General features: G+C 44.8%; 5 protein-coding genes across 5 annotated transcripts in view; 2 read left to right on the forward strand and 3 right to left on the reverse strand.

Annotated features, from left to right (window-relative positions):
* The first annotated feature begins 28,267 nt into the window (after window positions 1-28,267).
* On the forward strand, window positions 28,268-31,002 carry LOC100191296 (uncharacterized). The gene is made up of 7 exons (NM_001136730.1): window positions 28,268-28,446; window positions 28,571-28,703; window positions 29,263-29,366; window positions 29,459-29,630; window positions 29,731-29,871; window positions 29,952-30,043; window positions 30,135-31,002. The coding sequence occupies exons 1-7, from the start codon at window positions 28,328-28,330 to the stop codon at window positions 30,817-30,819; spliced, it is 1,446 nt and encodes a 481-aa protein (NP_001130202.1). The 5' UTR covers window positions 28,268-28,327; the 3' UTR covers window positions 30,820-31,002.
* A 1,216-nt stretch (window positions 31,003-32,218) lies between these two features.
* Window positions 32,219-32,871, reverse strand: LOC100281944 (SAUR55 - auxin-responsive SAUR family member). The gene has a single exon (NM_001154862.2). The coding sequence runs from the start codon at window positions 32,788-32,790 to the stop codon at window positions 32,341-32,343; it is 450 nt and encodes a 149-aa protein (NP_001148334.2). The 5' UTR covers window positions 32,791-32,871; the 3' UTR covers window positions 32,219-32,340.
* Window positions 32,872-64,960: 32,089 nt separating this feature from the next.
* On the reverse strand, window positions 64,961-65,684 carry LOC100285630 (SAUR52 - auxin-responsive SAUR family member). The gene has a single exon (NM_001158521.2). It carries the CDS (start codon window positions 65,575-65,577, stop codon window positions 65,119-65,121), a length of 459 nt encoding a protein of 152 aa, NP_001151993.2. The 5' UTR covers window positions 65,578-65,684; the 3' UTR covers window positions 64,961-65,118.
* A 1,953-nt stretch (window positions 65,685-67,637) lies between these two features.
* LOC100284793 (uncharacterized) lies at window positions 67,638-68,319 on the reverse strand. Its single transcript, NM_001157688.2, has one exon. The coding sequence runs from the start codon at window positions 68,205-68,207 to the stop codon at window positions 67,731-67,733; it is 477 nt and encodes a 158-aa protein (NP_001151160.2). The 5' UTR covers window positions 68,208-68,319; the 3' UTR covers window positions 67,638-67,730.
* Window positions 68,320-72,000: 3,681 nt separating this feature from the next.
* LOC103633154 (uncharacterized) overlaps window positions 72,001-72,089 on the forward strand; it is an 814-nt gene continuing 725 nt past the window's right edge. Inside the window, exon 1 of the mRNA XM_008654834.4 lies at window positions 72,001-72,089. This exon is cut by the window's right edge and continues 725 nt beyond it. Within this exon, the coding sequence (XP_008653056.1) occupies window positions 72,040-72,089 (50 nt within the window). The 5' untranslated portion in view covers window positions 72,001-72,039.

Here is a 72,089-nt window from a genome sequence, read left to right on the forward strand (position 1 = left end):
GCCAACTTTGATCAGTTTGTCTTATTCAAAATAATTGTGAAAATATAGAAAACTTTAGTTTATTGTTAAAGTAAATGGTATGATAAACTAAACCGTAATGAACATAAATGATAATTATGATTTTTTTGAATAAAATGAGCAGGTCAAACCTAATCTTAAAAAAGTCAAACGACATTCTTTTAGAGACAGAGGGAGTAACAAATCTATTTTACTAGATAATAGTAAGTAATGCTTATGTCATTTCAAGAGCCGCGACTTTTATTTTGTTGGTTTTTTTCCATCCAATGCCGTTTAAGAAAATCAGATTTAATTAAAAAACAAACTAAGTTTTCTTTGACAATATTACTTCAAATCAAAACTACAAAACTCTATAACTTCTAAGATCTACAAAAATTATTTTTCTTGTTTGATCATTTTCTCATCTAACATGGTGGTTCTAACATTATTCATAACTTTTATACATCTCTCTTGTAGTTTCATAAACTACAAGAGATAGTTTTGTGACCAAATTTATTTTTTTACTTTGTTATATGAAGAAATGATCAAAATAAAAAATGTACGTCTTGATGAGTTATACAACTTTATAGTTAATTTTTTGCATTTAAATTAATTTATTGCTTTAAAATGTGATTTGAAAATTGTCTTTGCTTACTGTAAAAATAAAACACTCGACAAAAAAAAATTGGTGAGTGCCAAAAATAAAACACTTGTAAAAAGAGTTTCGAAAAAACAGTCAGCAAATTACTTGACACTCGGAAAAGACTCGTTTTTCCGGTAGTGAGTGTCAACCACAATCAAAGCTTAACAAGTTTGAATGTTGGGTTGCATGTGTGCTGTCCAATCAAAAAGAAATTATAACTCACGAAGGTTTCTAAAAAAATTTGAGAAGAAACTCATATACTGTATAAACAAAGATATATACACGTATATCAACGGTATGAAGTCAAATTGACAAGTATTTTTTTTTTGCTAGAACTACGTGCACTCATACAACTTTAAATTTCCACTCTAAGAGTTTGTTTGCAAACACCATTTTTCTAAGGGATTTTCTAAATTTCCCTTGGTAAACTATAAATCCCGAGAAAATAGAGTTATCAAATTAGCCATAAAAGAAAGATTATCTACTTGTCAACAAAATTATTTACCCTATATTCCATACTTCAACTCTATACCTGCTACCACATTATATCATTTATTTTTCATTCATTATTCCATATAGTTCAAGTTGATGCTGCTGCCGAATGGTGCTGCTGCCTCATGCACTGGTTTAGCGTAAAAACAGTACAACTCAGGAAAATGCCGTTTATTTTAGCCCTTTCCGTACCGTTGAGCCGTTGATCAGTGCGGCTATAGCCTCACGTCTCCGGTTGTTGCCTGGGAAGGCCTCCCGCAGGGACAGATCCAGTCATCCAGACGACTCGAGTTGTAGGCTTGTAGCGACAGATTAAATTAAAATTCTAGGCGGCGCAGAAAGAATGAGATCCCAGTGCAAGGTCCCTTTCAAAGTATTCCTACTTTGGAGAAGATTCGAGCTAGCGGTTCCGACGTTATATATTCTGCGTCTCTGAATTTTCTTTTCTTTTTGGTCAAATCGTCTCTGAATTTTCTTTTCTTTTTGGTCAAATCAAACTCTAGGCACGCAGTCGTTGCGCAGACCGCGCGAGCGCGCACGTAATTATTCTCCCCCCCACCCACACCCACCCCTTGTATCACTCGATCTCCGCCAATATTTGAAAACGCAGTGCAGTTTTCTGCACGTGATCATCAGAGACTAAAAATATTTTTGCTTCTGACAAAGTCGTGTCAGCTACATGAACTGCAGGTGTAGTTAGTTCTTCTTGTTGAGGACAGATTAAAAAAAGCCGAAACCAGCGACGACATAAAAAAGAATGACAACAAGCCGCCGCCGCCGCCGTCGCTGATCGTCTGATCCCATGCTAAGACCTCTCCGACCCTGATCTATGTGGTGTGCTAGTATTCTTTATTTTTGTCTGTCTTTCTATGTTAACCAGGGTGCCGTTTAGTTCAAAAAAAATAACATAAATGATAATGATAATGATTCACGTTCGAATACTTGTGGTAACAAATTTAAATAAACCGATATCCATCTGATATCGATTACGATTAAACTTAAATAAACATAATTTAAAGTTATGAGTTATCCATTACGTTACCAATATGTGAACCAAATGGCACTCATGAGTAGAAAGTTAATGCATCGCGTTTATATATGTCTGAGCATTTTTTTTAAGTGATGTGGCAAGTCAGGGAGAATTCATTATGATTAAACATTAGTATGTGGTAGTCAAACAACAGAGCGTCACGTGTGGATTCCGTCCATCTGCTGTGCTCGGGCGGGCCCACCCTGAAGAAGCAATTTGTTTCGCGACCTTTTTCAAATTTCACGGAAACGCAGTCAAGACGCATCCGTCTTTCCTGGAACAAATCCGCCTTGTTTTCTCCTCGTCATACTCGTTCAAAAAAAAAAGGGGGCATGTTTGTCTGGAAGCCGGTACCGCGGGCGTTCATCTATCTGATGAACGCACTGAAGCGTCTGCCTCGGCGCCCGCCGTGGACCTGAGAAACTTTTGCCGCCGCTGAGTTTGGGAGAGAGAGAGAAAAAACCCCGTCCAGAAATTCTTCTCGTCGACAGGATGTCCGTCGTGTCCGCCTGCCCGAACCCGCCCGACCCGTTTCTCGGAAAGGGTGGAAAAGCGACGGAGCCAGCCACAAAGAAAGGCGCAAGCGCGTACAGCTAGCGATCGATGGCCTTGCTAGCTAAAATATAGCTCGTACTCCTGTGGCAGTGCAGAAGCAAAAGGGAGGCCAGGCTGCTGGTGACTCGGCGAATGACTGACCTGATGAAGGAGATGAGCTGTTGATGTACCCTCGTGTCCTGTGTGTGTGTATGTAGAGTACTACTATACTCTCCACCAGTCTCTCCATGCATGCACTGCGTGCGTAGCTGTGTGTGCAGTAGTAGTACAACGCATTGATGGATGATTGCAGGCTGCTGTGTGTCCGTCCGCCCGGCCCGGGTACAGATATACTACAGGCCTACAGCGAGACTCTGCAGCAACGCGAGCGACCGAGACGAGATGAACTGGCCATGCATGCATGATTACTACGCTGGTCGCTGGTCTTCACCGCCATGCATGCCAATGCCACATGTCCTGCTGTACTTGCCACAGTGGCAACTAAGGCAACAGTCTGCAACGACTCGTCGTCACTCGAGTCCTCCTCCACACTCTAACACCCTCACATGCTCACCGCCTCCCAGTCACAGAGTCACAAGCTTGCCTTGTACGTGTCCATGGCCGTGCAATGCGACTGACGTGCATGCACCCTCCAGGGTGTGCAGCATTCGTTCGTGCAAATGATTGAACAAGGGCGCGAGGGTCCCAGGCCCTTTGCCGTGGTCCAAATCCTGAGTCCTGATCCTGACCCCCTCCCCACAAGGCTGGCTGGCACACCGGCGCTATCTGCCCTCCATGATTTTTTTTTTAATTTTTGCGCAAAGATGCCGCGGACAGGTACGACCGTCGGATCAGGCATCCTCTGTCACGTGGCTGGGTGCGTCATGCATGCATGCAGATGCAGGCCCGCTTTTCTCCCAATCAAAAGATCCAAGAGGATTTCATTTTTCACCGCCGCTGCAAATAAGGACAATTCTTGGCCACTTCGTTTCGAGCCCAGCCCAGTGCGTTCTCTCCTGATCTATACCTTTTTTCCCCCCGTGGATTGGATCTGTATAGTATAGGTACGCCAAATGCAGATGCCACAGCTCGTCCAGTCCACCCACTCGATCTCTTCAGATCTACTAGTTGACAGTACTGTTTCCGTATGCTTTTTATTCCCAGCAAAGGCAAAGGTGCCTACACACAGGCAGCGCGTGCAGTGCAATGTGCAACACACACACACATGCACATGCATGCATGTTGCATGGCATGCTTTTTTTTTGTTTCTGGTTCTCTCCACTAACCATAACCAAACGTTCCAGATATCCTTAGGGCTTAGGGTATGTAAGAGCTCTCTTGTAACTGGAACTCTACCTACGTCTAACGTCTCCACGTATGCTGTTCGCTGACGTCGTCTTCGTCGTTTTCCGGAAAGCGCTCAAAAGGGAACAATATGATGTGTTGGTGATGGGAGAGACTAGCACAATGAGCACATCAAGAAATATAACAATGCATGCGCGCGCCAGGGGCAACCTGAAAAGGCCAATACACTCTATCTAGCTCTATGCTATATAATTATTACTAGCTTTCCAGCATTTCGTTTCGATCGCTTTTGCCCGGGCATTCCAGAGGTAGGTAGGTAGGTAGGTAGGTAGGTAATTAAAAGCATGTCGGCAAATACCAGCCAGCAGAAACCTTTCCCCAAGAAGATGACATCTTAAAACATGGGCGGCACCGCGGCAGCCCTGGTTACTACAACTAATTAAACTCGAAAAAAGACATTGAATTGCATCACGCAGAAAAGGTGCCGCTCGCTCCTGTACGTACGTACGTCTGTCTAGCTAGTCGATCCAGAGGGAGAAGTGGACAAAGGAAGGAAGGAAGCAGCCGCTGGAATGTGGAAATGATGTGTTTATGCTTATGCCTTTGATTTTTTATTTTACGGGAGCAGATTGATGATGAGATGAGACGGACCGGCGGACGACCGCTTCTGAGACGCAAGTCCTCCCCTTTTTGTTGTTGTTTTCGCTTCCACTTTTCCTGCCTGGCCGATGAGTCTGGTATTATCGCGCGCGATTTTTGTTTGTGTTGTTTGGCAAAGGGAGGGAACGACAAAAGGATTCGATCGGGGAGGAAGCCTTTTGGGTGTTTTTTTTTTGTGAGTCCTTTTGCGGTGGTTCATCTACTACGTCTACCTGCACAAGGAAACTCGATCGACAAGTTGTTTTGATTATAATACTGTACTTTTCATGCCCTTTTTTTTGTCATGCTCCGGTGCCGAGAGGTACTGTTTCTGTCTGAGAGAGGGGGGGGCGAGAGAGAGAGAGAGAGCCGATGGCGCCATACATGGCATCGATCGAGACACGCGCGCCGTCGTCAGTTAGAAACCAAGTGGGATCTGGGATACATCATGCTCCTCTGGTGCCATCAGCATACAAGAGTAGCTGGCGTCGCTAGCAGCGATCAATCTAGTGCAGCTTCTCCACCAGGAAAAATATTTAAATGGGCATCGTCTTCTGATGATCCAACGGAAAATGGAACGGAGTCACTATTGGCGTCATTTGTCGCCATGCGCTTTTGGGTGTATTAATCACCCAGCAGCATGACCTCATCATGCAAAGATCAGAAGAAGAAGAAGAATATGCATAAAGCAAGAGAGAACAAGCAGAGGAACACAGGCAAGAAGCAGCTCCGTGCTTGCTTTGATGTGACGTGATGACTGCTACTGCTACTCGATCGGGCAACAGGGTGAATAATGTGCTGATTCAGCTCCATCTGTCCGTGTCTCCGCTCGTTCGGTCGTTGCTGGGAATGGCCCTTCCCCTTTTCTTGGTAGCGGTAGGCCGTAGCCCTGCTAGCCCAGCGTGTCTAGCTCGGGCCCCGCCCGGGCTGCTCGTCGTCCCGGCTCTTTGCACGCTCCAGTGTCCGCGCGCCGTGTTCGTCACTCGTGACTCGCCAGAGTACATCACTACCGTCCGTGCTCCCCAGCCACGTTGAGACTGGTGCTGGATTTCGTTTCGGCCTTTGAGGGACCGTTGCCACCATATGCTAAATTGAGGACCAGTGTTTAATTCAGTGATTAGTAACAGCAAGCATAATAGTAGAAGCGTCGTGTATCTGAATCTTGGACAAATTCAAAGGCAGAATAAGCTCGGCAGCTAGTTAGGGTCTTTTTTGTTTGTTTGTTTGTCAGTGACATATTTTAATTCAGTAAATGTTGAACTACCAAATGAATATTGCATAATCCGGCAATTAGCAAGCTGAACACTGCATAATCTAGCAAACTGAACTGCAAAGGGTGTGCCAAACCAAAGTGTTTGATCCCGGAAGCAGTCTTTTCTAAAAACCGACTTTCTTACAGGGTAAAACCGAAAGCACATTTGGACCTGTTTTTAGCGGTTTTCGAATATAACTGTGAAAATATATGTAAAATAACTTTTAGCGAGTTTTAGGCTAACTGCAACGCTGCCCCCTTGGCAGCCCCCTCCCCTTGCATGGCGCCTGTAGGGGGCACTCTACGGCCGCAGCGCTGCCCCCTACAGCGCCCCTACGCGTCGGCCCCCTTCTCTCTCCCAGTTATAGTGTGTCACTGTTCATCCCCAAACACTGTGCCGTGGATCCACGAGTAATTGTTAGTAGATAAAAAATTGATAGTTGATATAGAAAATGGTATTTTATAGTTGTAGTGGGGTATAGATGAAGTATTTAGAGGGAACCGCTACGGAAGATTAAAAAATATGGTGAAAATATGAGGAAAAAGTGATATAAGGGAAAAAATTTATAGGTAACGATTGTGGATAGCCTTAGTGGTCCCTAAGAAGTTGGGCGCTCGAATAAAAAAATCGAGAACCTACCAACGCACCCAACCCCAAGAGACATGCGTGAAGCTAGAAACAAACCCAAACCTGTTGTTATCGTCCTCAGATTGGTTCGGCTGGTGTGAGATAATACCTACGTGCAGTACAATGGTGGTGGCTATGACTATGATGTGTTGTGATGTGCTCCGGTTGCGCTCTGCCGGAGACGCACAGACGGACATGCAAGGTGTCTGTCCAAACTCCAAAGCCACAGACAGACGCACGCACGCACGAAGAGGCACAGCTAGCCGCGCGGTGCCTGGACGTCCTACGGTTTTTGCCTTTGCTCATGAGATGATTGATGGTCATTGGTGACCTGAAAGCTGACTGGCCGGCATCTCGTCAGCTGCGACTGCATGCCCCGCGTCATGTCCATTCAAGCCGTGCAAGTGCCCTTGGATTCGCTACGGCAGTCCCCGGCCGGATCTCCTGCTGGCTTGTCTCGTCAATCGTCGTACAGCAATCGCGTCACGTGCAGGATGCTCGATGCCGCCGCCCGTCCCCCCGTACGTATCGTACGTCCCCGCCGGCGTCCGGCGGGCCTGCAGATTCTTTGAATTGCTGCTGCGTCGCTGCCCGAGCTAGAAGAAAGCTAGTAGTAGGGGCCCGGCGGCCCCTCTCCTGGCGAAGAAAGTGGGAAGGGCAGTTGAACACATGCATGCGGGGCGGGGGGCAAGTACGCGCGCGGCGTGCAGGCGCAGGGTGGGCCGGCAGACTAGCGAAGCGAACGAACAATCACGCCGGGCCAACCAAAAGCAGGCGCCAGAGCATGCAGATGCACATGACATGATTGGAAACATCACCATGGCCAAGGGTCCTGCAAGCCATCAGCAGCAACAGCCGACCCGTTAAAACGAGATCTGGTCGTCACGCTTGGCGAGGAAGATTGCCGCGGCCGGACGGCATGGCCTGAGCCGGGAGGGCCGGTCCGCGAAAAAGACGGCGACACGTGAGTTTTCCAGGTCACCTCACCCGAGAGTAGCCGAATCTCAAGCGAGGCTGGAGCGCATCTTGGCGCGCGCTAAGTTTCATGTTGTTTGCCTGGAATGTTCGTCTGGCCCGTCGCAGCTGCAGCTGTTTAAAATGCTGCATTTTTATAATTTATAGAGACAAAATAATATAAAAGTCGTAGTCGAATTAAAGCTATAGCAACCCGCAACGAACACGGTGGATATACCCAAACCCATGCTGGATTGAGAGCTCGAGATCCTCTCTGGAGCCGCGCGCTGAGAGGTGCGAATGGCGGCACACATGTGGCGAGAGAGACCCTGAGGTAGTCTAGCTTATGATCTTATGTGCTGCGGCGACCAAGCCCATCAAAACCTTGCCCGTGTTTCATTTTGGGTGGCCAGAGCCCACGCATCCTATCCGCGCTTCTGAATCCAAAGAGGAAGAGGTGAGGGAGGCAGTGACCATTCCGCGCTTTATACTCTGGTCTTCTAGGTGGACCCACCAAACACATCGCGAAACTTTGAACAACGACAACGACCGTTTCTTCCTCACAGCCTTTCCCGCCTTTCTATGCCGGCAAAACCTCGTTGGCCGACCCAAAAGGGAGTCAAGAGAAGAGGCCATTAGGCCAAGGCCAGCTGCTACTAGAATTCGGCAAAGAAAGGTGGCGAGGAGAGGAGCTGCTGGCCGGCCGGCCTGCTCTGCTGGTGCTGAAACGAGAAGAAAAGCCTGGAAGCCACACCAAACCGTGTCGCCCTGTTCGGCCGCTGGCCGTTCTGATGAATCGGCTCCACGCTGCCGCTCCCGGCTTCAGCTGCTGCAGAACAGCAACAAAAGCTGGGGTCGCTGGGCCGGTGGCGGGGTGCTGTGCCTTTCTTTTTCTTCTTTTTTTCTGCCGGCACTAGTCCAAACGACTTTGGCTCACTGCCCGATCGTGTAGCCGCTGTTTGAATTGACTTGACCGCCGGCGCAAAAAAAAAAGGTTCTTGGTCCTGCAGCCGTCCGTAGCATAGCTCTGGCAGCTCAACAAGGGCGTTCGTTGCCTGCTGAGCTGATCCTGATCGTGTAACCACTGTCCCTGAACGGTTTCTATCAGGAAGTGGGCGGGGGTGATGGACAGACGTGGAGCGGGGCAGAACATGATTCTCAAAGGAGTTTTGGAGAAATCGGAGATATTAGGTCATGTACAACCTCATTTAATACGAGGTCTCTTGTAAATTCTCAAGAGGCTAAGTGAAAACAAAATACAAGAGTTCGTCTCTTCACGACTTTCCATATACTGTGTCTCTTAGTTGTATTTATGATCCAGTGTCTCAGGATTGTACCATACAACCTCTTAAACGTTTGTTATACTTAGAAAACTGAACTGGTGTCTCAAGGTTGTATATGACTTAGGACATGTACAGTGGTGTTTAATGTAGATGCTCTTGAGATATTTAAACGGGCGCATTTGTAAAAAAATATTGTGGAGTCGTCTCTCTATGAAGTGACGTCTATGACTCGTAACTCAAGTATCAACAGACGCCTCACTTCCCACTATACACCTCACTTTGGCTTGACCAATCCTCTTAATCACTTCAACCTCTATTCTGATCATATTTATGTATAGTGATTTCTCAGATCTTGTCCATATATTCAAACCAATATAGAGACTATATTATATACATTTGTATTGTTTTATTCTATACTATACTTAAAGCACCAGTTTCAACGGTCGTCATGCGTCATCTTTTTACAAATAACCCCTCACAGCTATTTCAAATTAATCCGTTGCACGCCTATAGATGGCCAAACGGCGACCCGGTACGGGCCAGACGCCCACGAACCACAACTCTGGCCCAGACACGTGCCGACCTGCTGACTGTGCCGGGCCAGCCCGTTAGCCCGTCGACCCATTTGATTAAATCAGTGTAAAATGTTAAAAAAACGGTGCAGAAGGTGGGGTTTGAACCCATGTCCTGATGGAAGAAGGGCGAGAGACACTAGATGAAGTTGTCTAACCAGTAGAACATTATGCTCAAATGTTTTAAATATTGAATATAAATTGAATATATGTATATACGTTTTTTGTAAAATAAAATTATATAATCGTGTCGGATCGGGCCAACACTACGGGCCAAGGCTACAGCTCAAGCACGGCACCGCGTTCTTGGCTCTTGCAAGCATTAGGTCATTTCTGAGACCATATTGGCGCAATGTACTCCATGGTATTTGAGGTTGCTGGATTGGATGGAGCAACAATGATTTGTTACACTAACAGTAAAATGAAAGGTTATTTGTTGGTTTTAAACGTTAGTAATTGCTACGAAGTAGCATAATTTATATGGAGCGCATCCAATTTTTATTGATGCCTTACTTTAGCAACCACTCCATATTTTAATCTATCTTTTCTTATAAGTTTGAATTCATGTGACTTATTTTAGAAACTTGAGCTCACAAACTTTCTCTTATTTGGTATCTGTATGGTAGAATTATGTCATTCTATAACCTCTGTTCGTTAAGTTAGTCGTTGTAAACTCTGTTCTAATCGCTCACTTTATTGGTTGTGTTGTATCGGGACATATTGGATGTAGTAAACAATAACATCATTAGCCAAATAAAAAAAATATTATACGGAGAGCGGAGACAATAAATAGAAAATCTTGAGATGTTTTTGGTGGATAGTTTACGTAGGTATTGTTATAAGCCGTTGCAACGCACGGGCAACCGACTAGTGGTTATTTAACCTTGTGTTGAACCTTTGTTCACTGATCATTATACACTATTCAAGTATGTTCATCATACTGAATTTCATGTTCAACACTTAGCAATATTGTTAGACCTTTAAATGTGTTGTTATCCAAATCAACAAAACCCACAAAAGGGATGAATGTACTTTCATTATCCCACATTTATAAGCTAGTGCAAAAGTTTGGAATCTAGGTTGCATAACCTTTAGTTGTAGGATGCTGGAGCTTGGACAGAATGATTCTCGATCATTTTTCCCTTATGCTTCGTTTGGATGTCGAGATTGGAGGGCATGGAATTGAATTAAGTTCAATACCAAATCAATCATAGTATTGAAATTCTTATGTAATTCTAATTCTATTGTTTGGATGTCAATGGATTGGAGTTTGGAATTGTGTGATTCAATTCCACGCAATACAAATGAGTGATGCTTTGTATTGGGAGATCGAGTTTCTAGTTATATTTCAATTCCATGGAATTGGGTATCTGATTCCAAATCTCAATTCCATATGGAACCAAATAATATAATTCTGGAAAGCGTATTCCAATTCCTAATTCTATGCTCCAATATCTACACTCAAACGAGGTATTATACTAACATACTACCAAAGTGTTATGCACAGAGCTAGTCAAACAGTGAAGAAACAAAGGCCCAGTGACGGATCTTGAAGGCCATGGGCTCCGTCCCTTCGCCTCGATGATGAGGTCAACAATGTGTACTCACCTATGAAGGGTTCAACCTTTGAATACCATATGAAGACCTAATGGAGTTGAAGGTGGTCGACTTTGTCGTGTTGGCAGGAGCAACATGTCCGTGTTTGTGTCTCCATTGGCAAGGGGAGGAGGGAGGCGCCAGGCCCTCGCGACATTCGACCAATGTTGGACGGCACTCAACTACTCTAGGCCCACCTGTCAGTGACTAGGGAGGTACTAATTCTGGTGTAACATGGAAATACTTGCAGTCCTATAATTACCCCGTTGTACAATGCATGTCGGGAATATAGTTGGTGGTCAGTGGTATAACTGTATTTAGGTCCACCAACCCTCGGTTGTCCCTATAAGTACCCATGTCCTGTAGCCGGACGAGACACACTTGACAAGACAATTGTACTCTCAACTCACTATTTTGTCGTGCCACCATTCACATTGCTTCCGAGTGTTTTGGGTCCACAATTTTCCGTCCCAACGTAGGAATGACAACACCAAATTAAAATCATAGTTATATATAAAATAGTTTTTTATTGCCTAGACTTTAACTACGAGAAAATAGAGGCTATACCTCGCTGGGAAATTAGATTTTCTAATACACATTACTCTTAGGTCGTTACAGTTCCCTTTAAATATCATTCATTTAATCAAGTCATGCAAGGACCTCATGTCTAAATTCAATTTTTAGCGGCTACCTGATCATAAGACTCTTGTGAGTTCTCCTAGGTTAGTTTTTTTCCTTTTGTATTTTTTACGTTTAGTTTTTTGTGCAAATGACTTTATAGACAATTTGAAGTATGGATAATTTTGAAGAAACACAGTAGTCAAACATCTAGCAATATATTAAAATTGGGTTTCATCGTTGTTCCTTTTTAAAAATTTCTTATACTTCATCCACGGTCCAAACATGTGTGTCGTGTGTCACGCGCGAAACGCGTAGACCTATCCTTCTTCGTTATTTCTCGTCTACGAGTGGACCATTGTCTATTAGGCGTGAGAATCCACCTTAACTCAATTGGACAATAAGATGCATGCAGCGCATTACTCCCACGTAATATCACCTTCAACAAAGCAAGCTGTCGAACTCCTTTTTAACTCATAACTTTATCAGCCTCTTGATTGAAATAAAGGACAATATTTGTTCTTTTTAGTTTAATGTATATTATGTGGACCATATGTTTACTTTAGTATTAAATTTAATTTTAATGGGTGTCTTTTATAGGGATCATCTACTGCATTGATCTAGTGGGCCATTCACAAAGCAGGGGTATCTCTATTTAATACAAAGAATTTTGGTATTTGCACTTTTTACCGTAAGTCTGGCTGGCCACATGGAGTGGCCGAGCTGTGGAGGGAGGATGACATAGAAGCCTAGGAGGGTTAACCGTTAACGAATATAAGTGGTTGACGGTCAATGGTTTTGGATTCGATGGCACAAAACTGTCCTTCGAATGATCGAAGTGTTGAGAACTACGTTACCACGGATCGCCAGATCCGCTCCCTTCCCTTCCGTCGGCAAATTAGGAGCGAGAAGCTGTAGAAGACCCGTCTCCCTTCCCATAAGCACGACAGAGGAAACACACGAGACACTGGATATAGGGTTGGGCCTCTGGCCTCTTTCTGATCTCTATTCCATATGAGGGGTACAGGTTCTATATATAGAGACGCGATAGCCCTCAGGGCTATATTCGGTATTTGCCCATATAACCCTTCATTAGGGTTTTTCAACACTCCCCCTTGGGCGAATACCGCGACCAACACATGCCTCGTTAAAACTCCAAAAAACTCAGTGGGAAAATATGGAGAAAGAGTGCATGGTGATACAAATTGCATTTGCACTCTGTTGCCTCGTTAAAAACCTCATGTGAGAAACTTCAAGAAAACTCACCAAGGGAAAAAGAGTACAACAGCTGTCATCGGGACAAATTTCGATCCTCTGGGATCTAGATTCTACTGAATCTTCTACAAAGGCTAACTTTAGAAATGTGCTCCCCCTGATCCTTGCAAAACTGTATCAATATGGCAAAATATTTTCTTCTGGAAGTATATGCACATATAGATTTAGCAAACAGATTGCATATCCTTGCAAAGATTATTTCAGGAACTTCACCTCAACTCACTTCTAGGATACACGAGGTAAGTGCACGTATCAAGATAAATAAGCCACTTCGACTAGTGGTGTTCGATCGACTAGATCTACATATTTGATAGAAACTTCCATAAAGGTTCACATATTGATCATCAAGCTGACGCCTTCAGGGCATAGAATATGACATTTATTGTCACACGATTGTGATCAATATAAGCATTCGCTCCCCCTGACGATGACATATGTTAAAGTCGTTATCCCTCATAACTTAACCATATTCTTCAAGATGTATATCTCATTGTTCATCTGGAATAACGAGAATGGACGAGGTTGGGATGCTATCATTTTCTATCTTACACCACAATTTATACATAGTAGTGCAAAGCAAGTAACATGTCCTTATATAGGACTTAGGGGATAATATAGTTGCAATAGTACATATTCTAAATATGACACATCGCTCTAGGCGTTCATCCATTGCAACATCTATGATGGTGTAACAAAAGTCCATCAAAAATTGTAATCCATCAGGGATTTTTCATCGATCAGATACATCGTTATAGTCTGTCATTCTGGCACAATGGGGATATTTTTGCCAGTAACACCTAAACCTTATAGGTTTCTGCCAACGGGGCTTTAGAGGATACCGTAATTCCACATCAAGTGGAAAATACCACGAGTAAAACTCGTGGAATGCACATGTGCTTATTCGGTGAACTTCAAGTCCTTTGGTACCTCATCTTATTCCTTTTCGGGTCTGTATGGGTCTTTATCCCTTTATCGAGATTAACAAATTTTGGTGTTCAACTCAGACTTTATTTCTTCTAGAAAGGTTCCATCAGGGAACTGTAATCTCAACTAGTAGATATTCTCTCTACACTTGAGAATGGTCATTCATCAGGAACGCATTATTCAGTATGAGATTTATATGTTGCATATTTATAATTCAAGAATATGAGTCCTCCTTGGATCTCATGACAGATCTTCTGAACCCTATTAACTGCATAGTTTAATTCATGCCATTTGCCAGATATATATTACATAGCGGAACAGTGTTTATTCAACACATATGTGGGATGGGTCTCTCACAAGACCACTTGAACCATCGCATTCACCACACATTATTTCAATAGTGCCCATAAATGTCCGAACTTCAAGCTCGTGACTTTCATTTTGCGATTATTGGTTCAGCCCTGATTGCATTTATCAATGACCCGATAAGAGAGCTTAAAGCACTCATGCCTAGGACTTTGTTTTGGATCCCTTTGCAATCTAGAGAGGCAAGATAGGTGTCGACACATTTGTCTCCCACATTTAATAATGATCTCCGTCATTTCCCAAAACGAAAGATTCATTGTTCCGTATTCCCAGCACAATGATATTGCGCGCATTGCTAGGAATTTCATCATCAAGATGAACCTCTTCGTGAGGCAAATCACCATCAGGGTGAATTAATCAGAGGAGAGTTATCACAGACCACGTGAATCTACAATCAGAACATATGCTTTGACTAAGGCCAATGGACCATATCCGCAGGCGTCCCCGCAGAATAGATCAAATACCAATAAGTCAAATGTGGATATGATATTAATCCCGGGTATATCCACATCTACATCAGGTAGAAGCATTCAGACCAATATGGTTACTCCTCAACGATTTCTAGCAAACTCCATATATACAGGAGTACACACCGAACGACAGGTTCAGTTTGGCTTTTGTGCGTTTAATAGAATATCGAGGCATTACATTATATGGGCATTCCTCCCCCTAATGCCGAGATGTTCTAAAAGCATACAGATAAAATCCCCAACCACAATCATCCAGTTGTGGCCAATATATGCTATTGTGGTGATTTATTTGGGAAATCTTGCGCTCATTACAAATAGTGGTTTTATGCAGTGAGCTTTGGACTTAGATTAATGTAGTGGCATGAATACTACATATTTGTGAAAGGGAAATGTGCCCTTGGGCCATTTCTAAGTATTTTGGTGATTGAGTGCCAACTCAAGTGCTTAAATGTGAATTTATGCAATGGATGAATAAAGTGTAAATCAAGAGCAAAGGTATGTTTCTAAGTCTTAGTACATTGGTTTTGTGTACTAATATACTTGTCTAAGTATTGGAAACAGGAAGAAAAAGAAAAGGAAAGAGGTGGCTGTATACAGCCAAGGGGCTGTTTCGGTCTGGGGCACCGGACTGTCCGGTGGTGCAACGGACAGTGTCCGGTGCGCCAGGCTGCCTCGGCCGAACAGGCCGCTCTCGGGAATTCGCCGACGGCGTACGGCTAAAATTCACCGGACTGTCCGGTGTGCACCGGACTGTCCGGTGAGCCAACGGTCGGCCGGGCCAACGGTCGGCCGCGCGATCTGCGCGGGACACGTGGCCAAGCCAACGGTCGGGAAGGGACACCGGACTGTCCGGTGTGCACCGGACAGTGTCCGGTGCGCCAACGGCTCCCAGATCAGCAACGGTCAACTGCGCTGTTTAAGGAAGGAAATCGGGCACCGGACAGTGTCCGGTGTGCACCGGACTGTCCGGTGCGCCCGACGACAGAAGGCAAGATCAGCCTTCCAGATTTGCTCTCAACGGCTCCTAGCTGCCTTGGGGCTATAAAAGGGACCCCTAGGCGCATGGAGGAGAATACCAAGCAACCTTTGAGCATTCTTGATCATCCACACTCAGTCTTTGCGCATCCGTTTGTTATACTAAGTGATTCGAGCTCCGTTCGTGTGAGAACTGCGAGATAGTCTTTGAGCTCGATTCTTGGCCGTGTGTGTGCGCATTTTGCTGTGGATTTGTGTGTGTTGCTTCCCCCCCCCTTACTCCGTATTTCTTTGTGAATCACAAGTGTAAGGGCGAGAGACTCCAAGTTGTGGAGATTCCTTGCAAACGGGAAATTGAAAGGAAAAGCATAACACTGTGGTATTCAAGTTGATCATTGGATCACTTGAGAGGAGTTGAGTGCAACTCTCGTCCGTTGGGACGCCACAACGTGGAGTAGGCAAGTTTTGTACTTGGCCGAACCACGGGATAAATCACTGTGTCTTCTCTGAGTTGAACTCCTTGTGGTTATCATATTGTGCAAGATCTTCTCTTTAGCCACTTGGCATTAACTGTGCTAACGCTTAATCAAAGTTTTGTGGCTTAAGTTTTGAAGTATACAGGATCACCTATTCACCCCCCCTCTAGGTGCTCTCAATTGGTATCGGAGCCGTTCTCTTCAAGAAAGGGACTAACCGCCCGAAGAGATGGATCCTAAAGGGAAGGGAATCGTGATCAACGATAAGGAGAAGGAGTCCTTCGTCAACGAGCCAAAGGATGACAAGTCAAACGACTCGGGCTCGGGTCATAGACGAAAAGATGGGAAGAAGAAGAAGACAAGGCGCATCAAGGAGATTGTCTACTACGACAGCGACGAATCTTCCTCTTCCCAAAAAGACGATGACAACGACTACAGGAAGACGGTCAATTCGAATTTTTCATTTGATTATTCTCGTATTCCACATAGTTCGAATTCGCATTTGCTTTCCATTCCTCTCGGCAAACCTCCACACTTTGATGGGGAGGACTACGGATTTTGGAGTCACAAAATGCGTAGTCATTTATTCTCTCTCCATCCAAGCATATGGGAGATTGTAGAGAATGGAATGAAATTTGATAGCTCGGATAGTCCTATGTTTATTAACGAACAAATTCATAAAAATGCACAAGCTACTACTGTGTTGCTAGCCTCTTTGTGCAGGGACGAGTACAATAAGGTGAGCGGCTTGGACAATGCCAAGCAGATATGGGACACCCTCAAGATTTCTCACGAGGGGAACGACATCACCATGCTCACTAAAATGGAGTTGGTGGAGGGCGAGCTTGGAAGGTTTGCAATGATAAGGGGCGAGGAGCCAACCCAAACATACAACCGGCTCAAGACCCTTATCAACAAAATAAGGAGCTACGGAAGCACGCGATGGACGGATCATGACGTCGTCCGCCTAATGCTAAGGTCATTTACCGTTCTTGATCCTCATCTCGTGAACAATATTCGTGAGAATCCCAGGTACACGAAGATGACGCCCGAGGAGGTACTCGGAAAATTCGTAAGCGGGCGGATGATGATCAAGGAGGCAAGATACGTGGACGACGCCTTAAATGGACCGATCAATGAGCCTCAACCAATTGCTCTCAAGGCAACAAGGAGCAAGGAGGCGCTACCAAGCAAGGTGGCGCAAGTTGAGGCGGCCGGGCTAAATAATGAGGAGATGGCCCTCATCATTAAGCGCTTCAAAACGGCGCTTAAAGGTCGCAAGGGACAGCCAAACAAGACCAAGACAAAGGAGAAGCGCTCATGCTTCAAATGTGGTAAGATTGGTCATTTCATTGCTAACTGTCCCGATAATGAAAGTGACCAGGAAAAGGAGGACAAGAGGGAAAAGAAGAAGCATTACAAGAAGGCCAAGGGCGAGGCACATATCGGAAAGGAGTGGGATTCGGATTGCTCCTCTTCCGACTCCGACAATGAGGGACTCGCTGCCACCGCCTTCAACAAATCGACCCTCTTCCCCAACGAGCGTCACACATGCCTTATGGCAAGGGAGAAGAAGGTATGTACTCAAAACCCTACCTATGCTTCTTCTAGTGAGGATGAGTCTAGTGATGATGATGAGATAGATTACTCATGCTTATTCAAGGGATTAGATAGATCTAAAATTGATAAGATTAATGAGTTGATTGATGCCTTGAATGACAAGAATAGATTACTAGAAAAACAAGAGGACCTTTTATATGAAGAGCATGAAAAATTTGTAGAAGCACAAAAATCCCATGCTTTAGAAGTTAAGAGAAATGAAATGCTTTCTTGTGAATTATCTTCTTGCCATGAGACAATTTCTAGCTTAAAGAGCATAAATGATGATTTAAATGCTAAGCTAGAAAAATCTAGTAAATTAACATCTTGTGTAGAACATGTTGTGATTTGCACTAGGTGTAAAGACTTTAATGTTGATGCTTGTAGTGAACACCTAGAGTGCATTTCTAAATTAAATGATGAAGTAGCTAGTCTTAATGCCCAACTTAAGACTAGCAAGAGTAATTTGGATAAACTAAAATTTGCAAGGGATGCCTACACAATTGGTAGACACCCCTCAATTAAGGATGGGCTTGGCTTCAAGAGGGAAGTCAAGAACTTGACAAGCCATAAGGCTCCCATCTCCGCCAAGGAGAAAGGGAAGGCCCCTATGGCTAGTAGTGTGCAAAAGAACCATGCTTTTATGTACCATGATAGGAGACAAACTAGAAATGCTTATAGGAGTTTTAATGCTTATGATGATTTTGATTCTCATGTCATGTTTGCTTCTAGTTCTTCCTATGTGCATGATAGAAATGTTGTTCATAATATGCCTAGGAGAAATGTTGTTAATATTCCTAGAAAAGTTATGAATGGACCTTCTACAATTTATCATGCACTAAATGCTTCCTTTGCTATTTGTAGAAAGGATAGGAAAATAGTTGCTAGGAAGTTAGGGGCAAAATGCAAGGGAGACAAAACTTGCATTTGGGTCCCTAAGGAAATTTGCACTAACCTTGTAGGACCCAACAAGAGTTGGGTACCTAAGTCCCAAGCCTAAATTTGCCTTGCAGGTTTATGCATCCGGGGGTTCAAGCTGGATTATCGACAGCGGATGCACAAACCATATGACGGGGGAGAAGAAGATGTTCACCTCCTACGTCAAGAATAAGGATTCCCAAGATTCAATTATATTCGGTGATGGGAATCAAGGCAAGGTAAAAGGGTTAGGTAAAATTGCAATTTCTAATGAGCATTCTATCTCCAATGTATTTTTAGTAGAGAGTCTTGGATATAATTTGCTATCTGTTAGTCAATTATGTCATATGGGATATAACTGTCTATTTACAAATGTAGATGTGTCGGTCTTTAGAAGAAGTGATGGTTCACTAGCTTTTAAGGGTGTATTAGACGGCAAACTTTATTTAGTTGATTTTGCAAAAGAAGAGGCCGGTCTAGATGCATGCTTAATAGCTAAGACTAGCATGGGCTGGCTGTGGCATCGCTGCTTAGCACATGTGGGGATGAAGAACCTTCACAAGCTTCTAAAGGGAGAACACGTGATAGGTTTGACTAACGTGCAATTCGAAAAGGATAGACCTTGTGCAGCTTGTCAAGCAGGTAAACAAGTGGGAGGAGCACATCACAGCAAGAATGTGATGACTACTTCAAGACCCCTGGAGCTGCTGCATATGGACCTCTTCGGACCCGTCGCCTATCTGAGCATAGGAGGGAGTAAGTATGGTCTAGTTATTGTTGATGACTTTTCCCGCTTCACTTGGGTGTTCTTTTTGCAGGATAAGTCTGAAACCCAAGGGACCCTCAAGCGCTTCCTCAGGAGAGCTCAAAATGAGTTTGAGCTCAAGGTGAAGAAGATAAGGAGCGACAACGGGTCCGAGTTCAAGAACCTTCAAGTGGAGGAGTTCCTTGAGGAGGAAGGGATCAAGCATGAGTTCTCTGCTCCCTACACACCACAACAAAATGGTGTGGTAGAGAGGAAGAACAGGACGCTAATCGACATGGCGAGGACTATGCTTGGAGAGTTCAAGACCCCCGAGCGTTTTTGGTCGGAAGCCGTGAACACGGCTTGCCACGCCATCAACAGAGTCTACCTTCACCGCCTCCTCAAGAAGACATCGTATGAGCTTCTAACCGGTAACAAACCCAATGTATCTTACTTTCGTGTATTTGGGAGCAAGTGCTACATTCTAGTGAAGAAGGGTAGAAATTCTAAGTTTGCTCCCAAAGCTGTAGAAGGGTTTTTATTAGGTTATGACTCAAATACAAAGGCGTATAGAGTCTTCAACAAATCATCGGGTTTGGTTGAAGTCTCTAGCGACGTTGTATTTGATGAGACTAATGGCTCTCCAAGAGAGCAAGTTGTTGATTGTGATGATGTAGATGAAGAAGATGTTCCAACGGCCGCTATACGAACCATGGCGATTGGAGAAGTGCGGCCACAGGAACACGATGAACGAGATCAAACATCTTCCTCAACTATGGTGCTACCCCCAACTCAAGACGATGAACAGGTTCATCAACAGGAGGCGTGTGATCAAGGGGGAGCACAAGATGATCGTGTGATGGAGGAAGATGCGCAACCAGCACCTCCAACCCAAGTTCGAGTGATGATTCAAAGGGATCATCCCGTCGACCAAATTCTGGGTGACATTAGCAAGGGAGTAACTACTCGATCACGATTAGTTAATTTTTGTGAGCATTACTCCTTTGTCTCTTCTATTGAGCCTTTCAGGGTAGAGGAGGCCTTGCTAGATCCGGACTGGGTGTTGGCCATGCAGGAGGAGCTCAACAACTTCAAGAGAAATGAAGTTTGGACGCTGGTGCCTCGTCCGAAGCAAAATGTTGTGGGAACCAAGTGGGTGTTCCGCAACAAACAGGACGAACACGGGGTGGTGACGAGAAACAAGGCTCGACTTGTGGCAAAAGGTTATGCCCAAGTCGCAGGTTTGGATTTCGAGGAGACTTTTGCTCCTGTGGCTAGGCTAGAGTCTATTCGTATCCTGCTAGCATATGCCGCTCACCATTCTTTCAGGCTGTTCCAAATGGATGTGAAGAGCGCTTTCCTCAACGGGCCGATCAAGGAGGAGGTGTACGTTGAGCAACCCCCTGGCTTCGAGGATGAACGGTACCCCAACCACGTGTGTAAGCTCTCTAAGGCGCTCTATGGACTTAAGCAAGCCCCAAGAGCATGGTATGAATGCCTTAGAGACTTTCTAATTGCTAATGCTTTCAAGGTTGGGAAACCCGATCCAACTCTTTTTACTAAGACATGTGATGGTGATTTGTTTGTGTGCCAAATTTATGTCGATGACATAATATTTGGTTCTACTAACCAAAAGTCTTGTGAAGAGTTTAGCAGGGTGATGACGCAGAAATTCGAGATGTCAATGATGGGCGAATTGAACTACTTCCTTGGGTTCCAAGTGAAGCAACTCAAGGACGGCACCTTCATCTCCCAAACGAAGTACACACAAGATCTGCTAAAGCGGTTTGGGATGAAGGACGCCAAGCCCGCAAAGACTCCGATGGGGACCGACGGACACACCGACCTCAACAAAGGAGGTAAGTCCGTTGATCAAAAAGCATACCGGTCAATGATAGGTTCTTTGCTTTACTTATGTGCTAGTAGACCGGATATTATGCTTAGCGTATGCATGTGTGCTAGATTTCAATCCGATCCTAAGGAGTGTCACTTAGTGGCGGTAAAGCGAATTCTTAGATATTTGGTTGCTACGCCTTGCTTCGGGCTCTGGTATCCAAAGGGGTCTACTTTTGACTTAGTTGGATACTCAGACTCCGACTATGCTGGATGTAAGGTCGATAGGAAGAGTACATCGGGGACGTGCCAATTCTTAGGAAGGTCCCTGGTGTCATGGAACTCTAAGAAACAAACCTCCGTTGCCATATCCACCGCTGAGGCCGAGTACGTTGCCGCAGGTCAGTGTTGCGCGCAACTACTTTGGATGAGGCAAACCCTCCGGGACTTTGGCTACAATCTGAGCAAAGTCCCACTCCTATGTGACAATGAGAGTGCTATCCGCATGGCGGAAAATCCTATTGAACACAGCCGCACAAAGCACATAGACATCCGGCATCACTTTTTGAGAAACCACCAGCAAAAGGGGGATATCGAAGTGTTTCATGTTAGCACCGAAAACCAGCTAGCCGATATCTTTACCAAGCCTCTAGATGAGAAGACCTTTTGCAGGCTGCGTAGTGAGCTAAATGTCTTAGATTCGCGGAACTTGGATTGAATTATAGCATACATGTGTTTATGCCTTTAATCAGGTTCATTCTGCATTTTGTTGCTTATTGTGGTGCTCAAGTTGTACAAACACTCCCTGGACCTCACAAGTCCGTTGCAAAGTAATGCACATGTTTAGGGGGAGATGTGTTACAACTTGACCCTTTGAGACTAACCATTTGCTTGAGTTTGCTTGATTTAGTCTCGAAGGTGAATTGAAAGGGAAAAGGTGGACTTGGACCATGAAAGACTTCCACTGCACTCCGATGAGAGGGTAACTTATTCCAAGTTCATCTTTAGACTCTTATTGCCTCTTTGTACTCTTATTAAAGATTTTGGTGAGGCAATGGGGTTAAAGGGCCAAGATTGATCCCGTTTTGGTGCTTGATGCCAAAGGGGGAGAAAATAAAGGCCAAAGAAATAAATGGATCAGCTGCCACTTGAGAGATTTTGAAAATAGTAGAATAGAGCTTTTTGTTTTAGCAAAATTCTTTTATTGTGTCTCTTGTCAAAAGTTGGCTTCGTATGGGGAGAAATGTTGATTATGGGAAATAGGGGGAGTTTTTGAAATCTTTGATCAATCTCTTTCGGAATGACTCTCTTTATGCCTCAATATGTGTGTTTGACATAGAGATAGAGATTTGAGTTTGATTTCCAAAAACAAACCAAGTGGTGGCAAAGGATGATCCATATATGCCAAAATTGAATCAAAATCAATTTGAGTTTTATTTGAAGTGATTTTGCACTTGTTCTAGTTGCTTTATGTTGTGTTGGCATAAATCACCAAAAAGGGGGAGATTGAAAGGGAAATGTGCCCTTGGGCCATTTCTAAGTATTTTGGTGATTGAGTGCCAACTCAAGTGCTTAAATGTGAATTTATGCAATGGATGAATAAAGTGCAAATCAAGAGCAAAGGTATGTTTCTAAGTCTTAGTACATTGGTTTTGTGTACTAATATACTTGTCTAAGTATTGGAAACAGGAAGAAAAAGAAAAGGAAAGAGGTGGCTGTATACAGCCAAGGGGCTGTTTCGGTCTGGGGCACCGGACTGTCCGGTGGTGCACCGGACAGTGTCCGGTGCGCCAGGCTGCCTCGGCCGAACAGGCCGCTCTCGGGAATTCGCCGACGGCGTACGGCTAAAATTCACCGGACTGTCCGGTGTGCACCGGACTGTCCGGTGAGCCAACGGTCGGCCGGGCCAACGGTCGGCCGCGCGATCTGCGCGGGACACGTGGCCAAGCCAACGGTCGGGAAGGGGCACCGGACTGTCCGGTGTGCACCGGACAGTGTCCGGTGCGCCAACGGCTCCCAGATCAGCAACGGTCAACTGCACTGTTTAAGGAAGGAAATCGGGCACCGGACAGTGTCCGGTGTGCACCGGACTGTCCGGTGCGCCCGACGACAGAAGGCAAGATCAGCCTTCCAGATTTGCTCTCAACGGCTCCTAGCTGCCTTGGGGCTATAAAAGGGACCCCTAGGCGCATGGAGGAGAATACCAAGCAACCTTTGAGCATTCTTGATCATCCACACTCAGTCTTTGCGCATCCGTTTGTTATTCTAAGTGATTCGAGCTCCGTTCGTGTGAGAACTGCGAGATAGTCTTTGAGCTCGATTCTTGGCCGTGTGTGTGCGCATTTTGCTGTGGATTTGTGTGTGTTACTTCCCCCCTTACTCCGTATTTCTTTGTGAATCACAAGTGTAAGGGCGAGAGACTCCAAGTTGTGGAGATTCCTTGCAAACGGGAAATTGAAAGGAAAAGCATAACACTGTGGTATTCAAGTTGATCATTGGATCACTTGAGAGGAGTTGAGTGCAACTCTCGTCCGTTGGGACGCCACAACGTGGAGTAGGCAAGTTTTGTACTTGGCCGAACCACGGGATAAATCACTGTGTCTTCTCTGAGTTGAACTCCTTGTGGTTATCATATTGTGCAAGATCTTCTCTTTAGCCACTTGGCATTAACTGTGCTAACGCTTAATCAAAGTTTTGTGGCTTAAGTTTTGAAGTATACAGGATCACCTATTCACCCCCCCCCCTCTAGGTGCTCTCAATTTGTCCTTCAACATGAAGGGTTAGTCTCAACATTCAGCGAGACACGCAACAACAAGTTGCTTAATGGTTACAATTCTGCAAACTTATTGTTATTATTACCAAATACACAGTCAATCATTAAGATTTAGACTAACATGCACAACACTTATTTAATCCATAAGGCATCTTCAGGGGCTCATGAATACCATTCGTCGTTTTGAGCCATTAGTTGACTTCAGATCAACAAGTAAAATGACCATCAGGGTCTAACGCTCACAAAGACATTCACTGGTTGTATTGTTCTTTGAGGCACATAGGAAAAATGTGTGTGCTTATATTGGTAGTAAAGTGCACGACATCAGGCCAATGCTGCCAAGCAAAGATTTTTATATGCAGAGATGTATAGTCCAGCTCATTTTATTATTGCCCATGGTTTACCCAATTACTCATACCGTTCTGAAATTGGGTATCGATTTATGCAACATTTTTAGGTATTATAATTTTGAGAGAGAATTTATAACAATAGTTAATAAATTGTGATGCTGCCAGCAGGGCAAACATTTCTCCTCATATTATATACCAATTTGTTCTATATAGCATTATTTCGATCTCTTTATTGTTCAGCAAAAAGAGAAGCTTTGGAATAGAACAGACAGGGCCAAGAATTCATTTTATCTGGGAAAATCACTATATAACTAGCTTTTGATGAAGCAAATGATGATAACTGCTTGGCAAGAATGAAAATAGGACTGGTGTCCGCCAGGATCCATCTTCAACAACAAATATTACTGCTCTCATACGAAGAAATCATCAGGAGTAGAGAGGATACAATAGGTCTCTACAAGATCTTCATATTTCTATCACAAATTATCATCACTAGTAGTCTAATGGTCAAGACATATGACTCTTCTGGCTCCGAGGACCAAGGACATGTTAATGTCTAATTTAGCTTCAAGCTCTGTTGTGATGTGGGATTTCATAGTTATTTGTCTACTCTTCTCACTTCTGGTAGATCAGAGGTAGATAATGGTAAGCATGCCAAAGGGTGGAATTCAATGTAGTTCGGCTACATAAACCCAGGTATGTGTTCATTTAGAACCGACCTTTACCATTTAGCTTACAGTGTATACCAAACTTGTCAAAGGACTATCCCGAGTCAATTCAGTGACTATAAATATTTACAATTCCGAGAGATGTATGCGACACAAGCATAGAGGTCTTAGATAGAACGAGTAAAGTGGTTCGAGGGGAACACACTATGGTTTTCACACCAACATAGTGATTTTTTTTTGAGAATAACCTCTCGGTATACTCGCAACTTCGTGTTGCTAGCGGTTAAATGTCCTTTTATCTCATAGTTTGCTTCATGTCATCCAGCGACAAAGAGAGCAATGCGCTAACATCTGGTTGAGCAATGTATGACTGAGATTTCTGATCTTAAATCATTTGGTAAGGTTTTTTTGCTTACTAATATAATCCCAATTTGTGATATCTTCTATGCCAAAAAGGCTTCATGCATTATATATCTTCGGGTTACTACGGGTAAAACTTTATGCATGAGGAGAGAGCAGAGAGTTAACTTATCCATGTTCTGTTGTATTTCAATTTAATTTCCCAGATTATTCAAGCACTGTAGAGCTTGATATAGTTGTTATGGCCACTTGGCAATATAAATAAATATATGATGCCACACAACACAAGCAAATAAAATATAGAGCTAAATAAAATTGTTTACGAAGGTTGCGTTATGATGTGACTTCAGGGGCTTGAATAACCCACCACAATCTATGCGAGTACAAGCTCTAGTGTATGTGGCGTCAACGCGTGTGCGACCATCAGGGCTACGACAACACAACACGCCTTCGTAATAAGTGCAACAGGCAAAATTATTGCTCGATAATTGGGATACACGATAAATCCACGCAACGTGCGCAACAGGCGCAATTGTGGCTCGCGGCAGACAGTGCCTACAGGGCATGCAAAAAATACGCGATTCAGCGATGACGGTCTGACTCAACGGGAGCAATCCGATTAATGGAGAGCGCGACATAGCAATCACATGACGCAGCCAAGTTCGAACGGCACAAATACTGCGTCGTGTTGCCAGGGCGCAGCCAGTGCTCAACCAATGCCATAACTCGGTCGATTAATAACGTAGTCTGATCGACGTGTTTGAATACCCACTATACAATTTAATCGCTCGACGTGAGTCCAAAAACTCAACATATCATAAATATTTAGAGCGATTTAAGTATGCACATACAGTACGATATTGCCTTCACATGCATTCTAATATTTCTGCTATATATTTACCACCGAGAATAGAGCAGGAAGATAATACTAGAATTAATACATGAGCATAACACATCATGTGTAAAACACAATTTTCCATATTTAAGTATGCATTGTCTCAAATATTTAGTTGTAATCATGCTGGCACGAGCCACTCCCATCTCAGTTTTTTTTCAACAGCTCATGTTATGTATGGAGGGTAGACAGTTAGAACGCATGCAAAAGGAATATATGACAATAAAAAAACTAAAATAGAAATAAAAATATGACGCTCACAGCCTGCTGGGCTGGGCATCCAACGAGCATCTCTCGCCTAGTCAAATCATGCAGGGGTGCGGCCACATACACGTCAATCACCTCGCACATGTGGAGTTAGAAACGCGGTAGTTTGCGTTAGTTTGTGTTGCATGCGGACATGCAGGACCCGCTCAACCAGCACTACGGAGTTATTGGTTGGCAGTTTGGCACACGAAAATAGGAACAGTAGATCTATATATCAGGTCGGTACGCGCGATGTGGCCAGCAGAGCCACCGCCGGCGTACTGTTTTTTTCAAGACGAACAGTAGATCTATATATTTCATACCATGTTTCTTGATTCTGCGAATGGAAACGAAGCCTGTCGCGTAGGACAGTTCGGCAAGGCCAAAGACCTGCCGGCGTGACGAAGAGTTGACGCAGATCTGATCTCGCAGCAACGTCGAGGTAGAGCGTGCTGATAACGTGTTGAGAACTACGTTACCACGGATCGCCAGATCCGCTCCCTTCCCTTCCGTCAGCAAATTAGGCGCGAGAAGCTGTAGAAGACCCGTCTCCCTTCCCATAAGCACGACAGAGGAAACACATGAGACACTGGATATAGGGTTGGGCCTCTGGCCTCTTTCTGATCTCTATTCCATATGAGGGGTACAGGTTCTATATATAGAGACGCGATAGCCCTCAGGGCTATATTCGTTATTTGCCCGTATAACCCTTCATTAGGGTTTTTCAACACGAAGGAAGAAGAATAAAACAGAAGGCTGTTCGATTCAAACTCATGAATTTTACAAAACATGATATTTTATTTTACTAAAATTAGTTCATTCTTATACTGAAAAACACGGAGCAAGAAATATATCCGCAATCCAAAGGCGACCTCCAAATGTGTTCAGGTAAGAACCAGTTATTCTCCCCCCCCCCTAAAGAATGATGTGTGTAATCAACGCACACGTATCGGTTGGCAAATTATGAAGGAAGAACATACGAAGTCGGCCAAGCTGAAAGGAAAGGCTCACGACGAAATCGGCCTTTCAGGCTGTCTCCAGCAACGTCCTCTATATTCATCCTCTATATCCGTCCTTTACAGTCTCCTCTAAAAGATTCTATCCCCTATATCTCCTTCCTCTCCAACAACGTCCTCTAAATCACGTCCTCTATACTCAAATATCTATATTAGGAATATTTTTTATTTTTATTTTTTGTACATACGTATTTGTCATACTCTCAAATGTATTGTACATATTTTAGTTTTGCTAAACTAGTTATTTAAAGTATTCAAATGGATAGAGAACCGTTTAGAGAAACTCTATATATAGAGAATCCAGCAGCGTCCTCTAAATTTAGAGGACCGTTTAGAGGACGCTGCTGGAGGGCGTAGAGGACCTCTATATTTAGGGTACAGAACCCTTTAGAGTTCCTTGTTGGAGCTAGCCTCAGCCCACTAAAGAACCACAGTAACTCTCTTGGGCCGGACCTCTTTTTCTGTCCCATGGCACGTGGGCCAAGTTCGGCATGCTTGAAGTGTTCCACGGCTCCTTGCCCCAACGGAAAACTTTGCGGGCCCCACCACCACACCGGCACACCTCACTCCTCAGTGCCGTCTCCTCCCTCGGATTCCCACTTGCGGACATCTGGGGCCCACAGGAGCGCTCAACGCAGGCCGCGCACGGCGCACCACCCAGTCTCTCTCTGCCACCTAGGGTCGTTGCCTCGTCGAGGAGCATCTCTGCAGTGCAGCGGCAGCTGTGTCCAACTACCAAGTCAAGGTGACCGTTGGGCTGGGCGGCACGAGACGCGGAGACGAGACGCAACAAAACCCTTGTCAGTCGCCCGAGCCCCAAGGCTCGCACCCACGCCAGCGGCACCGCACCCCCACCCACCTCGGCGGCGAGTCCGAGCCCCAGGAACGAAGGGCGATGGCGGCGATGATGATGGCCACGTCCGAGTCAAAGTCCCCCGCCCGCGCGCTGAGGCGGCTGGCTGGCGCCGCGGTCGCCGCCGTGCTGCTCCGCCGCACCTTCAGCGCCTCCAAGTGGTACGGCGTCCACGCCTTCCTCCGCGCTGTGCTGTTCCGTTTTTTTTCCGTTTCTGCTACCCCTTCCTTTCTTCCTTCGGGGCGATGGGGTTGGGAATGAATTGGATTCGTGTTGCTCTGGCAGCAAGACGGAGGCGCGGATGGCGACGGCGCGGATGAAGCTGCTGCGGAACCGGAGGGAGGCGCAGGTGCGCCAGATGCGCCGCGACATTGCCGCGCTCCTCCGCGACAAACAGGAGGATACCGCACGCATCAGGGTAAGCACTCGGCATCATCAGCTTCTGCTTCGGTTTTCCTTCTGTGCATTAGATATTCTTTCATCGGAGATACTGAAATGGAGGTTGGTGTACAAGGACAAAATTGCCGTATAAGCTAGCAATTGTTTTGGTTCTTTTTTCGTAAGTTAGTTATGATGGGTACACTCAGAATTGGAGAACTTTGATTGCAAGAGATTTTACTGCCTTAAACAATCAGAATTGGCAACTTTCATTGTAAGCCATTTAACTGCCTTAACTTTAATTAATTGAGTTAATAAGATTGACGTAAGGAAACTCGTTAATTATGCTTTAGTATTTTTTTCTTAAAAGAGTCATATGGAGGACAAATCCTTCCTTGATTTCTCTGTCAGGTCAGCATTGGGCACACCTGTGATGTTTAACCCTTATGTATGTTGTGAGGCAAAATAAATCTCTAAACCTTGGTAAAATGCATGGTGTTTTCTTATGATATCCTGTGCACCATATTTTCTTCTGGAGTATGTTAGAAACAAAACAATTCTGCAGTTTTCTTTAACATATGGATTTGGCAAATCTGCAGGTTGAACATGTAATTAGGGAACAGAACTTTATGGCAGCCAACGAGATCATTGAGCTCTTCTGCGAGCTGATTGTTACACGCCTTCCTATCATCGCAAAACAGAAGTTTGTCTTTAACTACCATCACCTTCCTAAACTTATTTGTTCTCATAAGTATGGAAAATAAGGTCCTAATCTTGTGCCAACTTTTTATTCAGGGAATGTCCAGCAGACTTGAAAGAAGGTATCTGCAGTTTGATATTTGCAGCTCCAAGGTGCTCTGAGCTCCCTGAACTTGGTCGCATACGTGACATTTTTGAAAAGAAGTATGGCAAAGATTTTGTTTCTGCTGCAGTTGACTTGCGCCCAGATGCTGCTGTTAACAACCTTGTAAGCTTCGATGATTCTTCGACACAAAATTCAACCAATTACTGAATTTTATATATTGCTTATGTTCCTTCTTCACTCTAAATTAATCCCCCTTTTGAAGCTGATTGAGAAGCTGTCGATTAAGAAGCCTTCCGGGCAAATTAAGCTGAAAGTTCTAAAGGATATAGCAAAAGAGCATCAGATTGATTGGGATACCGCTGAGAGTGAGCAGGAGCTTCTGAAACCTCCTGAAGAGTTGATTGTATGCGCTACTAAACCTCTCTTGTGCATACTTTTACCTTACGTGCCTTGTCTTGAGTAATACGTTTGATTTCTTTGTAGAAAGGGCCAAGTACATTTCTTGAAGCTTCCAACATGCCTGTTAAGAATATTCTGACACCATATACCGTGCAGCCAGATCCAGTTAACTTCAGGTTCTGGTTCTTCTAATCATGTAACCATATAAATAATGTAAATTTGCAGTGACATAATTCCAGATACATTTCTTCTTGTTCTTCCTTGCAGCTATAGGTGTTCGGATGACGAATATGATGACAGGGGCACTATGCAATTCAAAGATGCAGCTTCAGCTGCTCGAGCAGCTGCAGAGTCTGCTGAGAGAGCAACATCTGCTGCAAAGGCTGCAGCTGATTTTGTCAATAATAACAATAACAACCATCCATTTGATGAAGATGAAGATTGCAAAGCTTCAACTCATGAATTCACTCATACACTCAAGAGACAGTCAATGAGCAACTCGAGTAGATCCTCCTTGAAAGAAGATGCAAATGCCTTTGATGAACAAAAACCTCATGAAGGGAAAACATACAGTGCAAGAAGGTTCAGTGGAAAGAACCATGTAGAATATGACAAAGACGGCTACCCTGCAGATTTGGACTTGAAGACACGGAGAAGGAACTGCCGTGCTGCTCGGAAGGTGCACTCAGAGATAAAGTTTGATGATTCTGAGGGACTGTGTTCAGAATCCGAAGGTGAAAATGATGTGGAGATTCAGTCTGTGGAAAGGCCATTGCCTCCTAAGAGTGAGCTGTTTTCAGAAAACCGTCACTCAGAAGACGAAGAGCATGATCAAGATTTCCCTGAATTGCCGAAGACAAACCTTCATTCTCGTGTTCATCCAAATATGCCTCTTGACTATGAAACTCTCACTGCACGCTTTGAGGCTCTCAAATCTGGCAAGCTTCCGTAGTGCAACAAAAAGAACAGCATCACTGGATGTTACAATTCCTTCTTGCTGTTTTTGTATAATATGACATGTTATAGTAGGGTATAGTGTCTAATGATTTTGATTTTGGCTGAGCCTACGGATTTGTCGTTTCAAACTATTGCTGCATTTGAACTGTTCGGGTATATAAAGGTTGGTTGAAATGATAATTTGAACTGTTTCTGCGATCTGCTCAAGTCTAGCAGTCTTGTTGCGTCTGAAGCAATACCTCATGGACTGAAAGAACGAGGCAAACTCATCACCAATTCATCATAAGACTTTACTATAGCAAAAGTCAGTTTTTTTCTCACTATAAAACCGGATATCTCCTCGCTTATCTCTCAAAATCGGGCATGTGATTAATGGTTGTTTTTCTCAGTGATTTCCTTTTTTTGTTTTATATTTATTTCGGTTGAATCTTAAAAAATTTTCCAGTAAACCACATAAAATACATAAAATGCAAAAATAATTTTTTTGAACTCTATATGAGTAGATCTATACAGTGAATATATGATATAATATGCTTTAGTATAAATTTTTTGTTACTTTAGATCTACGCTTTTCTAGAGCTTTGACTTGAACACTTCTCATCTCAAAACTAGATCAAGGTACTAGTATGGCAAAAAAAAAATCACTACCTGTAAGTGCCTCCCAACAAGTTTGCACTTAGATTCTGTAGTGTCCTTAGGACCTATTTGGTAGAGCCTCAACTATTTGATTATCTGATAAAGTGATTTTGATTGCTTCTGGTGGGGGAGCATATTTCTGGAGTGATCTTGGTGGGGACTGAATAACAGAATAAGGAGCGCTGAGGAGCGGATTTTAAATTTGCTAAATGTAATTGGAGAAGTGATTATTGTCTTCTTCCGACCAGCATGTTTGTGAAGTTTGTTATTTGGTTGAAGAGAAGTGAGAATCTGCTCTGAGAAGCACTAGTCATGGTAAAAACATCTTATTAACTTTCGCCGTAACATTATTCCACTGTGGCTGATGTGCAGCGCTATTTTCTAGGATGTTTGTAGGTTTGTATTTGAGAAATACTTGCAAAATACTATAGATTTTAATGTGCTCATATATTCAGATGATGTTTCCGGTAAAATGTATAACATATAGGCCAGGAGATATGGTATGGAAATGAAGAAAGCTACAAATATATGGTAATGCTGTGCACATGCCATTTGGCATCTCCTGAATTCTGATAGCCAGTTTTTATGTTCTGTGTTTGGTCTTTCTTTATTTCTTTGGACTTGTGCAGTTGTGCCACATGAAGCAACCCTCAGTATTTGTTTTTTGAATGACAACCTCTCAGTCTCAGCAGATTTGAAGTCAGAATTCTGCAGAAGAAACTTTGTTGCCACGTAATGTAAGTAGTCCTCACAATTCTCATAAGCCAATTATATCCAGCATCATACATACGTACAGAACACTAACACCTTCCTTGATCATTTGCAGGATCAGAAGGTTCTGAATAATATTTATCTACTACCTACACTACACTGAACAGCACTAAACAGCAACCCGCTGGCAGGCTCCTACGCACGGCGCCACGCGGCTGGCGTACAGGCACGACGTTGCCGCCACGGTGCTAAGGAACGCCTGCTCTAGCTCAGCAGAGGCGCTCCTCCTGAGCAAGCACATGGCGTACTCCATGACCGCCGTGTCGCAGGGCAGCGTGATCCTGCCACTGCCATCGCCGCCGGAGAAGCCGAACTCCTCCTGCGACATTTCCAGGAGCTCCCTGAAGACCAGAGTGCTGAGGCACGCCAGGGGCACCTCGAACCGCGCCCAGTCGGCCGTGTACACGGCGCAGTGGCCCTTGCTCGCCACGGAGCTGCAGCTCTCGCCGGCTTGCTTTGCTGCCGCGCCTGCTCCGCCCCAGGTGAGGCGCTGCCTCCGTTGTGCCGCCATCCTTTGCCACTTCTTAGCCAGATGAGCAATCCTCTTGCCGCTCATCATGGTTGGTTGGTTGTTGGCTTGGTTCCTTCTCTTCTTTCTGGATAAATGCTTGCTTAGCTTGTTTGTGAAGCTGCAAGTGATGAGGTTAGGAGGCCACCTGATTCTGAGTATATATAGCTCAGTCCGGCAAGGCCGCAAGGGACAGGGCCACGAGCGCGGCGGGTGCGGTGTTGCAAGACGCGTCTGCGGGAACGATTTGGATGAGATTCTGACCATGAGGATTTCTTGTCTCCTTTCATATTGAAAACAAGGCATGCCCACAGAAAAATGAGGAGAGAGAGATAGACCGAGTGTCTCAATGCGAAATAGCCAAATAGGGCTCACTCACATGACGTGCTAGTGATCCAGCTGCAGACCGGAGATTGAAGGGTCGAATGGTCGATAAAGTTGTCGAGCAAGTTGTCTGGGCTGCTGGGCAGGCTTAATGCGGTCGCTTAGAGTCATCTCCATAACAGCTGGTACTGGCAGTTTGGACCCAATCTCCATCACTCCATGTGGTATGGCAGCATAAGGCATTGCAGTATGGCAGCATACTGTGATATCTTAGCCTGCTGGATGTGGATCCAACAAGCACCAAACGGATGGCCCCAGAGCAATCTAATCAAAACCACACACTATTTTCTCCTTGTTTGCACTTCATGTTCAGAGCTCGTGGTCTTGTCTCTAGACCGCCCGAGTTCGATAGACGCACTTGGACAGCTGGACCTCATGCTCTTCTACTCTTTCTCATCAGTTCGTTCTCATCTATAAAATGCATCAGCGTAGCACCAACTCTTCATCAGTCCATCAGCAACCTAAGCATTACACTTCACCTAGCTGAACACCACCTGATACAAAGGTTCTCTGAATTTCAGTCAGGAAAAGAAGACTCGGCAACCATGATCAGTGCCAAGAGACTTGTGCAAATGTCATGTGTGTTTGCTTAGAAGAGATGCCTCCGAAGAGGTTGTGACAGCATTCTTGAGCTCCATGGCCAGGCCATGTCACACCGTCAGCAGCGTGGCACAAATCAGCGGCTAGCTGTTTGTGTATGATTTGATAGCTAGCTCTGATGATGTATATAATCTTTTTTTTGTTAAAGTTGTACTAGATTCATATGGAATGGTATGAAATGAAGTACCGGACTACCAGGTATATCACAAATTTTTACCAATCTTTGTAACCGTCATGACGAGTTATTAGATTCACAAAATGAATTAAAAAAATTCCCATCGGTCAAAAACCGACGTAAATTACGTTGTTACCGACAGAAATTACTTATTTCCATCGGTATACACTTAATTCCCGTCGTTAAGTAGCCGACGAAAATTAAATGTTAGGAATTAAGTGACTCCCGTTGGCTTACTATAGCCAATGGGAGTTAACGCTGGCGAGCATTAACTCCTATCGGCCCCGTCCTAGCCGACGACATTATCATAATCCCTGTCGGCTGAGCTAACCGATGGAGTTATCCCTGACGCAGTTGGCTATGGTCAAGCCGATAGCTATTAAGTTGTGCTGCTACAAAACAACAACCTATGTTACGTTGCCTCCCCTTTTAGTCTCCTCTTTCCGCTCGCTACTGGGCCGAGGCCCTGAACACAGCCACCTACCTACTCAACCGTCTTCCCTTTAAGGCGGTTTACCATCCCATTTTGTTCTTCGCCCTTTTCTCCACTACTCCCTCCTATGAGCACCGTCGGGTCTTCGGATGTGCCTACTATCCCAACACCTCCACCACCACTCCTCACAAACTAGCCCCTCACTCTTTTCGTTGTCTTTTCCTCGGATACTCCCCTAATCACATAGGTGTTTCGGTGCCTCAATCTTCTCACCCATCGCATTATCACCTATCATCATGTTGTCTTTGATGAGTATGTTTTTCCCCTTGGTGACTCATCCCCATCTTTCGACCTTGATTCCCGCTTTGATGACGCTTGAGTCGCTGTTCCTCTTCCACTGCCCTCTTTCATGTCACATGCGTCCATGTCACCTGCGCCCCACGCGATCGTGCCGCGTTAGCATGTGCCACATGCGGCCCTATCGCTAGCGCCTATGCCACGTGTGGCCCCGCTGTCTCTACATTTACCTGTGTCATCGCTTACGCCACGTGCGGCCCTGTCAACCCCGTCCGTGCCACACACGACCATGTCGCCTGCGTCCCTCGTGGCACGCTACACTGATCCCACTCATGTCTACCAGCGGCGTGTGCATCCTGCCTCTTCGGTCCCCTCTGTTGTGACGACCTGTGCTTCAGCCCCCTCTCGCGAGGAGCCACCGGTGTACCATCTGATTGCTCTCCACGGAGACCCAGGCATGTCCACCTGATGGTTACCCGGTGGGCCGCCGGTGTCCTTCGGCACGTCGATCACTTGGTCCTCTCAGCGTCATCTTCTCCAGCGCTCTCTCCCGAGCCATCCTTTGTCCGCAGTGCGCTCGTCAACCCCAACCGGCGGCGTGCTATGGAGCAGGAGTACGAGGCTTTATAGGCGAACCACACCTGAGACCTGGTACAACACCCCTCTAGCGCTAATGTGGTCACTGAGAAATAGATATTCAAGCACAAGGTGAAGGCGGGCGACTCCTTGGATCGGTATGAAGCGAAGAGCCACATCTCACCGCTATGAAGTAGATCCCGCGGTCCCCGAGGCGCCAACTGTCGGTGTTTGGTACCGACGGTGCACTACAGGGTGTACCACATAGTGCTTTTGGATGGACGATGACTGAAAGGGAAATAGGCTTACACCTTTTCCTAAATGATTTTGGTGGTTGAATCGCCCAACACAAATAATTGGACTAACTAGTTTGCTCTAGATTATAAGTTTTACAGGTGCCAAAGGTTCAACACAAACCAATAAAAAGTCCAAGAAAGAGTTCAAATTAAAAGAGCAAAAGACAACCGAAAGGTAGCCCTAGTCTGGCGCACCGGACAGTCCGGTGCACCACCGGACAGTGTCCAGTGCACCAGGGAGCTCAACTCCAAACTTGCCACCTTCGGGAATTCGGGGAGGCCGCTCCGCTATAATTCACCGGACTGTCCGGTGTGCAAACGGAGCAACGGCTACAAGCGCCAATGGTGTCTGCAACGGTACAGTGAACAGTGCCGACTGCGCGTGCAGAGTCAGAGCAGACGCGAGAAGGCGCATCGGACAGTGAACAGTGACTGTCCGGTGCACCACCGGACTGTCCGGTGGCCCCATTGTCAGAAGCTCCAACGGTCGGAACCTAACGGCCTGGTGACGTGGCTGGCGCACCGGACAATGTCCGGTGGCGCACAGGAATGTCCGGTGCGCCATACGACAGAAGCCTTCACCAACAGTCATTTTGGTGGTTGGGGCTATAAATACCCCCCAACCACCACACTTCAATGCATCCAAGTTTTCAGTCATCAAACCTCATACAAGAGCTCTAGACTTCATTCCAAGACACAAACAAAGAGATCAAATCATCTCCCAAGTCCGGAATCACTCCAAACAAATTAGTGACTAGAGAGAGAGACTTTTGTGTTCTTTTGAGCTCTTGCGCTTGGATCACTTTTCTTCTTCCTCTATTCTTGCTTCCAAGTTCTTTGTAATCAAAGCAAGAGATACCAATTGTGTGGTGGTCCTTGCGGGGACTAAGTGTCCCGATTGATTGAGAAGAGAAGCTCACTCGGTCTAAGTGACCGTTTGAGAGAGGGAAAGGGTTGAAAGAGACCCGATCTTTGTGACCACCTCAACGGGGAGTAGGTTTGCAAGAACCGAACCTCGGTAAAACAAATCATCGTGTCATCCACTCTTATTTGCTTGTGATTTGTTTTGCCCTCTCTTTCGGACTCGATTATATTTCTAACGCTAACCCCGACTTGTAGTTGTGCTTAAACTTTATAAATTTCAGATTTGCCTATTTACCCCCCTCTAGGCGGCTTTCAATTGGTACCAGAGCCTGATACTACATTAGAGCCTAACCGCTCAAAGTGATGTCGGGAGCATCCGCCATGAGGGAGATCGGGATCGGCGACAAGTCCGCAAGCTCGAGGATAACACACTCAAGGGAGTCCACCCACAAGCACAAGGAGGAATCCTCTTCCTCCATCAAGTCCCAACGGAAGGGTGACAAGAAGAAGAAGATGAAGAAGGTGGTCTACTACGAGACCGACTCTTCGTCACTCTCCACCTCCGACTTAGAATCAACATCAGCCACTTCTAAGCGCCATGAGCGCAAGAAGTATAGTAAGATGCCCCTTCGCTACCCTCGTATTTCAAAATGCACTCCATTACTTTCCGTCCCATTAGGCAAGCCACCTATGTTTGATGGTGAAGATTATTATATGTGGAGTGATAAAATGAGGCATCACCTAACCTCACTCCACAAAAGCATATGGGATATTGTTGAGTATGGAGCGCAGGTACCAACGAAGGGGGACAAGGATTATGATTCAGAGGAGGTCAAACAAATCCAACACTTCAACTCCCAAGCCACTACTATACTCCTCGCCTCTCTAAGTCGAGAGGAGTATAATAAGGTGCAAGGGTTGAAGAGTGCCAAAGAGATTTGGGATGTGCTCAAGACCGCGCACGAAGGAGATGAGGTGACCAAGATCACCAAGCGGGAAACGATCGAGGGGGAGTTCGATCGATTCATGCTTCACCAAGGGGAGGAGCCATAAGCGATGTACAACCGGCTCAAGACCTTGGTGAACCAAGTGCGCAACCTCGGGAGCACCAAATGGGATGACCATGAAATGGTCAAGGTTATTCTAAGATCACTTGTATTTCTTAATCCTACTCAAGTTCAATTAATTCATGGTGATCTTAGATATAAACTAATGTCTTCCGAGGAAGTGATAGGAAAATTTGTGAGCTTTGAATTGATGATCAAAGGCTCCAAGAAAATCATCGAGCAAGGCGCCTCCTCCACACCCGAAATGCAACCCGTCGCATTCAAGGCAACAGAGGAAAAGAAAGAAGAGTCTACATCAAGTAGACTCCCCATCGACGCCTCCAAGCTCGACAACGAGGAGATGGCGCTCATCATCAAGTGCTTCCGCCAAATCCTCAAGCAAAGGAGGGGGAAGGATTACAAGCCCCGCTCTAAGAAGGTTTGCTACAAATGTGGTAAGCTCGGTCATTTTATCGCTAAATGTCCTTTGTCTAGTGATAGTGACAGGGATAACGACAAGAGGGGAAAGAAGAAAGAAAAGAAGAAGTATTACAAGAAGAAGGGCGGCGATGCCCATGTTTGCCGGGAGTGGGACTCCGACGAGAGCTCCACCGACTCCTCCTCCGACGAGGATGCCGCAAACATCGTCGTCAACAAGGGTCTTCTCTTCCCCAACATTGGCCACAAGTGCCTCATGGCAAAGGACGGCAAAAAGAAGGTAAAAGCTAGAGCCTCCACTAAATATGCAACATCTAGTGATGAGGCTAGCTCTAGTGATGATGAGGATGATTTGCTCACCCTTTTTGCCAACTTAAACATGCAACAAAAAGAGAAATTAAATGAATTGATTAGTGCTATTCATGAGAAGGATGAACTCTTGGATAGCCAAGAGGACTTCCTTATTAAGGAAAACAAAAAGCATGTTAAGGTTAAAAATGCTTATGCTCTAGAGGTAGAAAAATGTGAAAAATTAACTAGTGAGCTAAGCACTTGCCATGACACTGTTTCTAGCCTTAGAAATGAAAATGCCAAATTAATTGCTAAGGTTGAGAAATCAAATGTTTGTGATGATTCAATTGTTAATCTTAGAAATGATAATGCTAGTTTAATTGCTAAGATTGAAAAATTGAATGCATCTCTTTCTAGCCTTAAGATTGAAAATGAAAAATTAATTGCTAAGGCTAAAGATTTAAATGTTTGCAATAATGCTATTACCAATCTTAGAGATGAGAATGCTATTTTACGTGCTAAGATTGTTGAATTAAATGATTGCAAACCCTCTACATCTACAGTTGATCATGTTTCTATTTGCACTAGATGTAGAGATGTTAATGTAGATGCTATTCATGATCACCTTGCTTTAATTAAACAACAAAATGATCATATAGCTACATTAACTGCTAAAATCAATGAGCATGACTTAGAAAATGAAAAATTTAAACTTGTTAGAAGCATGCTCTATAGTGGGAGACGCCCTGGCATTAAGGATGGCATCGGCTTCCAACAGGGAGACAATGTCAAGCTTAATGCCCCTCCTAAAAGATTATCTAACTTTGTTAAAGGCAAGGCTCCCATGGTTCAGGATAACGAGGGTTATATTTTATACCCTGCCGGTTATCCCGAACACAAAATTAGGAGAATTCACTCTAGGAAGTCTCACTCTGGCTCTCATCATGCTTTTATGTATAAGAGTGAGGCATCTAGTTCTAGGCAATCAACCCATGCTAAATTGCCTAAGAAGAAAACTCCAATTGCATCAAATAAACCTAATATTTCATTTAATACTTTTGATGCATCATATGTTTTAACTAACAAATCAGGCAAAGTAGTTGCCAAATATGTTGGGGGCAAACACAAGGGGTCAAAGACTTATGTTTGGGTACCCAAGGTGCTTGTTTCTAATGTCAAAGGACCCAAGACCGTTTGGGTATCTAAGAACAAGGCCTAAATTTGTTTTGTAGGTTTATGCATCCGGGGGCTCAAGTTGGATCATTGATAGCGGGTGCACAAACCACATGACTGGGGAGAAAAGGATGTTCTCCTCCTATGAGAAAAATCATGATCCCCAAAGAGATATCGCATTCGGGGATGGAAATCAAGGTTTGGTCAAAGGACTTGGTAAAATTGCTATATCTCCTGATCATTCTATTTCCAATGTTTTTCTTGTAGATTCTTTAGATTACAATTTGCTTTATGTTTCTCAATTATGCAAAATGGGTTACAATTGTCTTTTTACGGATATGGGTGTTACTGTCTTTAGAAGAAGTGATGATTCAGTAGCATTTAAGGGAGTGTTAGAGGGTCAGCTATACTTAGTTGATTTTAATAGAGCCGAACTCGACACTTGCTTAATTGCTAAGACTAACATGGGTTGGCTCTGGCAACGCCGACTAGCCCATGTTGGGATGGAGAATCTTCATAAGCTTCTAAAGGGAGAGCACATTTTGGGACTAACCAATGTTCATTTTGAGAAAGACAGGGTTTGTAGCGCATGTCAAGCAGGAAAGCAAGTTGGTGTTCATCATCCACATAAGAACATCATGACGACCGACAGGCCGCTTGAGCTACTCCACATGGACCTATTTGGCCCGATAGCTTACATAAGCATCGACGAGAGTAAGTATTGTCTTGTAATTGTGGATGATTATTCTCGCTTCACTTTGGTGTTCTTTTTGCAGGAAAAATCACAAACCCAAGAGACCTTAAAGGGATTCTTGAAACAGGCTCAAAATGAGTTCGGATTGAGAATCAAAAAGATAAGAAGCGACAACGGGACGGAGTTCAAGAACTCACAAATAGAAGGCTTCCTTGAGGATGAGGGCATCAAGCATGAGTTCTCTTCTCCCTACACGCCACAACAAAATTGTGTAGTGGAAAGGAAGAATAGAACTCTACTTGACATGGCGAGGACCATGCTTGATGAGTACAAGACTTCGGATCGATTTTGGGCGGAAGCAATCAACACCGCTTGCTACGCCATCAACCGTCTCTACCTTCACCGAATCCTCAAGAAGACATCATATGAACTCCTAACCGGTAAAAAGCCCAATGTTTCATATTTTAGAGTCTTTGGTAGCAAATGTTTTATTCTTGTTAAAAGAGGTAGAAAATCTAAATTTGCTCCTAAGGCTGTAGAAGGCTTTTTACTTGGTTATGATTCAAACACAAGGGCATATAGAGTCTTTAACAAGTCCACTGGACTAGTTGAAGTTTCTTGTGACATTGTGTTTGATGAGACTAACGGCTCTCAAGTAGAGCAAGTTGATCTTGATGAGCTAGATGATGAAGAGGCTCCGTGCGTCGCGCTAAGGAACATGTCCATTGGGGATGTGTGTCCTAAGGAATTCGAAGAGCCTCTGAGAGCACCTAGAGGGGGGGGGGGGGTGAATAGGTGATCCTGTAAAAACTTAAAACTTCACGCCACAAACTTGTTTAAGTGTTAGAACAATAAAGCCAAGTGGCTAGAGAGGAGTTCTAGTGAAACACAACAACCACAAAGATATCAACACAGAGAGGCACAATGGTTTATCCCGTGGTTCGGCCAAGTTCAACACTTGCCTACTCCACATTGTGGCGTCCCAACGGACGAGGGTTGCAATCAACCCCTCTCAAGTGATCCAAAGATCCACTTGAATACCATGGTGTTTCTTTTCCTTTCACTATATCCCGTTTGCGAGGAATCTCCACAACTTAGAGTCTCTCGCCCTTACAAAAGATGATCACAAAAGAACACGGAAGTAAGGATGGGATGAGCAACACACACAAGTCCACAGCAATACGCACACACACACGGCCAAGACTTGAGCTCAAATGAATATCTCAAAGTTCTCACTAGAATGGATCTCAAATCACTAAGAATGTCAAACGAGTGTGCAAAGACGAAGTGTGAATGATCAAGAATGCTCAAAGTGTGCTTGGTGTCTTCCTCCATGCGCCTAGGGGTCCCTTTTATAGCCCCAAGGCAGCTAGGAGCCGTTGAGAGCATTCCAGGAAGGCAATTCTTGCCTTCTGTCGACTGGCGCACCGGACAGTCCGGTGCACCACCGAACACTGTCCGGTGCGGATTTCTTTCCTATTCTGGCGCAGCCGACCGTTCAAGACTTGGAGCCGTTGGCGCACCGGACACTGTCCGGTGCACACCGGACAGTCCGGTGCCCCTTCATACCGTTGGCCTGGCCACGCGTCACGCGCGGATTGCGCGGCCGACCGTTGGCTCACCGGACAGTCCGGTGCACACCGGACAGTCCGGTGAATTTTAGCCGTACGCCGCCGACGAAATCCCGAGAGCGGCCTTTTCACCAGAGCCAGCCTGGCACACCAGACACTGTCTGGTGCACCACCGGACAGTCCGGTGCACCAGACAGAGCAGAGTCTTGGCTGCTCGAGCCAAGTCTTTTCCAATTGTCTTTTCTCTGATTCTAGCACTTAGACAAATATGTTAGTACACAAAAACCAATGTACTAAGTCTAGAATCATACCTTGGTATTGATTTGCACTTTGTCCACCCTTTGGCATATACTCATTCCATTAATGTGTGTTGGGCACTTAATCACCAAAATCTTATAGAAATGGCCCAAGGGCACATTTCCCTTTCAATCTCCCCCTTTTTGGTGATTTATGCCAACACAACAAAAAGCAACTAAAAGAAGTGCAACATCAATGCAAATGAGAACACAAATTTGTTTTGATTCAAATTTGGCATATTTGGATCATTCTTTGCCACCACTTGGTTTGTTTTTGCAAATCAAACTCAATTTCCTATCTCTAAGTCAAATTTACTTGTTGAGGCATAGAGAAAGGTATTCCAAGAGAAATTGATCAAAGATTCAAAAACTCCCCCCTTTTCCCATAATCAAACATTCTCCCCACAAGAGACCAACTTTTGACAAGAAGAGGCATTAAGAGAATTTTGCCAAAACAAAAAACTCTAACTCTATTATTTTCAAAATTCACAAGTGGTAGCTAATCCATTTCTTGCTTTGGCATTATTTTCTCCCCCTTTGGCATCAAGCACCAAAACGGGATCAATCTTGGCCCTTAAACCCCATTGCCTTACCAAAATTGTCAATTAAGAGCAAAAAGGCAATACGAGTATGGAGATGAACTTGGAGTACGTTACCCTCTCATCGGAGTGCAGTGGAAGTCTTTCATGGTCCAAGTCCACCTTTCCCTTTCAATCCACCTTTGAGACTAAATCAAGCAAGCTCAAACACATGGTTAGTCCCAAAGGGTCAAGTTGTAGCACATCTCCCCCTAAATATGTGTATCACTTACAAATGGACTAGTGAGGTCCGGGGAGTGCTTGTACAACTTGAGCACCATAAATAAACAACACAATGTATAGAAGGAACATGATCAAAGCATGAAACACATGTATGTTATAAATCAATACAAGTTCCGCGAATCTAAGACATTTAGCTCACTACGCAGCCTGCAAAAGGTCTTCTCATCTAAAGGCTTGGTAAAGATATCGACTAGCTGGTTCTCGGTGCTAACATAAAACACTTCGATATCTCCCTTTTGCTGGTGGTCTCTCAAAAAGTGATGTCAGATGTCTATGTGCTTTGTGCGACTGTGTTCAACAGGATTATCCGCCATGCGGATAGCACTCTCATTATCACATAGGAGTGGGACTTTGCTCAGATTGTAGCCAAAGTTCCGGAGGGTTTGCCTCATCCAAAGTAGTTGCACGCAACATTGTCCTGCGACAACATACTCGGCCTCAACGGTGGATAGGGCAACGGAAGTTTGTTTCTTAGAACTCCAGGACACCAGGGACCTTCCTAAGAATTGGCACGTCCCTGATGTACTCTTCCTATCAATCTTACATCCAGCATAATCGGAGTCCGAATATCCAATCAAGTCAAAGGTAGACCCCTTTGGATACCAGATTCCGAAGCAAGGCGTAGCGACTAAATATCTAAGAATTCACTTCACGGCCACTAAATGACACTCCCTAGGATCGGATTGAAATCTAGCACACATGCATACACTTAGCATAATATCCGGTCTACTAGCACAAAAGTAAAGCAAGGAACCTATCATAGACCGGTATGCTTTTTGATCAACGAACTTACCTCCTTTGTTGAGGTTGACGTGTCCGTCAGTTCCCATTGGAGTCTTTGCGGGCTTGGCGTCCTTCATCCCAAACCGCTTGATCAAGTCTTGCGTGTACTTCGTTTGAGAGATGAAGGTGTCGTCCTTGAGTTGCTTCACTTGGAACCCAAGGAAGTAGTTCAACTCGCCCATCATCGACATCTCGAATTTCTGCGTCATCACCCTGCTAAACTCTTCACAAGACTTTTGGTTAGTAGAACCAAATATTATGTCATCGACATAAATTTGGCACACAAATAAGTCACCATCACAAGTCTTAGTGAATAAAGTTGGATCGGCTTTCCCAACCTTGAAAGCATTAGCAATTAAAAAGTCTCTAAGGCATTCATACCATGCTCTTGGGGCTTGCTTAAGTCCATAGAGCGCCTTATAGAGCTTACACACGTGGTCGGGGTACCGTTCATCCTCAAAGCCAGGGGTTGCTCTACGTACACCTCCTCCTTGATTGGCCCATTGAGGAAAGTGCTCTTCACATCCATTTGGAACAACCTGAAAGAATGGTGAGCGGCATAGGCTAACAATATGCGAATTGACTCTAGCCTAGCCACAGGAGCAAAAGTCTCCTCAAAGTCCAAACCTGCGACTTGGGCATAACCTTTTGCCACAAGTCTAGCCTTGTTCCTTGTCACCACTCCGTGCTCGTCTTGTTTGTTGCGGAACACCCACTTGGTTCCCACAGCGTTTTGCTTGGGACGTGGCACCAGTGTCCAAACTTCATTTCTCTTGAAATTGTTGAGCTCTTCCTGCGTGGCCAACACCCAGTCCGGATCTAGCAAGGCCTCTTCTACCCTGAAGGGCTCAATAGAAGAGACAAAAGAGTAATGCTCACAAAAATTAACTAATCTAGAGCGAGTAGTTACTCCCTTGCTAATATCACCCAATATCTGGTCGACGGGATGATTCCTTTGAATCGTCGCTCGAACTTGAGTTGGAGGGACTTGAGGTGCCTCTTCCTCCATAACATGATCATCTTGTGCTCCCCCTTGATCACACGCCTCTTCTTGATGAACCTGTTCATCATCTTGAGTTGGGGGTTGCACCATTGTTGAGGAAAAAGGTTGATCTTGCTCTGTTTGTTCCTGTGGTCGCACATCTCCAATTGCCATGGTGCGTATCGCGGCCGTTGGAACATCTTCTTCATCTATATCATCAAGATCAACAACTTGCTCTCTTGGAGAGCCATTAGTCTCATCAAATACAACGTCGCTAGAGACTTCAACCAAACCCGATGATTTGTTGAAGACCCTATACGCCTTTGTATTTGAGTCATAACCTAACAAAAACCCTTCTACAGCTTTGGGAGCAAACTTAGAATTTCTACCTTTCTTCACTAGAATATAACATTTGCTCCCAAATACACGAAAGTACGAAACGTTGGGTTTGTTACCGGTTAGAAGCTCATACGAAGTCTTCTTGAGGAGGCGATGAAGATAGACCCGGTTTATGGCGTGGCAAGCCGTGTTCACGGCTTCCGACCAAAACCGTTCGGGCGTCTTGAACTCTCCAAGCATCGTCCTCGCCATGTTGATGAGCGTCCTGTTCTTCCTCTCTACCACACCGTTTTGCTGTGGTGTGTAGGGAGCGGAGAACTCATGCTTGATTCCTTCCTCCTCAAGATACTCCTCCACTTGAAGGTTCTTGAACTCAGACCCATTGTCGCTCCTTATCTTCTTTACCTTGAGCTCAAAATCATTTTGAGCTCTCCTTAGGAAGCGCTTGAGGGTCCCTTGGGTTTCAGATTTATCCTGCAAAAAGAATACCCAAGTGAAGCGGGAAAAATCATCAATAATTACTAAACCATACTTACTTCCCCCGATGCTAAGATAGGCTATGGGTCCGAAGAGGTCCATATGTAGCAGCTCCAGGGGTTTTGATGTGGTCATCACGTTCTTGCTATGATGAGCATTTCCCACTTATTTACCTGCTTGACAAGCTGCACAAGGTCTATCTTTTTCGAAAGTCACATTTGTTAGACCTAACACATGTTCTCCCTTTAGAAGTTTGTGAAGGTTCTTCATCCCCACATGTGCTAAACGGCGATGCCACAACCAGCCCATGCTAGTCTTAGCTATTAAGCATGCATCTAGACCGGCCTCGTCCTTTGCAAAATCAACTAAATAAAGTTTGCCGTCTAGTACACCCTTAAAAGCTAATGAACCATCACTTCTTCTAAAGACAGACACATCTACATTTGTGAATAGGCAATTATATCCCATATTACAAAGTTGACTAACGGACAACAAGTTATAACCGAGCGACTCAACTAAAAACACATTAGAAATGGAGTGCTCGGAAGAAATAGCAATCTTTCCTAACCCTTTAACCTTGCCTTGAATCCCGTCACCGAATATGATTGAATCTTGGGAATCTTTGTTCTTGACGTAGGAGGTGAACATCTTCTTCTCCCCCGTCATGTGGTTTGTGCATCCGTTATCGATAATCCAGCTTGAGCCCCCGGATGCATAAACCTGCAAGGCAATTTAGGCTTGGGTCTTAGGTACCCAACTCTTGTTGGGTCCTACAAGGTTAGTAACAATGGTCTTAGGGACCCAAATGCAAGTTTTATCTCCCTTGCATTTTGCCCCTAGTTTCCTAGCAATCACCTTCTTATCCTTTCTACAAATTGCAAATGAAGCATTGCAAGCATGATAGATTGTAGAAGGTTCATTAACTATTTTCCTAGGAACATGAGCAACATTTCTCCTAGGCATATGATGAATGACATTTTTCCTAGGCATATCTCTACTATGCATATAGGGAGAACTTGAAGCAAACATGGCATTAGAATCATAAGCATTATGACTCCTATCATGATGAACATTTCTAGAATATCTCCTATCATGGTACATGAAAGCATGGTTCTTTTGAGCACTATTTGTCATAGGAGCCTTCCCTTTCTCCTTGGCGGGAATGGGAGCCTTATGACTTGTTAAGTTTTTGGCTTCTCTCTTAAAGCCAAGTCCATCCTTAATTGAGGGGTGTCTACCAATAGTGTAGGCATCCCTTGCAAATTTTAGTTTATCAAATTCACTTTTGCTAGTCTTAAGTTGGGCATTAAGACTAGCCACTTCACCATTTAATTTTGCAATAGAGGTAAGGTGCTCAACACAAGCATCAATATTAAAGTCCTTACACCTATCACAAATCACTACATGTTCTACACAAGAATCAGATTTGTTAAGTACTTCTAGCATAGCATTTAAATCATCATTAATATTCTTTAAACTAGAAATAGTCTCATGACAAGTCGATAGTTCACAAGAAAGCATTTCGTTTCTTTTAACTTCTAGAGCAAGAGAATTTTGTGCACTTACAAATTTATCATGCTCTTCATATAAAAGATCTTCTTGCTTTTCTAAAAGTCTATTTTTATCATTCAAGGCATCAATCAACTCATTGATCTTATCAATTTTAGTTCTATCTAATCCTTTGAATAAACATGCATAGTCTATTTCATCATCACTAGATTCATCATCACTTGAAGAAGCATACGTAGTATTATTTCGAGTACTTACCTTCTTCTCCTTTGCCATAAGGCATGTGTGATGCTTGTTGGGGAAGAGGGACGATTTGTTGAAGGCCGAGGTGGCGAGTCCTTCGTCGTCGGAGTCGGACGATGAACAATCTGAGTTCCACTCCTTGCCAAGGTGTGCCTCGCCCTTAGCCTTCTTGTAGGTCTTCTTATTTTCCCTCTTCTTTTCTTGATCCTGGTCACTATCATTATCGGGACAATTAGCAATAAAGTGACCAACCTTACCACACTTGAAGCAGGAGTGCTTTCCCTTCGTCTTGCTCTTGTTGGGATGCTTCTTGCGACCTTTGAGCGCCGTCTTGAAACGCTTGATGATGAGGGACATTTCTTCCTCGTTAAGCCCGACCGCCTCAACTTACGCCACCTTGCTAGGTAGCGTCTCCCTGCTCCTTGTTGCTTTGAGAGCCACGGTTGAGGCTCGTGGATTGGACCATTCAATGCATCATCAACGTATCTTGCTTCCTTGATCATCATCCGCCCGCTTACAAACTTTGCAAGTATTTTCTCGGGCGTCATCTTGGTGTACCTAGGATTCTCACGAATAGAGTTAACAAGATGAGGATCAAGGACAGTGAAAGACCTTAGCATAAGTCGGACGACGTCGTGGTCCGTCCATCGTGTGCTTCCATAGCTCCTTATTTTGTTGACGAGGGTCTTTAGCCTGTTGTACGTTTGGGTTGGCTCCTCCCCCTGATCATTGCGAACCTTCCTAGTTCGCCTTCCACCAACTCCATCTTGGTGAGCATGGTGACGTCGTTCCCCTCATGTGAGATCTTGAGGGTGTCCCAGATCTGCTTGGCATTGTCCAAGCCGCTCACCTTATTGTATTCTTCCATGCACAAAGATGCTAAAAGAACAGTAGTAGCTTGTGCATTCTTATGGATTTGTTCATTGATAAACATAGAATTATCCGAACTATCAAATTGCATTCCGTTTTCTACTATCTCCCATATACTTGGATGAAGAGAGAACAAATGACTACACATTTTGTGACTCCAAAATCTGTAGTCCTCTCCATCAAAGTGAGGAGGTTTACCAAGTGGAATAGAAAGCAAATGAGCATTGGAATTATGCGGAATACGAGAGTAATCAAAAGAAAAGTTCGAATTAACCGTTTTCTTTTTCTCCTCGTATTCGTCGTCCTTTTGAGAAGAGGAAGATTCATCGCTGTCGTAGTAGACAACCTTCCTGATGCGCCTCTTCTTCTTTCCATCTTTCTTCTTTTGACTCGAGCTGGAGTCATTGACTTTGTCGTCCCTTGGCTCGTTGAAGATGGACTCCTTCTCATTGTCGTTGACCACCATCCCCTTTCCCTTAGGATCCATCTCTTCGGGCGATTAGTCCCTTTCTTGAAGAGAACGATTCTGATACCAATTGAGAGCACCTAGAGGGGGGGTGAATAGGTGATCCTGTAAAAACTTAAAACTTCACGCCACAAACTTGTTTAAGTGTTAGAACAATAAAGCCAAGTGGCTAGAGAGGAGTTCTAGTGAAACACAACAACCACAAAGATATCAACACAGAGAGGCACAGTGGTTTATCCCGTGGTTCGGCCAAGTTCAACACTTGCCTACTCCACGTTGTGGCGTCCCAACGGACGAGGGTTGCAATCAACCCCTCTCAAGTGATCCAAAGATCCACTTGAATACCATGGTGTTTCTTTTCCTTTCACTATATCCCGTTTGCGAGGAATCTCCACAACTTGGAGTCTCTCGCCCTTACAAAAGATGATCACAAAAGAACACGAAAGTAAGGATGGGATGAGCAACACACACAAGTCCACAGCAATACGCACACACACACGGCCAAGACTTGAGCTCAAATGAATATCTCAAAGTTCTCACTAGAACGAAGCTCAAATCACTAAGAATGTCAAACGAGTGTGCAAAGACGAAGTGTGAATGATCAAGAATGCTCAAAGTGTGCTTGGTGTCTTCCTCCATGCGCCTAGGGGTCCCTTTTATAGCCCCAAGGCAGCTAGGAGCCGTTGAGAGCATTCCAGGAAGGCAATTCTTGCCTTCTGTCGACTGGCGCACCGGACAGTCCGGTGCACCACCGGACACTGTCCGGTGCGGATTTCTTTCCTATTCTGGCGCAGCCGACCGTTGAAGACTTGGAGCCATTGGCGCACCGGACACTGTCCAGTGCACACCGGACAGTCCGGTGCCCCCTTCATACCATTGGCCTGGCCACGCGTCACGCGCGGATTGCGCGGCCGACCGTTGGCTCGGCCGACCGTTGGCTCACCGGACAGTCCGGTGCACACCGGACAGTCCGGTGAATTTTAGCCGTACGGCGCCGATGAAATCCTGAGAGCGGCCTTTTCACCAAAGCCAGCCTGGCACACCGGACACTGTCCGGTGCACCACCGGACAGTCCGGTGCACCAGACAGAGCAGAGTCTTGGCTGCTCGAGCCAAGTCTTTTCCAATTGTCTTTTCTCTGATTCTAGCACTTAGACAAATATGTTAGTACACAAAAACCAATGTACTAAGTCTAGAATCATACCTTGGTATTGATTTGCACTTTGTCCACCCTTTGGCATATAATCATTCCCTTAATGTGTGTTGGGCACTTAATCACCAAAATCTTATAGAAATGGCCCAAGGGCACATTTCCCTTTCAGCCTCCACATGCACAAGATCAACCATCTTCCTCCATGCAAGCATCTCTACCAACCCAAGATGAGGATCAAGCTCAAGAGGATGAAAATGATGATCAAGAAGATGAGCCACCTCTAGAGGAGGGCAATGATCAAGGGGGATATGCTAATGATCAAGACAAGGAAGATGATGAGGGTCCAAGACCACCACACCCAAGAGTCCACCAAGCAATACAACGAGATCACCCCGTGAACTCCATCCTCGGCGATATTCATAAGGCGGTAACCACTCGATCTCGTGTTGCTCATTTTTGTGAACATTACTCCTTTGTGTCTTCTATTGAGCCATACAGGGTGGAAGACACATTAAGGGATTCAGATTGGGTGTTGGCGATGCAAGAGGAACTCAACAACTTCACGAGGAATGAGGTATGACATTTAGTTCCACGTCCTAACCAAAATGTTGTAGGAACCAAGTGGGTCTTCCGCAACAAACAAGATGAGCATGGTGTGGTGACAAGGAACAAAGCCCGACTTGTGGCCAAGGGTTATTCAAAAGTCGAAGGTTTGGATTTCGGTGAAACCTATGCACCCGTAGCTAGGCTTGAGTCAATCCGTATATTACTTGCCTATGCTACTTACCATGGCTTTAAGCTTTACCAAATAGACGTGAAAAGTGCCTTCCTCAATGGACCAATCAAGGAGGAGGTCTATGTTGAGCAACCTCCTGGCTTTGAAGATAGTGAGTACCCTAACCATGTGTATAAACTCTCTAAGGCGCTTTATGGGCTCAAGCAAGCCCCAAGAGCATGGTATGAATGCCTAAGAGATTTTCTTATAGCTAATGGCTTCAAAGTCGGAAAAGCCGATCCTACTCTTTTCACTAAAACAATTGCAAATGATTTGTTTGTATGCCAAATTTATGTTGATGATATCATATTTGGGTCTACTAACAAATCTACTTGTGAAGAGTTTAGTAGGATCATGATTCAAAAATTCGAGATGTCTATGATGGGGGAGTTGAAGTATTTCTTAGGATTTCAAGTCAAGCAACTCCAAGAGGGAACCTTCATCAACCAAACGAAGTACATTCAAGACATACTCACCAAGTTTGGGATGAAGGATGCTAAGCCCATCAAGACATCATGGGAACTAATGGGCATCTCGACCTCGACACGAAAGGTAAATCCATAGATCAAAAGGTATTACCGGTCGATGATAGGTTCTTTACTCTATTTATGTGCTTCTCGACCGGATATTATGCTTTCTGTATGCATATGTGCAAGATTTCAAGCCGATCCTAAGGAAGTTCACCTTAGGACCGTAAAACGAATCTTGAGATATTTAGTTTATACTCCTAAGTTTGGCCTTTGGTACCCCAGGGGATCCACTTTTGATTTAATTGGATATTGAGATGCTGATTGGGCAGGGTGTAAAATTGATAGAAAGAGTACATCAGGGACTTGCCAGTTCTTGGGAAGATCTCTGGTGTCTTGGGCTTCAAAGAAGCAAAATTCTGTAGCTCTTTCTACCGCCGAAGCCGAGTATATTGCCGCAGGCCATTGTTGCGCGCAATTACTTTGGATGAGGCAAACCCTTAGGGACTATGGTTACAAATTAACCTAAGTTCCTCTTCTATGTGATAATGAGAGTGCAATCCGCATGGCGGATAATCCCGTTGAGCACAGCCGCACTAAGCACATAGCCATTCGGTATCACTTTTTGAGGGATCACCAACAACAGGGGGATATCGAGATTGCATATGTTAGCACCAAAGAACAATTAGCCGATATCTTTACCAAGCCATTAGATGAAAAAACTTTTACCAAACTTAGGCATGAGCTAAATATTCTTGATTCTAGGAACTTTGATTGATTCCTTGCACACATAGCTCATTTATATACCTTTAATCATCTCTTTCATTTGCTATGACTAATGTGTTTTTCAAGTGCATTTCATGCTAAGTCATAGATTGAAAGGGAAATGGAGTCTTCGGCGAAGAAAAGGCTTCCACTCCACTCAAATTATTCATCCTTCGCCGTCGCTCCACAACGCTCTCCAATTTGGTATAATCTTCACTCCTATCTTATTTACCGAAGGGGGAGAAAGTTTGAAAAAGGGCTTATATTTCACTCTAAAGACTCCGTTTTTGGCGATTAATGCCAAAGGGGGAGAGAGTATTAGCCCAAAGAAAAAGGACTGCACCACCACGCCAATTTCAAAATTTTTCGAAACAAGTTTCAATTGTTAAATGTTTTTTAATTGGTATCTTTGAAATTAGTATTCCTCTAAGAAATTCTATCTCAATTGGTATTTATATCTTAAGGAGGAGTTTTTCAAAAAATTTGGTATCTAAAATATTTGATCTTCTTCAATTGATAAAACCCTCTTGAACACTAAGAGGAGAATTTCATTAAGGGGGAGTTTTGTTTAGTCAAAGGAAAAGCATTTGAAACAGGGGGAGAAAATTTCAAATCTTGAAAATGCTTCTTAAAATCTTATTCATTCACCTTTGACTATTTGCAAAAAAAACTTTGAAAATAATTTCCAAAATTATTTGCAAAAACAAAACAAGTGGTGCAAGCGTGGTCCAAAATGTTAAATATGAAGAAAGCATCCATGCATATCTTATGAAATGAATATTGGTTTAATTCCAAGTAACCTTTGCACTTACCTTATGCAAACTAGTTCAATTCTGCACTTATATATTTGCTTTGGTTTGTGTTGGCATCAATCACCAAAAAGGGGGAGATTGAAAGGGAAATTGGCTTACACCTTTTCCTAAATGATTTTGGTGGTTGAATCGCCCAACACAAATAATTGGACTAACTAGTTTGCTCTAGATTATAAGTTTTACAGGTGACAAAGGTTCAACACAAACCAATAAAAAGTCCAAGAAAGGGTTCAAATTAAAAGAGCAAAAGACAACCGAAAGGTAGACCTGGTCTGGCGCACCGGACAGTCCGGTGTGCCACCGGACAGTGTCCGGTGCACCAGGGAGCTCAACTCCAAACTTGCCACCTTCGGGAATTCGGGGAGGCCGCTCCGCTATAATTCACCAGACTGTCCGGTGTAGCACCGGACTGTTTGGTGTGCCAAGCGGAGCAACGGCTACAAGTGCCAACGGTCGTTTGTAATGGTACAGTGAACAGTGAACAGTGCCGACCGCGCGCGCAGAATCAGAGCAGACGCTAGAAGGCGCACCGGACAATGAACAGTGACTGTCCGGTGGGCCCGCTGTCAGAAGCTCCAACGGTCGAAACCCCACGACCTGGTGACGTGGCTGGCGCACCGGACAGTGTCCGGTGGCGCACCGGACTGTCCGGTGCGCCATACGACAGAAGCCTTCACCAACGGTCATTTTGGTGGTTGGGGCTATAAATACCCCCAACCACCACACTTCAATGCATCCAAGTTTTCAGCCATCAAACCTCATACAAGAGCTCTAGACTTCATTCCAAGACACAAACAAAGAGATCAAATCCTCTCCCAAGTCCGGAATCACTCCAAACAAATTAGTGACTAGAGAGAGACTTTTGTGTTCTTTTGAGCTCTTGCGCTTGGATCACTTTTCTTCTTCCTCTATTCTTGCTTCCAAGTTCTTTGTAATCAAAGCAAGAGACACCAATTGTGTGGTGGTCCTTGCGGGGACTAAGTGTCCTGATTGATTGAGAAGAGAAGCTCACTCGGTCTAAGTGACCGTTTGAGAGAGGGAAAGGGTTGAAAAAGACCCGGTCTTTGTGACCACCTCAACGAGGAGTAGGTTTGCAAGAACCGAACCTCGGTAAAACAAATCACTGTATCATCCGCTCTTATTTGCTTGAGATTTGTTTTCGCCCTCTCTTTCAGACTCGATTATATTTCTAACGCTAACCCTGGCTTGTAGTTGTGATTAAACTTTATAAATTTCAGATTTGCCTATTCACCCCCCTCTAGGCGACTTTCAATGACGTTGATCACAACTCGATGGTTCGTGTAGGGCATGACGAAACACAATGAATTATATAGGTTCGGGCCACCGCGAGGCGTAATACCCTATGTCCTGTGGGGTTTCTTGAGATTGTATTGCTCTAAATTCAAGGATTTACAAGTGATTGCTGAAGATAGGAGAGGAAGGTTGTTCTATAATCTAGCAGGGTCTAACCTTTCTATAGAGGTACCCTCTCAGCCTTATATACACGATCTAGGAGATATACCTGTACATATCGGAGCACTTATGCATGTTTATCTGTTACTTGCTAGGATCGTGCCTGTTTTCCAGGTCGCACGTTGGCCTCTCCCACAAAGCTCGCGCCCACCTTGCATGTATAGGCCAAGTTATGCGGCATTTAGTTGGCCTTATTGCTCGCGCATGGGAGTTTAATACAGCTAGTTACCTCCTTCTAAGTCCCACGATTCATCCCTCAAGGCCTCATCGGGGTCCTTTCAGGCGACCTAGGAAGCGAGTCCGTCTCTTGATGACCCGAGAGATACCTATCCCCCATACTACTAACTTTGGCATCCTCCTTCGATGATCTGTGACCACCGACCTTGTCGTCTACACCGACACCGACTGGGCCAGCTGTCCTAACACGTGCTGGTTCACCTTCGGTTTTTTACCATGTTCTTTGGTGACAGTCTCGTCTCATGGTGTAAGGCCCAAAATTTGTATCAGGAAAATAAATAAATAAATAAATATAATTATTCTTAGTGTTTGAGAATTTACGGAACCTTTAGAGATCATTTGAATTTCTTCTATTTAAGCATATTCAACTAATGGAATTATATTGGTCAAATAATAAATAAATAAATAAAGAAATGTGCATCTCATGCTGATGATATTTTTGAGATACGCTCTATTTGAATAAAGGAATCATTACTTAAATTAACCTCAAATTATAAATAATGGAAATAACATACACTAACAAAAAATTATATTTATATATATATAAATAAATATATCACTTCATACTTACACTTTTATTTGTGCACTTGATCTCTTTATGAAATCCACAAACAAATTTGAAATCGAACATTAGATTTTGAAAACAAGGAATGAGGTATGTATTGCATATTGGATATATTTTCATAAATAAATAGATAAAGTAACTAGTATAGAAATAAAATTTAGTTGCATCTCATGGCTTATTTGTTTTGATCTGTGGATTTGAACTTAAGTTTGCAAAATCAATACATAAATGAAATTGTGATTGAAATCCAAAAGGAATTGATAAGAAAATAAAAAAATAAAAAAGAGAAAGCTTCCCATGGGCAGATTTCCCCACCGCTCGGCCCAGCCTCGCACCTCTGCCCTGGGCCAAATGGGCCAAATATACAACCGCGCGACCCACTTAAGCCACTCGCCTGGCTGAGCTTCAGACGACTGTAGTGGTGTGTCACCGCCAGGCGGGACCCGCCCGTCAGACCGCCCTCACACGCGTCACCCAAGCCTCTGTTATTGGGCCCCACCCTCCGGGACCTTCCTCTACCTGAAGCCGATCTCCGACCGAATCGCACCGAACCCGTCCTTAATCATCGGAGATCCATCACTGGCTAAATCCTTATCCGCCCAGTCTGGGAATATAAAACCCGAGGCCCCCGCCGTCCATTGCCCTCAGGCTGGGTCACCAGATGAAACTCATGAGCATCCCGCTAGAAGCATGCAGATAGGACAGAGGTAGTGAGAGAAAGAGAGGTTGTCGCCACCTGGAATCGCTTGGGTGTCGTCGTCCTGACCTCGAGAACCAGCCGGGAGACTTCGCCGAGGCACGGCGGGGATGGCCACAGCTCCAGTACGAGAGATGGGAGATGGTTATGCCGTCGCCGTGTGCGTTATCATGTCGCGGTCGCCATGTGTCATGGATGAAGCTCCTGCACACGTAAACCACGGTGAGCCCACCATCTAATTCGCGATCACCTCTGCATCGTTTTGCGTCAGCGCTTGTGGTGAATCGGTCGCTGGGAGGGAATCAGCTCGGGTGGCTTCGAATGTGGCTCCGCCGTTGGCGACGCCGCCGCGACTGGTTGACCGGAAGTTGGGAGAAGGCAACTGGTCGTTGATCTCCTGCTGACGGCCACAGTTAGAAGTTGGTTATCATTTCACCCAGGCGATCGGTGACCATGGATCTCCGTTGGGTCGGCCGGCGTTGATCGCCGCCGCGAGCGGGGCCTCACTGTCGCGGTGGATAGAGGATAGAGGAAAGAGGAAGACGGGTCCCTGGCCGTAGGATTGAGATGGACGGCTGGGATTAAAAGTAGCATTTACCCCTTCGCGTATTGAATCCAAGCCTTTGGCGCCTGATCGAGTGGATGGGGTTTGAAATCGTCTGGAACCGTGGATGCCGCATCCAAGGGTTGTGGGTGATTCCTGTTCACTTTAGGGGGATCTAATCCCGTCGGTTGATGGGCGATCGGATGGCTCACGGTGGCTGATACCCCTTCGGCCGTGACAAATTCTTAAAGAGCCCCTGTCCTTTTATCAAATCAACCCGCTGTCCATGGGCGATGATCATTGAGTCTAGGGAATAGTTACAGATTGGACCCTGAGTTTTGTATTATTTGGTGCCCAGTCCAGAACACTTAGGATATTCAGGAATTAATAAAGAAATAGGTTTTTAGTATGAAAATAATTCCATAAACTTGCATAATCCATAGTTAATTCATTTTAACTCCAAATTGAGTCATTTCAGTTGCAATAATTTTGTATTAATGTTGTTTATCACCTCGTACCTTTGTTTAACCATGAAACTTGAATTACAATTTGCTCAATTGAATTAATCTATTCTAGGTGCTAAATAATTTCGAAAATTCATAACTTAATAACCGTAGCTCCGAATTTAGTGGTTCTTGTTTCTACGATCTCGTTATGGCACGTAGATTATTATCACATAGTTTATTCTTATGTTTGGTGTAATGTTAATTTTTGCCTATACCATGTTTGTCTGTATTGATACGTTTAGCAGTGAGGACACGTGTCATCTGAAGAGCAAGTTGGTACCTGGAATCTCAAGTCCCAGGCAAGTTGTGCCCTTGATCACTTCTTTTACCCACTCATGTTCTAATTAATCATAATGATCTGCATAGGTTAATTTTGATGGGACCTAATAGGTTACCCTAGTTTGACTATCTTTATACCTTGTTCACCACTGAACTTTTTGGGTAGTACTTGCTAGTGTTATATGTGGATTTGGGTATAGCGATACACATGATTCATGATTACACTTTTGTTATCAGTTGTTATTTACTGTTCATGATAAGATCATTATGTTAATTGGAACATGGAGCGACCACCCGGGAAAACAGTGCTACCACAAGTGTTTATGGACGCCCTTGGCTGATTAATTAGGAAAGCTAGTGGAGGACTACCTTACCCGAAAGGGGCAAGGGCAGTAGGGGAGTGGTCAGTGTAGGGAGGTCCTTGGGATGATTTTGCTGCGATGGCGATCATGCGAGGGATCCCTGCATTGGAGCTTCCTATAAACTGTAGCGGGTTTTCTGAAGCTAGTGGAACTTTGTAAAGGCCTCGTAGTGTTACCCTGCCTCGCCTCCTCGGTAGAGGTGTATGGGAAGTCGCGATCCCTTGGTAGATGGGTAACATGACTTGTGGGTAAAGATGTGCAACCTCTGCAGCGTGTAAAACTGGTATACTAGCCGTGCTCACGATCATGAGCAGCTTGGACCCTCACATGATTAATTTATGGAACTTAAATTCAATTTGTCATATGCATTGCATCGCAGGTGATGTTGTTACTTCTGTTCTACTACTTAATTGGGTTGGTATTTACTTATACTTAGTAATTGCTAATAAAATTTTGACCAACTTTAAAAGCAATGCTCAGCTTCAACCATCTCCATTGGTAAGCCTTACACTTCACGTGAGCTCCCACCTTTGGCGAGTTCATGCACATTATTCCCCACAACTTGTTGAGCGATGAACGTATGTGAGCTCACTCTTGCTGTCTCACACCCCCCCACAGGTCAAGAACAGGTACCGCAAGATGAGGCGCTTGGAGGATGCTGTGATGTGTTCGTGAGAGGTCTAGGCCGTCGTCTCCCAGTCAACTTTGGGTTGCTGGACCGTTGTCTCCTTATAATGTAATTATTCATTTATTTTGTATAGAACTCCTATTATATAGTAAAGATGTGACATTCGATCCTGTGCCATGATTCATCATATGTGTGAGACTTGGTCCCAGCACACCTGGTGATTATGTTCGCGCCCGGGTCTTAGTGCCCCTGAAATCCGGGTGTGACAGAAGTGGTATCAGAGGAATGTTGACTGTAGGACGAAACCTAGATAGAACTGAACAACCATTGTCTACTTACCTTTGCTACTCTGATTCTTTCTAAAACTTTTCTTAATCTTTTCTCATCTAATTCCGCTTTACTCTGATTATTCTTACCTTTTTCTCTTCTAAAGACAAATGTGGATTTCACACTTTGAAATCCTGTACCTAAAGTGACCTTTAGGACTAGGAGACCTAATCTGCACAAAAACAAAACTATTTTTTTTCTATATGCTTGGATGCTTGTTCTTATGATATTTGTCTGATTTGGATCTTTGATTTGGATCTTTGATTGAGTGTGATGAGTTGTGGAGTAATGTCCACAATTACATCTGCATATACATATAGAAAAAAATGCTTATAAAAATAACTAGACAAATTAGATTATCCCTCATTAAAGTATCTAGCCTAACAATATTCATCTCAACTTAAAAGATTCTATTCTACACTCAGATCCATCTTATCTTAAAAGATACTCTATTACCTTAATAGATTCATCTTATCTCGAAAAGATTCTATCTTATCCTTTTGGGTTCATCTGGCCCCAATAAGCTTATTTATCCCACACTCGTGTAACCACCATGATCTAAACCAAAGTAATTAGATATTGTTTAGTCTAATCTGGTGATACCTATCTAATCTATATTCCATCTAATCTAATATGATCCCATCTAAAGTGAGTTATTTAATAGATTAGTTAGTACTAGTGAAATAGATTAGACCTCACTCCTATAAAAATGTTTTAAGTTAAATCGGTGCCCTAGATTAACTTGACCATATACAACTACCTAATCGTATGCAACTACCTTAACCATCCGATAGTTGCATAACCCCTCCGTTTTAACCTAACAGGGATTCTAGCATATCCTAATAATATGTTATCCTACACTGATAGATCTATTTGACTTAAACTAGTCTAATCTAGTCATAACCAACCTAATCTAAGATTTTATCTAAGCTATTATGATCTAATCTAGAGTAAGTTACTTAATGCTGGTACGAAAGCTAAGGCCATACCCCTCATGCACTTAAAACTAAACTAGTGCCTTAGACCAACTCAACCAAGAGCAGAAGATCTAACTCAACCTGTAGGGTCATGATGGATTGCATAATATGTCTATCTTCACCTAACCACAAATAAGCTTTTGACCTACATCATGTAGTCTATATCATCCATATCTATCTTAACCATATTCCCTAACTCCAATAATATACACTAACCTTAAGTCAATGTGACCAAGACCGGAGAAGACAAGGTCAACACCATCAAGGAAGGATATAACAGTCAAAGTGAATCTCGAGATGAATCAAGACTTAAACACTACTGGTAAAGTCTTTTCCTTGCCATAATCTTTCTTACCTCAACCTGTCCAGCTTATACCTTACATAATAGATAACTAGATAACTAGGCTCTCCTAATCACCCACTATTGTCAAAAAAAGACTCTGGACTTTTGAAACAATTATAGACTAAAAGTTGAATTACAAACCAATCCTTCTGTATTCCCTTTTCTTACAAATCTCGAGGACGAGATTTCTGTTAAGGGGGGTAGGATTTGTAAGGCCCAAAATTTGTATCAGGAAAATAAATAAATAAATATAATTATTCTTAGTGTTTGAGAATTTACGGAACCTTTAGAGATCATTTGAATTTCTTCTATTTAAGCATATTTAACTAATGGAATTATATTGGTCAAATAACAAACAAATAAATAAAGAAATGTGCATCTCATGCTGATGATATTTTTGAGATACGCTCTATTTGAATAAAGGAATCATTACTTAAATTAACCTCAAATTATAAATAATGGAAATAACATACACTAACGAAAAATTATATTTATATATATATAAATAAATATATCACTTCATACTTACACTTTTATTTGTGCACTTGATCTCTTTATGAAATCCACAAACAAATTTGAAATCGAACATTAGATTTTGAAAACAAGGAATGAGGTGTGTATTGCATATTGGATATATTTTCATAAATAAATAGATAAAGTAACTAGTATAGAAATAAAATTTAGTTGCATCTCATGGCTTATTTGTTTTGATCTGTGCATTTGAACTTAAGTTTGCAAAATCAATACATAAATGAAATTGTGATTGAAATCCAAAAGGAATTGATAAGAAAATAAAAAAATAAAAAAGAGAAAGCTTCCCATGGGCAGATTTCCCCACCGCTCGGCCCAGCCTCGCACCTCTGCCCTGGGCCTAATGGGCCAAATATACAACCGCGCGACCCACTTAAGCCACTCGCCTGGCTGAGCTTCAGACGACTGTAGTGATGTGTCACTGCCAGGCGGGACCCGCCCGTCAGACCGCCCTCACACGCGTCACCCAAGCCTTTGTTATTGGGCCCCACCCACCGGGACCTTCCTCTACCTGAAGCCGATCTCCGACCGAATCGCACCGAACCCGTCCTTAATCATCGGAGATCCATCACCGGCTAAATCCTTATCCGCCCAGTCTGGGAATATAAAACCCGAGGCCCCTGCCGTCCATTGCCCTCAGGCTGGGTCACCAGATGAAACTCATGAGCATCCCGCTAGAAGCATGCAGATAGGACAGAGGTAGTGAGAGAAAGAGAGGTTGTCGCCGCATGGAATCGCTTGGGCGTCGCCGTCCTGACCTCGAGAACCAGCCGGGGGACTTCGCCGAGGCACGGCGGGGATGGCCACAGCTCCAGTACGAGAGATGGGAGATGGTTATGCCGTCGCCGTGTGCATTATCATGCCGCGGTCGCCATGTGTCATGGATGAAGCTCCTGCACACGTAAACCACGGTGAGCCCACCATCTAATTCGCGATCGCCTCTGCATCGTTTTGCATCAGCGCTTGTGGTGAATCGGTCGCTGGGGGGAATCAGCTCGAGTGGCTCCGAATGTGGCTCCGCCGTTGGCGACGCCGCCGCGACTGGTTGACCGAAAGTTGGGAGAAGGCCACTTGTCGTTGATCTCCTGCTGACGGCCACAGTTAGAAGTTGGTTATCATTTCACCTAGGCGATCGGTGACCATGGATCTCCGTTGGGTCGGCCGGCGTTGATCGCCGCCGCGAGCGGGGCCTCACTGTTGCAGTGGATAGAGGATAGAGGAAAGAGGAAGACGGGTCCCTGGCCGTAGGATTGAGATGGACGGCTGGGATTAAAAGTAGCATTTACCCCTTCGCGTATTGAATCCAAGCCTTTGGCGCCTGATCGAGTGGATGGGGTTTGAAATCGTCTGGAACCGTGGATGCCGCATCCAAGGGTTGTGGGTGATTCCTGTTCACTTTAGGGGGGATCTAATCCCGTCGGTTGATGGGCGATCGGATGGCTCACGGTGGCTGATACCCCTTCGGCCGTGACAAATTCTTAAAGAGCCCCTGTCCTTTTATCAAATCAACCCGCCGTCCGTGGGCGATGATCATTGAGTCTAGGGAATTGTTACAGATTGGACCCTGAGTTTTGTATTATTTGGTGCCCAGTCCAGAACACTTAGGATATTCAGGAATTAATAAAGAAAAAGGTTTTTAGTATGAAAATAATTCCATAAACTTGCATAATTCATAGTTAATTCATTTTAACTCCAAATTGAGTCATTTCAGTTGCAATAATTTTGTATTAATGTTGTTTATCACCTCGTACCTTTGTTTAACCATGAAACTTGAATTAAAATTTGCTCAATTGAATTAATCTATTCTAGGTGCTAAATAATTTCGAAAATTCATAACTTAATAACCGTAGCTCCGAATTTAGTGGTTCTTGTTTCTACGATCTCGTTATGGCACGTAGATTATTATCACATAGTTTATTCTTATGTTTGGTGTAATGTTAATTTTTGCCTATACCATGTTTGTCTGTATTGATACGTTTAGCAGTGAGGACACGTGTCATCTGAAGAGCAAGTTGGTACCTGGAATCTCAAGTCCCAGGCAAGTTGTGCCCTTGATCACTTCTTTTACCCACTCATGTTCTAATTAATCATAATGATCTGCATAGGTTAATTTTGATGGGACCTAATAGGTTACCCTAGTTTGACTATCTTTATACCTTGTTCACCACTGAACTTTTTGGGTAGTACTTGCTAGTGCTATATGTGGATTTGAGTATAGCGATACACATGATTCATGATTACACTTTTGTTATCAGTTGTTATTTACTGTTTATGATAAGATCATTATGTTAATTGGAACATGGAGCGACCACCCGGGAAAACAGTGCTACCACAAGTGTTTATGGACGCCCTTGGCTGATTAATTAGGAAAGCTAGTGGAGGACTACCTTACCCGAAAGGGGCAAGGGCAGTAGGGGAGTGGTCAGTGTAGGGAGGTCCTTGGGATGATTTTGCTACGATGGTGATCATGCGAGGGATCCCTGCATTGGAGCTTCTTATAAACTGTAGCGGGTTTTCTGAAGCTAGTGGAACTTTGTAAAGGCCTCGTAGTGTTACCCTGTCTCGCCTCCTCGGTAGAGGTGTATGGGAAGTCGCGATCCCTTGGCAGATGGGTAACATGACTTGTGGGTAAAGATGCGCAACCTCTGCAGAGTGTAAAACTGGTATACTAGCCGTGCTCACGGTCATGAGCAGCTCGGACCCTCACATGATTAATTTATGGAACTTAAATTCAATTTGTCATATGCATTGCATCGCAGGTGATGTTGTTACTTCTGTTCTACTACTTAATTGGGTTGGTATTTACTTATACTTAGTAATTGCTAATAAAATTTTGACCAACTTTAAAAGCAATGCTCAGCTTCAACCATCTCCGTTGGTAAGCCTTACACTTCACGTGAGCTCCCACCTTTGGCGAGTTCATGCACATTATTCCCCACAACTTGTTGAGCGATGAACGTATGTGAGCTCACTCTTGCTGTCTCACACCCCCACAGGTCAAGAACAGGTACCGCAAGATGAGGCGCTTGGAGGATGCTGTGATGTGTTCGTGAGAGGTCTAGACCGTCGTCTCCCAGTCAACTTTGGGTTGCTGGACCGTTGTCTCCTTATAATGTAATTATTCATTTATTTTGTATAGAACTCCTATTATATAGTAAATATGTGACATTCGATCCTGTGCCATGATTCATCATATGTGTGAGACTTGGTCCCAGCACACCTGGTGATTATGTTCGCGCCCGAGTCTTAGTGCCCCTGAAATCCGGGTGTGACACATGGTCCTCGAAGCGGCAATCGGACGTCTCTCTCTAGCGCCGAGGCTAAGTATCGTGTTGTGGCTAATGACATCACCGAGGCGGCGTGGCTTTGTCACCTGCTTTAGGAGCTGCATAGTCTGGTAACACGAAGATCACTTGTCTACTGTGATAATGTCAACGCCATGTACCTTTCCACCAACCCAACCAGCACCAGCACACGAAGCATGTCGAGCTCGACCTCCACTTCGTCCGCAAGCGTGTCGCAGTCGGTGATGTGTGAGTACTTCATGTCCTGTCTACTTTTCAGTTCACCGACATCTTCACCAAGGTCTCCCTACGTCGATGTTTGAGGAGTTTCGGTCCAGTTTCAATATCTGCCGTCGCTAGAGTTTCGACTGTGGGAGTTGTTAAATGTATTGTGTGGCGTACTAATGTACTGTGTTTAATGGATCTTTGTAATGGGTTTAAGCCCACTTTACTCTATTATTAATACGGCTCCCTACCTTGTTCTTAGGGTCTATTTTGTAGAACTTCAACTATTTGATTCTTTGATAAAGTGAATTTGATTGCTTCTGAGGGTGTATAATTATAGAGTGGTCTTGGTGGGGATTGAATAAGGAGTGGTGAGGAGCCACAAATACCACAATGTGAGTAGACTTTAATAGTCTTTACGAGTGTCTTTAGGGTCTGTTTGGTTAGGCTGTGACTGTAAAAAAGTTCTAGAGGTACTTTTAGTTTTGCATATATTTTTTCACAATTCCATCCAAAATCATCTAAAAGCAGGTCTAGATGTACTTTAAGTTTTACACTCCGAGAAAGTCGGCTTTTAGAAAAGGCTGCTTTCTGGATCCAGTCCTTTGGTTCGGCTTTTGGCTTTTAGGGGGCAAAAGCCAAAGCCAAACCAAACACTCCATACGAGAAATATGAATCTGGAGCCACGAATATATACCAGTGTGATGAGCACTTGTGTTCTTCAATCCATGAAACAAAAATTGGAGTTTAGATGCACCGGAAGTGTACAACCAAACTAAACTAGTATATATCCATTATCCAATACATGTATTATTTGACTGGATTGCCTTGGTTGTTCAGTGATTGATGAACACATGGCCATATAATAAAATGGGTGATTGTTTAGGTCACGGTAAAAACATCTTAGCAACTTTTGCAATAACATATATGATCTAAAGCACTATTCCACTGTGGCTAGGGATAACAATGGGTCGGGTGGAGTAAAAACACGTCCGCGATCACACCCTTAAAGTCTACCTAAATCCGCCCACGATCACACCCACGACTGTCATTCTAAACTCGCACCCAAACCCGTCGGGTTTTAGGTCACTCGCGAGTTTTACTTAGTGTACACTTTTAATCAATAATTTAGCTACCAGCAATTAAATATCAGCAATAATTGAGTTATATATCTATGAGTTTAAGCCTTCTCACATTGAGCAGCAACAAAACACTTCACGAATCATTAGCCTAGTTACATATTGAAAAATAATTACTATTGTATCTTAATCATTATTACACAAAAAAATGAATAAACTAAATTTTGGGTCAGGTGCGAGTCACCTGCGGGTTGAAATAGAAACCTGTACTCACACACCCGCGAAACTTCGGGTCGGGTGCGGGTTGCACCCGCGGGTCAAAATCTTCACCCATATCCGCACCCGTCGGATTTCAGGTTAAATTGGCATCCCTAACTGTGGCTGATGTGCAGCACTATTTGTTGTACATTCTGACAGCCGGTTTTAATGTTATATGTTTGGTCTTCATCCATATCTTTTGCGTTGTGCACTTGTGCCACATGAAGCAACCCTCAGTTTTTTTTAATGAACAACCTCTCAGCTGATTTGATGAAGTTAGTTGTGCATAAGAAAGTTTGTTGCCAGTTGCCACGTAATGTAAGTAGTCCTCACAATTTCCATAAGCCAATCATATCCAGCGAATCATACATACGTACAGAACACTAACACCTTACTTGATCAGTTGCAGGATCAGAAGGCTCCGAATAATAATACTTTATCTACTACCTATACACTACACTGAACATCACTAAACAGCAACCCGCAGGCTGGCTCCTACGCACGTCGCCAGCGCCACACGGCTGGCGTAGTGGCAGCACGACGTTGCCGCCACGGTGCTAAGGAACGCCTGCTCTAGCTCAGCAGAGGCGCTTCTCCTGAGCAAGCACATGGCGTACTCCATGACCGCCGTGTCGCAGGGCAGCGTGATCCTGCCACTGCCATCGCCGCCGGAGAAGCCGAACTCCTCCTGCGACATTTGCAGGAGCTCCCTGAAGACAGGGGTGCTGAGGCACGCCAGGGGCACCTCGAACCGCGCCCCGTCGGCCGTGTACACGGCGCAGTGGCCCTTGCTCGCCACTGAGCTGCAGCTCTCGCCGGCTTGCTTTGCTGCCGCGCCTGCGCCGCCCCAGGTGAGGCGCTGCCTCCCTTGTGCAGCCATCCTCTGCCATTTCTTAGCCAGATGAGCGACCCTCTTGGCGCTGATCATGGTTGGCTGTTGGCTTGGTTCCTTCTCTTCTTTCTGGATGAATGCTGGAGAGCTGTGCCTTTAGCTGCTGTGTTTTAGTTTGCTTGTGAAGCTGCAAGTGATGATGTTCAGAGCCCACCTGACCCTGAATATATATAGCTCAGTCCGGTGCTGGAATGAAATGGTTGGGCAAGGGACATGGCCACGAGCGCGGCGGGTGTGGTGTTGCAAGACGCGTCTGCGGGAACGATTTGGATGAGATTCTGATTGGGGGCCAGCCGAGTGTCTGGCACATGCCGGTGCCGGTTGTGCCGTTGTGGTGAGGGCCAGAAATGTTCAGCGGATCAGCTTGGGTTTTTATTTCCTACTGAAACCTAGACACGCCCACAGAAAAATGAGGGAAGATGTGTCTCAATCAGATGGCAGTGGCATGCTGCGAAATAGGGCTCACTCACATGACGTGCTAGTGATCCAGTCCAGCTGCAGACCGGAGATTGAAGGGGCGATAAAGCTGTCGACCAAGTTGTGTGGGCTGCTTGGCAAGCTTAATGCGGTCGCTTAGAGTCATAGTCCATAACAGTTGGTACTGGCAGTTTGGACCCAATCCTCCATGTGGTATGGCAGCACAAGGCATTGCAGTATGGCAGCATAAAGCACTGCAGTATGGCAGCATACTGTAATATCTTAGCCTGGTGGATGTAGATCCAACAAGTACCCAAACGGATGGCCCCAGAGCAATCTAATCAAAACCACACACTATTTTCTCCTTGTTTGCACTGCATGTTCAGAGCTCGTGGCCTTTGTCTCTAGACCGCCAGAGTTCGATAGATGCACTTGCAGAGTTGGACCTCATGCTCTTCTACTATTTCTCATCAGTTCCTTCTCAGTTGTCAGTTCTCATCTATAAAATGCATCAGCGTAGCACCAACTCTTCATCAGTCCATCAGCAAGCGATACTATAGGATTAATTGTACGTCGGTCGATGATGATCGGAACGTGACAAAACGACATTTCTAAAAAAAATTATGATATGACAACCAGTTCAGATTGTAGAACATGACACTAGCTAGCGATTAAGACATAGAGACTAATCCCACTTGAATAAGGTGCAAGGACCAGGGAGCTTTGCCACTGCACTACTAGTGCGTCTACGACAATTTATCAGAATTATGGACGCCAAATGCAAAAAAAAAGTGATGTTCAAAATTGTTACTCTTTTTGGACAGCAAGCTATAGATATTCTTTTGCATATTCATATCACTGTAGGTACGGGCATGATATATATCTGATGCTGGAAGTTAACCACTGATGGTAATATGGTAGATGCACTTCCATTCCAAGAGTCCTTAGAAGATGCTGGCAACTGAAGCTGCAACAGATTCATCTCCTACTAACATTCCTATGCAGGGTGAGTGTGGGCTGGTAGCAGGGATGAAAACGGAGATGGTTTCTAGTTTTCATCCTTAGCTGGTAGGACGTCAAGCAGGAATCGAAAAACTTTTGCATGGCGATTATTGCTTAGGCTATTGCTCTTGGAACAGCTAGCAGGGTACATAGATTAATTCTAAATGTTGTTGAAGCTTTGATGTCTCCATCAGCCTTCTTATCTTACTCACTATCACACTCCTTATTTTGAACTTCACTATATAAACAGTATAGTCTAAAGTACGAAATGGTGTTTTGTATGGTCTTATGCACGATATGCTAAACACGGCATGACTGTTGAAATTGAAGTCCATCTATTTTTTTAGTGCCATTATCACCGGCTTCCCGGTTGTCGCTGCATCTGCAATTGAACGGCATGCAGTCTTTGCAGAAAAAAATCGTAGGACAAAACAAACGAAATGGCTGCATGCTGACGGATATGCTCAAATAATGCTCTACTAGTATGGACATGTGATAATCCCTAATTTTGGCACACTGTCTATCTCTCTTTAAATTGCTTCAGAAGACGGTTGGTAGATACGAGAGAACTTGTTGCAGTGTAATCTCTGCTCCATTTCTTTTTGAACAATTGTATCTAACCTTCATTTCCAAACTCCAAACTATTTACATATATCACTCAAGGATAATAATAATAATAATAATAATAATAATAATAATAATAATAATAATAATAATAATAATAATAATAATAATAAAACAATCTAGCTAAGTGCTAATTAATCCTCAGCTCAGAAGCTAGAAACAGCAGCTTGCTGGCGAACTCCCGTGGTGGACTGCACCAGCGAGCCATTTCCACAGTGGCTGCAAGGCCGGCTCACCACGGAGCTCAGGAACGCCCTCACCACCTCTTCCGACGCGTCTCTCCGAAGCAAACACATGACGTACTCCATGACGGCGGCGTCACAGGGCACCGTGATCCTGCCGTCGCCACCGGCGAACCCGAACTCCTCCCGCGACATGCCGAGGAGCACGCCGAAGACGGCGGTGTCGAGGTACGGCAGCGGGACCTCGAACCGCCTGCCGTCCGCCGAGTACACCACGCAGTGGCCCTTGCCGGCTACAGCTACACGCGAGGTGCTGCACGGCGGCGACGATCCCTCGGCGGCTCCTTTTGCCGGCGGCGCCAGTGCGATCCGCCTCCTTGCCGTGGCGGCCATCCTCTGCCACTTCTTGGCCATTTGCACAAGTCTCTTGGCGCTGACCATGGTCGTTCCCGTCGACCTCCTGCGCGCTTTCCTGGCAAGAAGTTGAGAGAACTTGAGCTAGCTTGTTTCTAACAGGTGGAGTGGAGTGGAGTGGAGTGCTTCGCTTGCCGATGGACTTACTGGTAGAGTTTTGGTGCTAAGCCCGATGGATTTATAGGTGAGGAAGTGAATCAAGGAGAAATCATGGGTGCCGTTGAGGTGCAGCTGTCCACTCGATCCGGCTGTGAAGGGACAAGGCCACGAGCTCGCAACATGCAATGTTGCATTGCAAGAGAAAACGAGTGTGTGATTTTCCCTGGGGCCTGGGCCATCTGTGTTGGCACTTGTTGGAGCCACTAGTGCTGCAGCATTGTCGGGCGTGCTTCTTGGATATAGTTCAGTAGAGTTGGATACCACAATGCGCTGCCATATGGTGACCAGTCGTGCCTAACAAGCACGCCTCGTGATGACCACATGAAAATTGGGACCGACGCGTGTCAGGACCATCTCTATGTGATTCCTTCGCTGAGATATCTGGGCATCCGAATTGGGTCCTCAGACTGACATATGGCCTGACAGTTGCCCAGTCCCAATCCGTCCCATATCATGCATGCATCTTGTATATCTGAACAACCGGAGTGGAAGGTCCAAAACAACTTGCTGGACAGCTTCAGATATACATGTCCATCCGGACCGCGCCGACTGGGCTACCCGTGGCACGGCACGAAATTGGCCCGTCACGGGCACGGCACGACCCGAAACAAAATGGGCTCGGGCCAGCCCGGCACGCCAGCCGTGCCGTGCTTGGGCTGATGTAGTAGCCCGCGTGCCAGCACGAGCCCGGCCTGGATATTGGCTAGGCACGGCACCGGCCCGAGACAACATAACCCTAGCCGCCTGCCGCCCAAATCTCAATCCCCCACTCACTCGCTCGGGCACACGGCCGCCACTCTCCCAGTCTCCCTCGGTCTCTCTCCTTCTCTTGGCGACTGGCGACTAAACCAGTAAACCCTAGCCCCAGTCCCGCCGCTCGCCGACCACCGCCGGCCGCCTCATCTCGCTCGCAGACTCGCAGCTCGGTCGTCGTCGTGGGCTCGTGGCCTCGTCGTCGTCGGTGTGGCCTCTTCTCGGCTACTCGGTCGTCGTCGTCGCATCGCCGGTTGAGGAACCGCCGAACCGGAGGTCCGGAGCCTCTTCTCTCCCTCCGGTCATCCACGTCGCCGCGTCGGTATGGACTAGGTCTTTCCTTCCTCAGCTTCCTCCCTTCCCGTCTTCCCGTGCCTCTTCTCTCCCTCCGGTCGTCGTCGTCCGGTCGTCGCATCGCCAGTTGAGTTGATCCGTTGAGGAACCGCCGAACCAGAGCCTCTTCTCTCCCTCCTGTGTACTGTGGTTGTGGATCTACCTCTACTGTCTACTCGCAAGTCCCAACCCCAAGCAGCTAACGCCAACCCTAACCCTAAGTCCGTAACCCTAACCGTCGTCGGTGGATCTCCATCTTCCTCTCTTCTCCGGTGCTCCGCCTGCGCTGGTATTCTCTATCTTCCTCTCCTCTGAGTCCTCTCTAATCCACTAATTTGTCGGCTGTCGCTAATCCTCTCTTGTTTTGTGCTAAGGTCGCCGACCGATTAGGTTGGTGCCGCGCTCGTCGTTGAGAAACCGGAGCCGCAGAGGAATTGGGGGTCCAGCAGGCGCGCGACCATGGAAATGGAGATAGATCCGGTTGCCGAGGCCGCTGCTATTGCCGAGGAGTTGAGGCTGCAGGACCACAATGACGCTGAGGATGCTCGACATTTCATCCTCGGCAGCAGCGCAGATGCTGCTGTCAATGTGGACCCTGTGCTAGAGCCTGTTGGTGGTGGTACTGGGACGGGATCGACGAGCCCGACTGATGAGAGCACGGTTGAAGGTGATAGAGCAGGGAAGAAGAGGTCTAAAGCTTGGAATGACTTCACAGAGGTAAAAGATTTGGTGAATGGTAAGAGGGTAAGGGTCTCTGCCATATGCATCCACTGTAAGGCTAAGTTTTCTGCTAAATCCTCTGGTGGCACTGGACATTTGCTACGCCATGTTGATACTTGTGCTGCTAAGAAAGAAAAGGAACGATCTGGTAGAATTCAATCTATGCTTAAATATAATCCTGATGGTTCACTAATGCGTTGGGAGTACTCTGATGCTAGGGCACGTACTGAATTGTGTCGTTTGATTGCTAGAACCGATTTACCTATTTCCTTTGCTGAATGTGATGCATTTGAAGAATATATTGTGAATGCTCATAATCCTAGATTTGTTAAAACATCTAGACAAACTATTGCTAGAGACCTAATCAAGCTTTATAATGAACGTATGGACAAATTAATTGAAACTTTGAAAAAGTCTGTGTCATCTATTGCTATTACATCTGATATCTGGTCAGGAAAGGCTAAAGAAGATTACATAAGTGAGTTGCTCATTATGTAAATTCAGATTGGGAGTTAGAAAAGAGATTGCTAGGTTTAAGACCAATTGAAGTGGCTCATACTGGAAGAAACATTGCTGATAGAGTTCATATGGTTGTTGATGATTTTGGCATTTCTGATAAGATGTTCTAACTGTGCCTGCTTCCACTGTATCATCAGAGTCCACTTTCAGTTTAGCTGGCAGGGTGCTTGAAGACCGGCGGCGGCGCCTAACTCCTGATATGGTTGAAGTTTTGTCCTGCATAAAGGACTGGGAGCTCGCTGACTTGCATAGTCAGCACACGGTGGAGAAAGACACCAAAGAACTTGAAGTTGTTTTTGAAGCAATGTACCTAGAAGAAACTACTGGAGGCAAAGAAAGAAGAGGTGGTTGATCTGTTGGTGGAAGTGTAACTGTGGGTGATCTGTTCTTATGTTGTAAATTGTGATGAACTTAAACTCTGGACTGTATACATTGAACCTATATAGGAGCTGGCTGTACTCTTTTCCTTCCTAGGGTTTTCTCACGAGGTGTGAGTTTTTACCTAGGAAGGTTTTTAATGAGGCAGCATTGCACTAAAGCTCCATTAGTATATATTGTTTGCATAAACTTGTGATCTGTGATTGTCTCTGGGTTGTTTTGTGAACTGTTTGAATTTCTGTGAATTTCCATATGTGTATGTAAATTTCTGTTAATATATGTGACTGTCTCTTAATGTATGTGAATTCTGTGATTTTATGTAAATCGTGCTTCGGGCCAGCCCGGCCCTATGGGCTGACCGGGCTACAGGCACGGCACGGCCCGTTTCTGCCTCTTTCGTGCCGTGCTTGGGCCAGGCTTTCAACCCGCGGGCTAGCACAGCACGGCATGGAATTGAATCGGGCCGTGCCCGGCACGCCCAAACTCGTGTCGTGCTTTGCCGTGCTCGTGCCGTGCCGGCCCAGCACGCACGAATGGACATGTATAGCTTCAGATCACTTGTTCAATTGGCTTGGCGGTCTGTTGGACCACCGGCATCTCATGTGAGCTCCATTTCGTCACTTGTTCAACTGTCCCATCGACTGCTAGCTGAAGCCAACTGCAGTGGTGTTTGGTGCTATGATATCACGATGTGCTGCTGCCATACCGACCTGTTTGATACTCCTTGCTAAGCGGCCTTCCACAGCATGGGTCATGAGGACCACATGTAAAGTAGGTCCACTTTGTCAGTTCCAGACCTTGCACACCACATTTGTTTCTAGGGCACAGATCAGTCGGTGGTCCCAACAAACAAACATGGGGTCCTCGTGCCACTTCCCAGCACCGAAAGCACAGCACCGGCACCGGCACGCCACCAGACACTCGGCCCCATCAGAGTCTCATCCAAATCGTACTCGCACTCGCAGACGCGTCATGCAACATCGCACTCGCCGTCCTCATGGCCTTGTCGCTTGCCCAACAATACGATCCCCATTGGACTGAGCTATA

This window comes from Zea mays, chromosome 7, assembly GCF_902167145.1.
Source record: "Zea mays cultivar B73 chromosome 7, Zm-B73-REFERENCE-NAM-5.0, whole genome shotgun sequence".
NCBI lineage: Eukaryota > Viridiplantae > Streptophyta > Magnoliopsida > Poales > Poaceae > Zea > Zea mays.

What these genes read in the sequence shown, in the direction of transcription:
- LOC100285630 (NM_001158521.2), bottom strand. Translation starts at nt 65,577, where the DNA reads ATGATCAGCGCCAAGAGGGTCGCTCATCTGGCTAAGAAATGGCAGAGG.
- LOC100284793 (NM_001157688.2), bottom strand. Translation starts at nt 68,207, where the DNA reads ATGGTCAGCGCCAAGAGACTTGTGCAAATGGCCAAGAAGTGGCAGAGG.
- LOC100281944 (NM_001154862.2), bottom strand. Translation starts at nt 32,790, where the DNA reads ATGATGAGCGGCAAGAGGATTGCTCATCTGGCTAAGAAGTGGCAAAGG.
- LOC100191296 (NM_001136730.1), top strand. Translation starts at nt 28,328, where the DNA reads ATGGCGGCGATGATGATGGCCACGTCCGAGTCAAAGTCCCCCGCCCGC. An exon ending in ATGCTGCTGTTAACAACCTT is followed by an intron (nt 29,631 to 29,730) that starts GTAAGCTTCGAT and finishes CCCCTTTTGAAG; the next exon opens with CTGATTGAGAAGCTGTCGAT. An exon ending in AACCTCCTGAAGAGTTGATT is followed by an intron (nt 29,872 to 29,951) that starts GTATGCGCTACT and finishes ATTTCTTTGTAG; the next exon opens with AAAGGGCCAAGTACATTTCT.